Raw genomic sequence first — 72,089 nt, forward strand, 5'->3', positions numbered from 1 at the left:
TTTATAAATAGATCTGTTTTGCAAGGTTGGTGGACTATTATTGTTAAAATATATTCAAATAGGGCAGGGGTGTAAAACTCACGGCATCACGGTGACATCATGTGATGTATCGGGACTTTTCCCCCCTTTGCTAAACTGGACGTGGGTGTGGCCAGCATGTGACGCATCTGGCCTGAGGCCCAGGAGCTTGACAGCCCTGAACTAGGGGGATGATTTATGTGTATGTTTGGTGTTTTTTTCTTTTTCTTTTATTTTTAATGCAAGCATTTTGTCTTGTCTAGTTTTGCTTTCTTATTGTTTCCTTTTTGTTGAAGTTTGCATTTTAACTTTGGAAATACAATTATTATAGAATATTGATTGGTTATTTGGATAAAAATTAGAACATGTAAGAAGGTAAAGGGAATAAAGATCAATACATTAATAAGGCGTTAAAAACTTAATAGAAAAAGTCTAGAACTACATAATATTGGACTACGTAATATCAAAAATTATTTCTATGTATGAAAAGCTGAAGGTTAATGATTTGGCTAGCACATGGTAGAAGAGATATAATGGCAAAAGTCAAAAGGAGTTTGGTAGCATCTTTTCCAATTGTTTTCTTGCATTTCAGTGCACTTGATCAGATGCAGCTTTTGACTTGATTAAGGTGAGCCATGTCCAGCTTCAGTCTTCCAAAAATACTGCAGAAATATATAATACATATTGAGACATTAGTTATTTGATCATATCTTTGCTCATATTTTTAGTTTGGGAAAATGAATTTTGAAAAGACTTAGAAATGTAATAGCTTTTCAGTTCTGCAGTAGAAAATTGTCTTTCTTAAAACTGGCATAAGTATCCCATTTGACAAAGAAATTCAAACAGAGTGGTCATGATTTGAAGATTGGCATTTTCCATCAACAAGAAACAATTTCTTATTCAGTATAAGTTTCTGTATTGTATAGTTTATCCATATTATAAAAATGTTGGAATTTCATTTTTAAAAACAAAGAAACAAAACATTTTAATGTACAATAGTATTCACTGAATTTTTTGGAGGAATGTCAAAAACCAAATAATTCACAGTCCTACTTAGGTACATAGTTTAGTTCCATTACAGATTTATGTATAGGAATATTGATTCAGTTTAAAATAAATTTACCTTAGTATTCTTGTTTAGCTTCCATAGTTCATTTTTGCACAAATCACCTGGTATCATTAAGAAACATTTTATTTTTACATGGAAATATCAACATTTCATCAAAGCAAACAAAATCCTTTACTTTTAAATTGTGAACTAGTGACCCATCTAGCCTGACAATTTTGCCAAATCCATCAGGATATCCCATGCAGCAGCATCTACAGGAAGCATAAAAGAAGTCAAGGTGACAGCAGCAACATGCAATGGAAGCATATCTCATGTACATTACTTTCTAGCCAATGTTCACTTGTGTCTTTTTGCGCCTTACAATCTGTTTATATAAAATACTGAGAAGATGGAATTTGGAAATTGTCTTCCTTCCTTCCTTCCTTCCTTCCTTCCTTCCTTCCTTCCTTCCTTCCTTCCTTCCTTCCTTCCTTCCTTCCTTCCTTCCTTCCTTCCTTCCTTCCTTCCTTCTAACCTTCACCAGTCATCCACTAGAAGAAACTCTTGGACTGTGAACTAAATCAAACAGAATATAATAAAACAACTGTTAGGGATAACATTGTTTACCCTAACTGGTTTGGGTAAAAATAATAAATAAGTTATCATGGTTTGTTGGTTAAAGTGTGTGTAACTTTAACTACAAGAATGTAATTAAGGGTGTGGTTGTAAAAGCACCATAAAAGAAGCAAGTCAATTGCAGCTCTCTCTCTCTGGCTTAATGATCCCTAATTACTGAATGGATTGATGACTGCGTTTTTCCTTACTGGAACGGAGGAGAGAAAGGAGTGTTGATTTCTCAACGGAGAGAAGAGATAATACGGACTGATTTATTGTAAGTGAACTGACATTGACTATTCAACACGGACTTTGCAAATTGAGTATACCCGGCTGGACTGACTGAAATGATACATGACTAATGGACCGTTTATTTTGACTATGCTATAATTCCTAATGGAATAAACTATATTTTTGATAGCACAAGCGTATCTGTATTTTACTGCGTGTTAACTAAAATACAAACTTATCTCACACATTTACCTGTCTGCCTATCTGACTATGCTACACATTCTGTTTAGTTTGTTTTCCTTAACACTCATTGGGGAATTCAGGCTTAACACTGGTTATGGGCCCAGAGACTGCAAAGTCAGTTTAACTAGGATAAAAAACAGGTTTATGTAAAAAGTGAGATTTGTTGTTACACGTTACAGTAAACAGACAGCTGTGTTTTTATTAATTATAGTTTTATATCCATATATTGAAACATGGCACAAGTCAGTCTACAAAGTTTGTCCCTTATATCCAAGCTGGATGGAACAAACTATGTTTCATGGTCTATGAAATGTAGTCTACTTCTACGAAGAGAAGGTCTGTGGAACATAATTGAAAACCCACCAAACGTAGAGGAATGGGATCCTGAAAATGAGGAAGATAGTCAAAAGATAGAAGACTTTAAACAGAAAAATGAACAAGCTCTTTGCATCATAGGACTAATACTATCTGATCAGCAACTTGTTCATATACGCGGAGAGCAAACAGCTGTTGGGTGTTGGCAAAAACTGAAGACGATTTATGTCCGAGATAACGTTGGTGCTCACATAAAACTAACACGGAAGCTTTTCCGGACGCATCTCCAAAAGAATGGTGATATGCTGAGTCATCTGAATACTATGAAAATCATTTTTCAAGAACTGCACGAGAAGGAGCTTATTTTCTCTGAACTACACCAAGTCTACATAATTCTATCTTCATTAGACGAAAGTTTTGATAACTACGTAACTTCCCTTGAAATTTTACCTAAAGAAAGCCTAACTTTAACTAATATCACTGGCAGATTGATTGAAGAGGCCAGAAGAAGGCTTGAAAGAGATCAGTTAAGGAGGGAGCAACCTCAAAAGGAAGATAATGAACCTATTGCATACGCAATTAAAAAGTGTTTTAATTGTGGAGGAAGAGGACATTTGGCAAGATTTTGTAAGAAAGCAAAGCGCCAGAATTCAAGCCAGAATACTGGAAGTCATCAAAGAAAAGATAAAAATTTTGAGTTAGCCATGTATAGTAATGGAGTTGTAAAAAATAATTTATGGGTGGTTGACAGTGGAGCATCCCACTGTATAACAATGATAACAAAAATTTTGTAAAAATGTCCATGAGTTCACAGCATATCTCATTGGCAAACTGCTGGAAAATGAAAGCAAAAGGTGAACTGGAACTTAAAACAATAATATTGAAGCCCAAATAAAACTCATATCAATTCACCAACCATCGCATTCTAGTTCTAATAAATCCTAACCTCAGTGCCTGGGAGAGAAACTGGATGTTCACTGCTTTCCTGAAGGCCAACAATGTTGGGGCTATCAGTATCTATAGGGGGAGGCTGTTGTTTAATGGCAAGCATTATAACAGGTACATTTCCAAAGCACCATAGGTAACACCAGTTCACTGGAGAAGGGAAACTTGGATCCTAGCCATTGTGCAAAAAAAAAAAAAAAAAAAATATTAGGACAGGTAGGAACTCTAAAGAAGTTATTCTGCAAGTAATTTGACCCCATCCCATATAGAGTATTAAAGGGGAAAACCGCTACCCTTAATTATTTCTGAAAGCCTGCTGGGGACTAGTGTAACTCACACAATAGCAGTTGCATGAGTGTATTGAGGTATATCCAGTAAAATGCACACCAGTAAACAGACAGCTGTGTTTTTATTAATTATAGTTTTATATCCATATATTGAAACATGGCACAAGTCAGTCTACAAAGTTTGTCCCTTATATCCAAGCTGGATGGAACAAACTATGTTTCATGGTCTATGAAATGTAGTCTACTTCTACGAAGAGAAGGTCTGTGGAACATAATTGAAAACCCACCAAACGTAGAGGAATGGGATCCTGAAAATGAGGAAGATAGTCAAAAGATAGAAGACTTTAAACAGAAAAATGAACAAGCTCTTTGCATCATAGGACTAATACTATCTGATCAGCAACTTGTTCATATACGCGGAGAGCAAACAGCTGTTGGGTGTTGGCAAAAACTGAAGACGATTTATGTCCGAGATAACGTTGGTGCTCACATAAATCTAACACAGAAGCTTTTCCGGACGCATCTCCAAAAGAATGGTGATATGCTGAGTCATCTGAATACTATGAAAAGCATTTTTCAAGAACTGCACGAGAAGGAGCTTATTTTCTCTGAACTACACCAAGTCTACATAATTCTATCTTCATTAGACGAAAGTTTTGATAACTACGTAACTTCCCTTGAAATTTTACCTAAAGAAAGCCTAACTTTAACTAATATCACTGGCAGATTGATTGAAGAGGCCAGAAGAAGGCTTGAAAGAGATCAGTTAAGGAGGGAGCAACCTCAAAAGGAAGATAATGAACCTATTGCATACGCAATTAAAAAGTGTTTTAATTGTGGAGGAAGAGGACATTTGGCAAGATTTTGTAAGAAAGCAAAGCGCCAGAATTCAAGCCAGAATACTGGAAGTCATCAAAGAAAAGATAAAAATTTTGAGTTAGCCATGTATAGTAATGGAGTTGTAAAAAATAATTTATGGGTGGTTGACAGTGGAGCATCCCACTGTATAACAAATGATAACAAAAAATTTGTAAAAATGTCCATGAGTTCACAGCATATCTCATTGGCAAACGGCTGGAAAATGAAAGCAAAAGGTGAACTGGAACTTAAAACAATAATATTGAAGCCCAAATAAAACTCATATCAATTCACCAACCATCGCATTCTAGTTCTAATAAATCCTAACCTCAGTGCCTGGGAGAGAAATTGGGTGTTCACTGCTTTCCTGAAGGCCAACAATGTTGGGGCTATCAGTATCTATAGGGGGAGGCTGTTGTTTAATGGCAAGCATTATAACAAGTACATTTCCAAAGCACCATAGGTAACACCAGTTCACTGGAGAAGGGAAACTTGGATCCTAGCCATTGTGCAAAAAAAAAAAAAAAAAAAATATTAGGACAGGTAGGAACTCTAAAGAAGTTATTCTGCAAGTAATTTGACCCCATCCCATATAGAGTATTAAAGGGGAAAACCGCTACCCTTAATTATTTCTGAAAGCCTGCTGGGGACTAGTGTAACTCTCACAATAGCAGTTGCATGAGTGTATTGAGGTGTATCCAGTAAAATGCACACCTGTTTTACTTGGAACCTTCTTCATCCTTAGCAGTTGAAAAGCTAAGGTCAGTAACCTTCTTAGAAAAGATTTTCAACTTTTCTGAGGTCCACAACAATATTTATTTTCCATCTTCTTATTGTCATTGTCCTTCGACTTGTTCCAATTTCCTTTTTCCATCAGCTGAATTTCAAGACTTTCTAGCACATTTACTCTCATGTATTGAAATAGTGTCCTCCAGACTGGAGTTAGTTCCACATTTGGAAAAAAGAGGAAAAAAGATACTATACTAATAGTGGCTGCATGTAGGCATATTTTGTATACTATCTCGACATGTACCTGACTCAGTTCTACTCTGATTTATATTAATCTAACTATAGACAATGGATTTTAAGTAGCTGGAATAGCTGTGCATCTTATAAGTACAGTGTCTAGAGTTTGGAGATGGTTACTTTCATAGGCTTTGCTCTTTTATTGCAGGTAAAAGAAAAAGGCATTAGACCTTTAGCTTTTCCCAGTCCTGTTTTAGAGACAGATAGCCTTTGCTGTAATAAGCAAAGAAATTAAATTAGTCAGCCTTTTAATAAATGTATGCAATGTCTTGATAACAAATTTGGGAGACAGAATTAGATTTCCCTATATTAACTGGGCAAAGGCGTGAGGAAAGGACATTTATAAAGGTTGAACTCATTCCAAAAATTGTAGCAATTTTGCAATGGAATCTGATAAGAAAGATCAACTCTTCTGGTGACCTTTAAATATTAGAATGACATAAGAAACTATTAAATTAAATATTAGATTTGAAATAAACTCTTTTCTGTTGGATAAAACCTCACCCATTTATTTTATGTTTATTAGCATTAACAGGAGATCTAGGCTATCTCAGATGTATTCAGGGTCCAAACTTGACCAGTTAATTCAGGTAAATTTAATTCTGTCTCCCAAATCTTGTTATCAAGACGGCAGTTTTGAGGGAGGGAGAAAAAACTGAAAATACTGTGAAGAGGAAGGTGACAGTTGAAATTGGGAAGGTAGGAAATTGGGAAGTTGGGAATAGAAATGACAATTTTATAAATGGATAGATGCAACTAATAAGTAGCTAAAAATGGAATCTCTCACAAAAGATGAGAAAAGGAACTTAAGATTTATATATTGCAGCATAATATACATGCCTAGAGTACCTACTCACATACAGAGTGAGAGAAAAGGAAAGAAGGAGAGACAGAACCATACTCGTAGTTTGTCAGAAGCTGATCTTCACATTGACAAAGATTGTTCATATCTACAATAAAGAATCTTATCTATTCAAAGTGAGTGTTATACTTTCAATGGCTTTCCCAGTAAGAATGTCAAACTTCAGAGAAAAAAATATTGTGGAAGGTTAGGGACAACCTGGCAACAGTACTCTTTTCATTGGAAGACCATCATCTTCTCTATTATAATGAGAATGTAAACTAGTAGCCTGAAATATATAAAAGATCCTCAATTAATCCAATAATCTTAACTTGGGGAACTACACAGCTTTTCATGTTATCTAAGAATGTAAAAAAGGAATAATAAATACAAAGAAATGTGAAAGTTTGGCTCTGAAGTAGTGATTGTATGAAGAGAAGCATTGTCCGTGGATAAAACAATTCAAATAAAATTTAATAATTTAGCAAAGGCTCAGATTCAATGAGTTTAGACTTGAAAGTAGAAGCAGTACCAGCAGTATAAGCAGCCTATGGTTTATTGCCCCAAACTAGTATGATCAGGATTATTTCTCTATATTAATTAAATTATATTTCTTTCCTCACATCAGATAGCACTTGACGTTTACAGTGTGGACCTCCTTCCCAGAATCATTTGATTGAGCTGGATGCCTTACCAAATCAAATTATTTGATGACTGTAGAAATACTTTGTTTTACTGAGATTTAACAGGGACCTTGGAGATCTTCTAGTCCAACCCCCTGCTCAAGCAGGAAACCACATACCATTTCAGACAAATGGTTGTCCATCTTCTTTCTTAAAACCTACAGTAGTGGACCACCCACAATTTCTGAAGGCAAGCTATTCCAACTGATTGTTCTAACTGTCAATATATTTCTCCTTATTTTCAGGTTGTTTTTTTCCCTTGTTACCACTTGTTACCACTAAAGGTACCACTTTGATAGGAAGGTTACAGCTTCTGCACACCTTTGGCATATAACCATCCTGGCCACATGACCAGGGAAAATGTTTTCAGACAACACTGGCTCCTTCAGAAACAGAGATGCAGCACTCTAGAGTTTGACACAACTGGACAGTGAATCTTTACCTTTTACCTCTCCTTTATTAGTGACAGCTGATTAGTAATAGCGACAGATAGTGAGTTTCCTTGACTTATGACAGTTTCTTTGTAGCTCTGTGGTATCATATGTTTTACAATTAAATGCTTTCTGAATGTTACACTAAATGTCTTGCTCTAAAGATCAGGAGGAGTTACCAAGTCCATAAACCATATCCTGATAGTCTTCTCTGTACTAATTGATATTTTGCCTGTGGCACAGTTCTTTTCAATTATAGATACAAAGGGTAGGTGGCTGTTTTCTGTTCTCTAAAGAATTATTCTCAGGTACACAATAGCAAGAGGCAGATGGTATTAAAACTGCACTGGCTTCCATCCTACAGACTGTGTCTCTTTTGTGTGTGGAAATAACAGGTTTAATTTTGCAGGCCTGAATGAAATCTTCTGTCATATGTGTCACAGATAAGCTGCTCTTATGTGATCTTCAGAGTTTAGCTTTAAAACAAAGAGTAATCTACTAAAATGGAAGGAAATTGAGGAATATATAATAATAAAATAATCATGGTTCTTTCTAGGAACAACTATCCATACTATCAATGTCTGGACATTTACAAATTAATTCACAAATATATTATTGATGTTAGTGTCTTATTTAGTGCTCTGCCAAACATTTCTTTTTTTTTTATTTAAGTTTTTATTGGTTTTTAAAAACAAACATAAACAAACAAAACATAAAAACATCAAGCCATCTTCCATATGTATACATACAGTGTGCCGGTTGGTTTACAAATTGTTTGTGCTTCCATTTTGTAGTCTTCAATTACAATTACATTGCATATAATCTCATATTTTCAATCAAAAATTAAATACCTTAGTATCAATCATTTGACTATACTTTTATTCATTCATGTTTTACAAGATAATCATAATTTACTTAGTTTGTTTTATAACAGTTCATATTATCATCCCAAATCTATTCTAAAATCAGTTTGTAGATATAATGAGAAAGAAGTACATCGTTGTATATTTATTATTTTCTAAAAGTCTACATATTTCATTACTGTATTTTATTGTCTAACCATTAATAGAATAGATCCCAAATTTTATAAAATTGTTTATCCTCTTGTTCTCTAATTTCAAATGTCAATCTACTCATTTCAGCACATTCCAATATTTTCTTAATGATTTCCTCCTGTGACGGTGTTTTCTCATTTTTCCAGTTTTTGGCAAATACAATCCTAGCCGCTGTTAATACATTTACAATCAGATATTTCAAGTCTTTACTATATATTTCAGGTAAAATTCCCAATAAAAATATCTCTGGTTTCAAGTCTGTATGCTTTTTTGTCATTTTTTCCAACCACATGTGGATTTTAGTCCAGTATTTTTTAGCATCCGCACAAGTCCACCACATATGGTAATATGAGCCGGGTGTCTGATGACATTTCCAACATTTTTCGGATTTATTCTTGAACATTCTTGCTATTCTTGTCGGGGGGAAATGCCACCTGTAAAACATCTTATACAAATTTTCTTTATATGCTGTTGTCATTGTCATTTTATAATTTTGAGACCACAATTTTTGCCATTTCTCTAAATCAATCCCATATCCAAAATTCTTCCCCCAAGCAATCATAGTTTCTTTAACTTGTTCTTCTTCTAATGTAATTTCTAATAAATATCCATACAATTTTTATCACCTTTTCATCAGTACCTGTCAAAATCTTATCTAAATCAGTCAATTTATCATAGAAACCTTCTATTTTAGAATCTTTATCATACCTTGAATGTTTTTGCGCATATGAAAACCAATTCATCTTTATACCTAGTTCATCTAGTTTTTGTATAGATTTGAGTTCACCCTTTTCATTCAATATTTCACCATATCTAACTGTTTGTTCCTTTTTGTATATTATAGGATAAGAAAATGCTTCAATAGACTTCCGGTTGCAAGGCTTCGGTGGCGGCAGGAATCCGCTTCTCTGCGGGTCCCTGCTGCGCTCGCCGCTGAGGTACCCCCGATCCAACTGGATTTGGGGGTTGTCGCTACCCCGAAGGGGCAGCGGAAGACAGAGGAGATCTGGGACTGGGGATATCGCACCCCCCTTCCCCAGCCGGCTAGACTCCTTTTTCCTGAGGTGGTAGAGCGGCTGTCAGAAATGGCAGCCACAAAGGAATCTTCAACCGGATAAGACTGTGCAGGAGGAAGTTTTTCAGAAGGAGAAGTTTTCTTGGCTGAACCGGGACATTAAGTTACTTTTAAAACACCCTGGAAACCAGACTTTTGGATTGATACATTTGTTTCAAAAAGATTGTTACAGCGGCGAAAGTGCTGAAGGAAAGTTCACTCCCCTTCCTTACGGAGAAAGCAAATGAGCACAGAAAAACCTGCTTCTTTAAGGTAAAAATAAGCTCTTTGTTATAAGTGGGAAGGAGAGGAGTAAAAAAAATCTTTAAAAATTTGTTGGAGGAGCCTTGAAGATTATAAGACCAGCAATTAACTGTAATACGGCTTTAAAATATATTTGGGATTTTGCCCCAGGAGGAAAAATTGCAAAGAGAAGAAGAGGAAATAATTTCTGTCTGTTTGGATTGTTTGATAACTTTGACATTTGGAAACTACTTTAAGATTAAAAACATCTGGGTTGTTCTTAAAAATCTACAATGGCACTATCTGTGGATGAATTAAAAATGGAATATGAAAAATTAAAAGAAAGAGAACAAAATGGCAATGATTCTTTGGGAGCTGTCTTCCACTTTTTAGAAATGGCGGTTTCTACGTACCAGCAAATACTTGAGGAAGGAGAAGGAAAAGAAGAAGAAGAAGAAAGGGAAGAGCCATTTTTAATGGACAAAAAAGTTTGATTAAGAAAGAAAATAGGAAGAGAGGAAGAAAAAATGAGAATTTAAGATTCAATAAAACAACCAAGAAAAAGAAAAATAAGGTGAAAAAAAGGTACAATGTTAGAAAGCAATTGAAAAGAGAATTACAACAGAGAGGGGAAGTTAAAAATGTGGAGGTTAGGAGAGTGGGGGGCAAAAAGACCAGACTGGAGAAGAAAGGGAGGCAAAAAGGGAAAAAAAGCCACAGTCTGAAACAAGATGCCAAAAAGAAGATTTTTTTTAGAGATAAAGGATAAAGGATAGTGTATAATTAAATAAAGATTCTGCAAGAGTACATAAGATAGCATTGTAGTATTTGCATTTGAAATAGTCTATTGGAATATTATAAGATTTAACATAATACTAAAATATTAAAATGTGTAATAATGATAGATCTCAATATTTAATAAAATATTAAAGAGAATGTGTAAAATGATTAATGCTTAGTTATTGTTTAATTCATTATTGTTTTAATGTTATTATAAATTTACTATTTCATCTTCTTATTCTAAAATAATGTATTAATTAGAATTAGAACTAGAACGGAAATTATATACTTAATTATACTATAAGGTTATTATTCTCTTATTTTAAAATGCAACATGTAGAATGTACTAAGCAGAATCAGGATGGAAATTATGTATTACTTTAAGTGTTACTTTAGGGGAAAGATAGAAAGGCATCACACTTTAAAAGTGATTACAGGGGAAATTCTTTGCTAAAGAGAAGAGATAAATAGATGATTGGAAAAGAACGGACAAAAGATACAAGCATAATGATTTTGAAATAAGACGAAATAAATAAAATATAATTAAGAGAGTGAAAAGAAGGGAGAAGTTATATAGAAAATATAGAATGGTTAATAAGATATGAATGGTATATAAGGTGAGCATGAATTTGATTTAGGTCTGTAAAAAAAGATGTAACCCGGGGCTAAGCCACTTTTCAAAAGAAGTTTTATGTTTTATGTTTTGTGTTTTGGTTAGCTATGTTTGATTGTGAATTAATAAAACCTTGGAGGAATAAAACTAAAGGGAGAGAAATTTGGAAAAGACATGTACAAATGATAATTAAGGAGGCTTTATCTTTTTATGTCCTGTTTTATGTTTTGTATTTTGTGTGTTTAATAAAACCTTGATAGAAAGAAATATAATTGAACAAAAGTGAAGGGAGAAATAATGAGAAATTTGGAAAAGATATATAGGTGTTTAAATGGAAATGTGATCATTTGGAACTATGCTGTATAAACTTAAATGGAAATGTGACAATGTGGAACTTTGCCTTAAAAAATGATGTTTTATTTGCCTTGTTAAAACTTATAAGTAATTTTTAGAAAGGAGGTTTTATGCTTTTATGTCCTATGTTTTGTTTGTCTTCAAAAATTAATAAAATTTGTTTTTAAAAAAAGAAAAAAAATGCTTCAATAGTCGATAGCCAGACTGGAATTTTCAAATAACATTGTCTTTTAACCTTCTCCCAGTTTAACCACAGAGACTCCCGTATATAATGTCTTCTAAAGTACCCCTGTGTTTTAGTTCCTTTGTACCATAAAAAAGCATGCCACCCCAACAACAGATCATGTCCTTCTAATGTCAACAATCTAGCATTTCTTAGTGTTATCCATTCCTTAACCCACATCAGATTTGTACCTTGGTAGTACAATTCCCAATTCGGCAAACCAAATCCTCCTCTAATTCTAGCATCTTGAAAAAGTTTTAACTTTATTCTCTCTTTCTTACCTTGCCATGTATGTTATGTCTCCCCTTTAATTGCAGGCGAGCAAAACAAAAAGCAGCCGTTTCGGAATTAATTCAAATCAAAAACAAACCCCCACAAGAGAACGGCTGGAGTAAATTCCAATACACAGCAATAAATCCACACTCTGTCCAGCAATCCTGGCGTGGCATTAAATCACAAGCCTCAGAGAGTTTGCTGCATGTCTTCACTCCCAATTAGTCACTTTGCTTCTGGCGAATTCCACCAGCCCAGCCGTGTCCTTTTATTCACTTATGAAGCGTGCTAATTTCCCTAATTAATGACTAGCTCGACGCTTCCTTTCTAACTGAGTTTGTCTTCTCAGCCTCCTTCTGTTTCTGACGTCTAACCATAAGTTCTCCAAATTTTCATCTCCGCTGGAAAACTCTCTCATGCCTTCCCTGTCAGCCATTCCCGGCTGCTGATCAGATAAAGAACTAGAGGAGGTCGAAGGTCCTGACAACTCTATTAATTCAGGTCTATCTTCCCTTGTTACATCCATCTCCTCATCCTGGTTACTATCCAAATCACTAAGCAATGCCGGCTCATATTTTGCTGCCATATCCTCATCACTTGAACTCATATCTGCCACAGGAGCAGAATCCAAACCCGGAGCAACAACACATGTATATTTCAACAAAATTTTATTTAAATCTTCAAAGTAATCTTTTCCAAGCCTAATTGGAATTGTTTGAAACAAATATAAAATTATGGGTAATATATTCATCTTGATTGTTGAAATTCTCCCTATTAGTGACAGATGAAAACCAGATCATCTGCAAATGATTGCAGCTTAAATTCTTCCTTTTTGATTTTCATTCCTTTTATATTCTTTTCTTCTCTAATATTTCTGTTTAGCACTTCCAAAGTTAACACAAACAACAAAGGTGATAGTGGGCACCCTTGTCTTGTTCCTTTTCTTATATTGATAGAGTCTGTCAGTTCTCCCTCTATCATTACCTTTGTAGTTTGCTTATAGTATATAGCTTCTATTGCTTGAATAAATTTTCTAGCACAGCCCATCTGTTCCAGCAGTAATAACATGAATCACCAATTCACACTATCAAATGCCTTCTGTGCATCTAGAAATATCAGAGCCATTTGTTCTTCAGGATGTGCCTCATAGTATTTCAACGTGTCCAAGATTACTCTCATATTATCTTTAATTTGTCTCTTTGGCAGAAATCCATTTTTATCAGGAGGAATAAAATTATTTAGATATTTTTAAGTCTTTCTGCCAATATTGAAGCAAAGATTTTATAATCTGCATTTAGTAGAGAAATAGGTCTATAGTTTTTAATTTGTAATGGATCGGCATCCTCTTTTGGAATAAGTGTAATATAGGCTTCTGACCATGATTTAGGTATCTTCTTCTTTAACATAACTTCATTCATAACTTCTAGCAATGGAAGATTCAATGATTCTTGTAATGTTTTGTAAAATTCTGCCAGAAGTCCATCTGGGCCTGGTGCCTTTCCATTATTTTGCTTCTTGAGTGCTTCAGTTAACTCCATCATTGTTATATTGCTTTCTAACATTGTTTCAATCTCTTTAGGTATATGAGGTAAATTAGCATTCTGTAAGTACTGTTTAACACTTTCCTCATCAATATTCTCTTGCATATATAATTTCCCATAGAAGTCTCGAATGATTTCCTTCTTCTCTTCACTATCATAGCAAACTTGGCCTTGGTCATCTGTTAATTGCAATATTTTCCTTGATTCTTTCTCCTTTCTCAATTTGTATGCTAACCATCTACCTGGTTTGTTTGCATCTTCAAAGTAGTTCTGTTTAGCACCTCTAATTTTCTGTGCTAATTCTTCTTTTTCTATTTGACCCATTTTATGTTTAACTATATCCATTTTTAGCTTAATGTCCTTTTTCTGTGGCATTTTCTGTAGCTCTTTTTCAAGTCTTTTATACTCATCCTCTAAGGCCTTAGAGGCTAATCTTTTCATAGTATTTCTTTTCCTTGTATAGTCTATTATCAAGACTCTAACATATGCCTTCATTGTATCCCATACATTCTGAATTGATGTATCTTCTTTTTTGTTTTCTCTAAAGAAAAAAGCCAATTCTTTCTCCATCCATTGTGTGAAGTCTTTTTCCTTTAAAATAGTATTATTTAACGTCCATCTAGATCTTTTTTGTCGTTTCCATTTAATTGTCATTGGATTGTGATCTGCCCAAGTACTTGTTTCAATATTTATTTCTTGAATATTAGTTATTAATTCTGTTGACATCCATATCATATCTATTCTGGACCATGATAAGGGTCTATTTGAATAGAAGGTGTATTGTTTAGTTTTAGCATTTCTTTCTCTCCATGTATCTTTTAAGTTTATTTCATCTACCATTTTAAAAAAAGATTTAGGGAGAGTCTTTCTGTTTTGCTTTATTGTTTTCTGTGCTGTATAGTTCAATTTATTGTCTACAATTCCATTAAAATCTCCCATCATAACTATATTAGCATAGTCCAGTTCAATTATTTTCATATGTAATTTTTTATAGAATTCTTCTTGTCATTTGGGGCATAGATTGCAATCAGGAGTGTTTTCATATTATTGTCCATTATTTCCACCATTAGTATTCTTCCGTCATCATCGGTATAAATCAATTTTGCAGGGATAGTCTCTTTAATATATAAAACCACTCCTCTTTTCTTACATTGTGTCAAGGAAGTAAATATTTTCCCTAGTTTTGGCTGTATCAACAATTGTTCATATTGTTTTTTAATATGTACTTCTTGTAGACAAATTATATCAAATTTTAATTTCTCTAATTTTTGAAAGGTTTTCCTTCTTTTAATGGCTGAGTTAAGTCCATTTATATTAATTGTAATCAGTTTTTTCTCTTCCATGGTTATATTTTGTAGTTAGGTTTAGCAGCTCTCGTAGATCTTGGTTCACGTTGTTCTTTGGCTTCCACCTTTCCACCTAGTGCATCTTCTTCTTTTTCAATCGCCATTTGGCAGTCCTCTTGGAATTCAATTAGTGAGATCTCTTTTTCTGCCTCTTCCTCTTTCCCTCCAAAAAATTCTGTATAAAATAATTCCGCTTTCTCAATTGAGTCAATTCTATGTCTCTGTTCTTGCCATGTGAACATTAAACCTTCTGGAATCAGCCATCTATAATTCACCTCTTTTTAAAGTAGCATTTTAGTCAGGAATTGGTATTCTCTTCTCATCTCTCTCACTCTTCTGGGTATTTGTTTCAAGACCACAATCTCCTTGTCTTTATATTTCAATGTTTTCTCTTTTGCCACTTGCAATATTTGCGTTTTAATGGCTTTCTTTGTAAATCTAATATGAACTTCTCTTGGTAAGCTATTTCTCATTGCATGTCTTGTGAAAACTCAATAAACCTCATCTATTCCATCCATCATCTTCTCTTGAGTTATTTCCAAAGCTTCAGCCAGTATTTCTATCATTATCTCAGCTAAGTTTTGTCCTTTTCCTTCCTCTACGTTTTGGAATCTAAGATAGAATTCTGATCTATCCATTTCCCATCTCAATATACCACTTTTATCTTGTTCAACCACCGTTAATCTATTATCAATATCTCCAATCTTCTTGTCTCTTTGTTTATCTTCTTCTTCAATTTTTTGGAATCTCTCATCATACTTCAACATCATTTGTTGGATGTTCTCCACTTTTTCATCGGTTTTCCCTGTTCTTTGTTCAATGTTCTCTGTTCTTTGTTCAATGTTCTCTGTTCTTTGTTCAATGTTTTCTGTTCTTTGTTCAATGTTCTCTATTCTCTTTTCAATATTCTCTGATCTTGCTTGAATATTTTGAATTCCTTGCATAATCATCTGCAGAGTCACTTTTTCTTGTTCTTTTTCTTGCTTTAATATTGTCTGTATTGAACGTTGTCCTCCAGATGGTGGAGAGGAGGAAGTAGAAGTTGAAGAACCAGGAGCTGTTAGTTTCCTACTTATTTTAAGCAATTCAAAATCTTCAGGTTCTTCTAAACCTTAATCCAATTGTGAAATAACCAATTGTAGTTCAAAATAAAAATAGTAGAAAAAAGAAGCCAAATAGTAAAGATAAAAAAAAGAAGAAGAAGAAGAAGAAAAGGGAGGACAAAATTTCTTCAGGTTCTTGTATACCTTAATCCAATTGGTAGTTAGATGAAGAAAAAGGAAAGGGAAAAAAAAGGAAAGGAAAAATTCTTCAGGTTCTTCAACACCTTAATCCAATTGAGAGGCCTCAAATAGAAAAGAGTACATAAAAATAAACCAGAAAGGTAGATGAAAAAACAAAAATACCAGGAAAGGAGAAAAAAAGGCTATTCCCTTAAAAAAAGAGGAAACATTAATACTAAAGCTTTCTCTTTAAAATAAAAAGCAAGCGTAGAGATTGGACTTCCAAAGAAAAAAAAAGAAAAACAAAGACAAGCTCCAACAAAGCCAAAGATCCAAATAGCTATTTCAAAAAAAAGAAGAAGATAAAATGATATAAAATAAAGCTGGTGAGGAGGGATAGCACAACTTAGAAAAAGTAAAAAGAGCACACTGCACTTTGTTTAATTATCCAAGGCTCTTATTATAACTCTCTTCTCCAAAAACATATCACCTTTTTTTCCCCTAGGTTTCAACACCAGACTCCAAGTGTTGATAGAAACCCAGAAGAGCACCTGCAAGAATACTCTCCCATGCTCTTCCCTCTATCTTATCAAACAGGCAGTGTCCTTGAAAAAAAGTCTCAATTCTTTCTCAGCTTTGTCTGGTCAAAGGAAAAGTAGAGCATTTCCAAGCCTCTAGTTAGCAGTGTTACAAAGTTTCTTTAGCTTTCACTTTCCCCCTCCTTTTCCGGCAGAGTATAATAAGAATTAGTTAAAAAAGGAAGAAAATATTTTTTTTAAAAAAAAAAAAAAGACTAAAAGGGAGTCTCTAGCTTAATATATTATAAAATCAAAAAGGGGAAAGAAAAGAGTAGATTAAAAAAAAGGGAAAAACCAGTCCAGTTTCGAAATATAGGATCATCAACAATAAGAAAAATATATATATATTACTTTGACATTCCTGTTTAAAATCGCCGCTTATTCACTTCTGTCAAAAAACTTTTACAGATTCTTTCTTTCCCTTAGGTATCCTCTCAAATCTTTCAATAAAGAAAAGTTCTCACCAAACCGGCACACTTTCTCTTTCGTTCTCTTTCGTTTCGGAGCTGTCCCAACTTCAGCAGCTTTAATGGCTGCCTCTTTGCTGCTGGCAAAAAGAGCTTCTCCTGGATCTACCAGGGACTTTGCGATATCCCTGCAATCGACAGGATGCACTCTTTACCTTCACCATTTCTTTGGGATGGTTTAGATCCACTTAGAACGTCCAGGAGCAAAGATATCGGCAGCGATCTCAGACCTCCAAGATCGCATGCCGTATCGTCACGACGCCAGCTCTGCCCTCCCCAAACATTTCTTTTATGCTATCTTTTTGTTATTTTCTTCCAGTATAATGGAAAAGAACCTGCTTTTTATTATTTTAAAAGGAGACTACTTTGATGAAATTCTTATGAATAGAGTATGGGATTCAGTGGTTTATCCATAAACCAGGGTGTTTTGATCTTTATGTATTCAGTTATGTCAGGTGTGCTGTGGAACAATCCAGCCATGGATTCTTTGGCTAATTCTGCATCTATATACATGAACAACACTGTGACATCAAAATGAGACCATGGTTTCATCTGTATCTATAGTCACATCCCTGACTGTTTGAAAACACTGCAATGGAGAGTTAATGGAGTGTTTCCTTCCTCTTGTGAGGTGTCCAAGCTTTTTTATTAATTCTTTTGTAATGTTGTATGTAGAGGTCCCTGGTGTGTGTTAACTAAAATACAGATACGCTTGTGCTATCAAAAATATAGTTTATTCCATTAGGAATTATAGCATAGTCAAAATAAACGGTCCATTAGTCATGTATCATTTCAGTCAGTCCAGTCGGGGATACTCAATTTGCAAAATCCGTGTTGAATAGCCAATGTCAGTTCACTTACAATAAATCAGTCCGTATTATCTCTTCTCTCCGTTGAGAAATCAACACTCCTTTCTCTCCTCCGTTCCAGTAAGGAAAAACGCAGTCATCAATCAATCCAGTAATTAGGGATCATTAAGCCAGAAAGAGAGAGCTGCAATTGACTTGCTTCTTTTATGGTGCTTTTACAACCACACCCTTAATTACATTCTTGTAGTTAAAGTTACACACACTTTAACCAACAAACCATGATAACTTATTTATTATTTTTTACCCAAACCAGTTAGGGTAAACAATGTTATCCCTAACAGAGATACCATGGGATGGAGGGGTATGCCAGGCTTGTGTATTTTGGGGCACCCATAGAAGCATGGGAGGATGGGTCCACTGCTTCTCATCCATCCTGTTTCTCCTTGGTAATTTGGCTTTTCTTAATGAGGTCACCGAGGGTTCTCTTGATCTGGATGTGTAGTTTTGTATTCTGTTTGTGTTCACTGGGATGTAGGTTTCTTTGTCCTCCAGTATTTCTTTTGCTTTTTGTGGGTAACACAAGAGCAAGCAAAAACTCCATTAACTCTCCAGTGCCTTCAAACAATCAGGGATGTGACTATAGATGAAGACATATAGTCTCATTTGATGTCACAGTCCTGTTCATGTCCATACATCCAGAATTAGCCAAAAAATACATGATAACATTGTTCCACAGCACACCTGATTTCACTGAATACACGAAGATCAAAACACACAGAATCATGGATCTCATAAACCTCTGCTTAATACATACTTCCAATTTGGAAGGTATACCGCTTTCAGAACTTATAATGGAGGTCGTCATGCAACTAGAAGCCATAGCACTTCCAAAATGCAACCAAAAATATGTAGATGTCACCTTCACTATAATACAAGGAAATGGAGCGGCAATACAACAACAACAACAAAAAAGAATATCCACACAACTTTATCAAAAAGTCCCTGACCACTCAACCCAATAAAGCCCAACCATCACAAACACTAAAAAGAATTACACTGCCATAAATCAAGAATACCTCAGAAACCACCAACAGACTACTATAACCACATGGAATCAATGTAGCACCCAAGCCAACTAAAGCCGTTAAAAATATCCTTAGCAAACCAAAGACCCAGCAGCCCCAGAGGAAAAAAACAAGAGACATCTACAACTTACAATGCAAGAACTGCAACAACCACTATGTAGGACAAACAGGCAGAATTCTGGCAGAACACATCCATGAACACTAATTAATAGTCAGAAGTCATGATGAAAATTCTTTAATTTTACAACATATACACAGATTCAACTGGAAAAATGTGACAATCCTAGACCAAGCCAAATCCAAGAATGCCAGGGAATTTCTAGAAGCCTGGCACTCTGACAAATTAGCCATCATTAGACACATAGACATTAACAACATCTGTAGACTATGCAAAAGAGATAATCAAGGGAACAAAAAGACCTAAGCACCTCTCCACCAGCAATCAGCACTCAGACCAGAATATGGTAAACCCAAGATTAACATTGGACCAACAATCAAGTAACCAATACCCCAATCAAGAAACTGCCAAAGAGACAACAGTAAACAGCCCAACCAAAGAATCTCTAAGATCACACTCACCAACACTGACAGAGCAAGCCACGAGAACATAAACTGACAGAAAACTGTATTGCTTACTAGCACTGATGATGTTACCTAGTTAGGATAATGAAACATCTGCCAGAAAACAAATAAGCTATTTCTTACTCAGTATTTCTTCTTCTCATAAACAATCCCTTGTCCACACACAAATCCATTAATCATTAGCATTTCAGTTCTGTGGTAAGCAAAAAGCCCATAAAGAAATCCCAGAATGTTATGGGAATTTTTATTTTATTTTAATCCTGAACAAACGAATCAACTTTGTACTCCTTGCTTTTGCTTCTAGTATACCCAAGGCCTTTTGTGTGAAAGCTAGATATTCTCATGAGGTACATTTTTTTCCACAAGCTGGAAAAACTGACAATAAAATGAGAAGCCATTTTGAAAACTTGGTGTCCATGTTTAAACCTGAAGGCTTTTTTTGAAGTGAGTGCAAGAATTTTATGAAGCTTGGGCTTACGGAGCAGGATTATATCATTACTTTCTAGTTAATTAATTTTCAAAGATGTTAAGCTTGCACTACCTCTGCAACTCTACCACATATAGAACATCTCTAAGAATGATTTCATACCTGTTCTGCCAATTTGTGATAGTTTCATTGCCTCAAGTTCACAAATCTCAGCTGTGAAAGGAGAAGTCTAAATCATTCACAATGAAGCTTTTTTTAAAGTTGTAGATCTCTTTAGATGAACACAAACAGAACCAAGCATAACAAAGGAATGTAATTTTTATTGAGGACATAAACTTAATATTAAATTTGAATGTTATAGATCAGTTGATGTGGGTTATGTAATATGATTAATATGCAATATCATACTAAAAATATTAATGTACTATAAACTAACAAACCACATGTTACTACTCCATCAAAGGAAAACATTTTATATTGCTCTGAATGTTTTATCACTAGTAAAAATGAATATTATACTGTGTAGTGCATCTGAACAAATCAAGATGTTCTTCCATTTTACTCAACATGTCACATTCCTGAATAATAATTGAAATGTATTAGTGCCATCCTATAAAGTTATGTTTAAATTGTACAAAGAAAATTAAATTCAAATTGCTTTCAATGGATGTAAAGGTTAGAGAATAATATTCATCCTGCATGGTCTCATAAATACAATTGGTACACAACATGAAATGTTAAATGGAGTTCTTTTCATGAAGAACTCTGCATTTGAATTTGCAAATTAATGGACACAAAAATGAAATGAGAATTAAAAGAAATAGAAAAACATGCATTTCTAAGATTATTACTAATAAAACAACCAGACAAGAAAATTTATTGTCTGGTTTGCACGAAAACCTGTCTGTTTGCCAAGTTTTCAAAAATGAAATAGCCTTATATATGAATGCCAGTAATTTACTTTCTATTGTCTTCAAGAAAGTGTTCAGCTGCACTACTAGCAGCCAGACATTTCATTATGTAGAAATAGAAATATAGATGAGAGAAATGTATGAAGAGGTGGAAAAGACAACTAATTAACATTTAAATTGCTGAACAGAAAACACTTGTCAGCTGCTAACATGATCAGCCTTAGAAAAAGGTGTGGCAGTCATTACCCTGGTTCTTTTATTTTATTATTGTAAACTGACATTGTTTTGTTTATTAGGACCTCTATCCTTGTACCCTCAAATTATCCAAGGCAAGAGTAGTTTCAATTATTTTAATTAAAAGCAAATACATTATTTAGAATTATATAGTCACAGTGCAATATTAGTTTTCTTCCAAGTTATGACAATCAAAAAACATACTGCTTATGTCTAGAATAAGACTTAACCCATTAGAAATAAACATAAACCTAAAACAGAGGTCTTCAGACTTGGCAAATTTAAGACTTGTGGACCTATGCTGGCTGGAGGACTGCTATTGTGGACTGCTATGCTGGCTGGAGAATTCTGGGTGTTGAAGTCCACAAGTCTTAAAGTTGCCAAGTTTGGGACTCCTGCCCTAAAATCTCATCCTTCCCACTGAAAAATATTTATTTACTTGCTCACATACATCAGGTGCCCCTATTCATTTTTCACATCAACCTACTCAGAAGGATACTTTGTGATCAAACTGGCCTCTGCAGCATTATTTATGAGTTATTGTGAGAAGTCTGATGATATCAGGCTACTTTAAGTGTAAGCAATTAAGATAGGTTGATATTTATATAATTTTTATCCTGAAATGTGGCCCATGTTCATTTTTGTGGAATATTTTGGATAAAAAACATTTCAAGGACTCTCCTGAATGTGAAAAATACCTTTCAAAGTAAAGAAATAAACTACCTACAAAGAAATGTCTATGGAGATTCTCTGTCATCCAGGTCATGGTTGTCCCAAAGGTGCTTTTTCAAGTGGCAGCTGGATTTTCTGGTTTTGCTTCTCATCCAAGAAGCTTCTTCAACTCTGATTGGATGATGGGGAATGGAAGGATTTATACTCCTTGAAGACAGCTGGTCATTTGCATTCTTTTAGAGCATGGGTGTCAAACTCGATCGCATCTTGTGACATCACATGATGTATTATGACATTTTTGCCTTTGCAGAGCTGGGGTAGGCATGGCCTGTGAGTGACGCACCTGGCCCATGGGACACCAGTTTGACAGCCCTGTTTTAGAGAGTGGTTGAGGGCCCCTGGAGGCTTAACTGTGTTATTACAGTCACCTGAGTAGTGCAAATGCATGTGTAACCTTCTTGGAACTTTTGAAAGGACTGTGTTGTAGATTGGAGATAGATGATGTTCTTTCAACAGTTCCAAGAAGGCTCACACTCATTTGCATTAACCAGGTGACCCTAATGACACAGATAAACCTCCAGGTGGCCTCAGTGAATCTCTAAAAGATGCATATGACCAGCTGTCTGCAAGGAGTATAAACCCATCCATTTCCTCTCCCCCCAATCCAATCAGAGCTGAAGAAGTTTCTTGGCTAAGAAGTGAAATGTCTTCAAAGAAAAAAAACAAAGCCCAATTGCCTCTTGAGAAAGCACTTTTGGAACTACCTTCAAAGAAAAAAGTTATTAATTTGTAAACCAGTTTTTTCCCCCCAAACTTGACAAACTTGTAGATTTTAATTCTCATGCTAGATGGAGAATTCTGGGAATTGAAACTCATACACTTTAGGATTGCCATGTTGAAAAACCCTGTTCTAAACAAATAACTTCAAACATAACTGGCTAATTAATTGTAGTGTTGTTACTTTTTTCTCTTTAAACCAGGAACCAATTGCATTGTTTAGTTTCAGACAATGTCTGAGATAAAAATGTAGGAGTACATTATTGTAATGGTCCTTTTTAATATTGCAGGTTTACAAATAAAATAAGTTTTAAGATCAAAAGTATTATTTTACTGCTGAATTCTCTTTAGAGTGCTCTTGCCTAAATTTTGTTATGAAATAAAACACTAAATACAGATTTACTGTATTTTAAGCAGAAGACTTCTTCTGTAGGGATTAAAGTAATGAGTAATAAAAGTAACTCAGTATATTTTTGCCACAGGGACAGAAAACTTCAGAATGTGACATTATTGTTAAGATGAACTTAAGCCATAAAACTGCTAGACCATTTATATTAGTCATAGAATGAAGGTTGTAATCAATCATGATCTGATTGCCCTTAGGTCAATGGTGCAACAATAAAAGCAGCAAACCATCTATTTAGAAAGAAATGTGTAATGTCAAATCCTAATTGAGTATTATAAAGCCAGGAATACACTTCACTCAATCATCCATATTGAAAATTTTGAGAGTGATATAGTGTAATGTGCTTAAGCTTTAGGGAGATGATGTCTAAAGGAATGAGTCTAGTAAAAAAGAAATAGGATGCATATTAGAGACTCATAAACCAGAAGCTTCAACTAATTATCTTCAGATATTAGAAACCTGGAGGAAATAAAGGTAGAACTCTTTTAATTCTAAGTTAAACTGTAAAGAATATTGTGAAGAGGTATAATTACTGAACAACTCCTGTAATTTATCTTTACTGCTGCATCAGCCTTACCTCCTTTGTATTATATTGGGAAAATCATTACAAAGTGATAAACAGAGTTTGCTGCCATTGAATAATTAAATCAGATAAGTGTTGGAACTGTAGCCAGCTAGGACTGAATTTCTCTCATATTTTGGTGGCAATACCCCCAAACTAAGGTTATTCTGGAAGAAAAAGTCTAAGCAATGAGAACAAGATGTCTAGGCATGCTAGAGTAAATGCTTGGAGAGTAAGCCCACAGTAAATCAGGTGAAATGAAATTTGGTTTTCTATACAAGCTTTTTCTCCAAAAAAAGTGCTTGAAATAATATTTTAGTAGGCATAGCTTCAAGTATGTCTCAGCTGCAATACATCTTACTTCTGGTCAAAGGACTGTACTGGTGCTTCACCATGTGATTCTGTAATGGTATGTGGGAATGACTTTGGGAGAAGGAGAGAAGTGATGCTACCTAGGAAACAATAAGATAAGGGGTGGGGAGCCCACAGTTGCATAAGAGGCAAAGAAAGAAACTCAGATCTGCCCTAACTTATCAGGTTGTTAAAAAGAAAAAAAAGACAGTTGGAGATTTACTTTCAGTCTTTCAAGATTCTGTTAATGTAGCCTAGAAAATAAAATAGAATTAACTCATCTGGCTGTGTTTTCTGTCTGGTGTACCTGGGAAGGTTGATATCAATCTTGTAAGACCATTGTAAGATGTTTTTTCATTCATGGAAGAGCATCTTTGGTTTCAATTTATTCTTAATGTCTTAAGTAATGTATATCCCAGGGGTGTGTGTGTGTGTGTGTGTGAGAAAGAGAGAGAGAGAGAGAGAAACCAATGCATTAAAATATTGATCTTCTTCACCACGAAGACCCAGTCCCCCAATAGAGAAAAAAAATCATGTTTCACACTTCTAATATGATGCTCTGAATAAAAACTAAATCTTGACATTTATTTAGATGAATCAAGCTGTGCAGTAGACTGATAGTTCTTAAAATACTGCAAAACATTTTTCCAGTTTTCCTGGCTTGATATTTGAATAAGATCTGTACCATACTGAGACATTATAATAACAGTTTAATTTATGTTATTCTAATATATTGCTTTAGGCATTCTGTGAAATTGGAAAGACTTCTCATAATACTGAAAAGAACTGGGTGGATAGGCTTATTTTCCAACCTGCCTCATTTTTGCTATCTGACCTGCCCAATTATTACCATTAAAGATATGTGGCTTTCCTCCCCTGCATTTAGTTTCCCATTTTCCATTTCTATCATCCTCTTAAATGATCAGTCATCATGATGAGGATTTAAACTTGCTATCTGACAAATGATCCTTTCTAATGTGAAATAACAATAAATTGAGCTAATCTAATAATCACCTGGTTAGTCAATCCTCTGAACCACAGAAAATTTATTGCTTTCTGAGTTGATACAGCTCCAGCTTCAGATTCCATATTTTAAATAAATGACACATTAACAATAAAATATAAGACTTATTTTAGACATACATCTGTCAATCCAGTTATTCTCAGCAATTGGATAATTATTACTGTAAAAAAGAACAGTAATGGATGTAGAAGGCAATGTCACTAAAAGATGTAGAAAACCACACTTAGTAAACCTCATTATCAATGAAACATTAATATTGTAAAATCTGGAATGATGTATGCCTCTTTCTCTGTAAAGATCAAAGTGACACAGGCACAAGCTTAACTATTTGTCTCCATTGTGTAATGTATTGTACATCATTTAAAGATTATCCTTAGTAGACTTCCAAAATAGGCAGAAAGAAAAGAAATAACAGAAGGTGAATTCAAGCAGGGAGGATAGAAAGTGGAACTGTGGAAAAAGGAAATAGAACTATGATGTCTAACCCTTGAATTTTAGGTTCTGCATTTTATAATCTCTTCCTTGTCAAATAACATATCTGCACTACATGCTTGTACCCCTAAGCTGTTCTTGTCAAGCATGGGATGTCAGCAACTGCCTGAAATGCTTTGATAGTTTGCAAAAAAATTACTCCAGACTGCCATCTACTCAATGTCATCACCTCTTTTGACAATTCTCCTGTTGCAGAGAAACAATTGTCAAGAGTTTTCTGTGGGTGGGTCTTACTGGATATAAATACTTTTATAAAGAGTGTTGAATACGCAGCAGAAAAAACAAACAAGATGGCAGGCATAAGTGTGCTATTAAAACTTCACACCTTTTTAATGTGCAGCAGACATGCCAAACACACATTTTAAACAGTGGAGGGATTTTTCATGCAGTGCCAGCCTTCATTCATAACGTTTAACTTTTTTTAGGCCCCTGTGGATGACCCTGATTTTTACATATAAAAATTACACATATGTTCATATACAACATCCTGCTTTAAAGTTATGTTTTATTTCTTGTTATTTTCCCAGTGTGGTTCAATAAGCCCTGCTACAAATACTTTTCATAAACAGAAATCTCAACTGTACAGTGCTTATAACACTTGCTTGGCAAGTAGAATTCTATTGGTTCAAAATTTGACAGAAATATACTTTCATTAATTTTTCTTTCTGTGGTGTGAGATGAAACTATTTTGTGAAGTTGCTGAAAAATAGTGAAATAGTAAAGTGGTGGACATATTTTTTCTAAGAAAATTAGAAATATAAGTTGTTCAAGAAAGTAATTTTAAAAAAATGCAATTTTTTTAAATCAACGCTACCCCACATATTAGGCCATGTTAGTTAGACTCTTAATTCTAGTGGTAGTTTCTAGAAAGATTAGATACTGTGTGGCAACCATTGAGTCAAGTCAATTGGAGGGGGGCAGATTGTTGTCTCTGTAGCATGCAGTTGAAATGCAGGGGTTTGTGTAGGCAAGTCTTTTTTTTAATCTTGGCAACTTGGCGGGGGAATTCTGGAAGTTGAAGTCCTTATCTTAAATCTTAAAGCTGCTGAATTTGATAAGGGTTGGCTTAGAACAATATTTCTCAACTGTGGCTACTTTAAGATGTCAACTCCCAGAATTCCCTAGAAAGGCATGTCTTGTTGAGGAATCCTGGAAATTGAACTCCACACATGTTAAAATAGCTAAGTTGAGAAACACTGGTCTGGTAGAAAATAAAACACAACAGGGAAAACATATAGCAATGCCTGAGCCAGCACAGATGAGAAATACTATTTTCAACTTGGAGCAGGAAAACATAGCTGGAGGTCACATTTATAGTGAACTGGAGATGAGTAGATGATGTTGTTTCCTGTTTTTGCTCTCTAGAAATGGTTTGTGGCTTTTATTCATGACAGGGCACCTTGACATTGAGGAAATTCCCAAATACAAGTGTAAAAAAACATGAACAGCAAGGTAAACAACTGTAACCACAATTGTGATCATTATCATGTAATGTTCCTCACAATCACTGTTGTAGTGATGCAGCTATTTCAGTTTTATTCAAGAGTTTATGGTTATCAAGTGATTATCTAGACTTTTGATCTCCACATTTGATTTCATATCACAGAAAACATTCATATTTTTCCCTTTTTATTTTAAAGAAACTACATATGCATTTTCTTCAAAGGATAAAAAAAAACTCACTGTGGGCTTAAAAGATTTATGTAATGATTGCGGTCTATGTCTATATGCCTCAGTCAATAATGAAACTAATACAGGCTGATTGAATTCATTCTTTGGTTTCTAAATTAATCTCTGTTCTCACTATCCATTATGTTTTGTTGTACTACTTGTATTATCAAGTTAGCCATCATTTATCTCTGTCTTGTTGAAAGATATGCCAGGATGGTCAGATAAGTGTTTTCTTGCTTTTCTCTTATCAGACAATAAGTCTAAAATTTCAGCTATTAAAGCATGCAAATTACTATAGATTTACATCTGCTGTTTTTTTAAAAAAATAAGTGTTATATCCAGGACAAGTTATATGTTATGTCATTATTTTGCATACAGTTTTAAATTGGTTTTTATTATTCTGTAATATTGCATAATGCAATGCAATTTTGCTCTGCAACTCTCTATTCTGCTCATTGATCAAATAAATGTGTGATAACAATGAATTCTTTAAGTTTAAATATTCTTCATAGAATTTTTTCTCTGTGATTTTTTTTTGAAAATTTTTATTCACAAAGCCTGTTTTTATAAACATAATTTCCCCACCTTTCCATGGTTAGAATGCATAGTTAATTTGTGACTACAATGTGGCTGAACTTTCTGGACTCCAGTTAAAGGAACAAATAAAAATCAATTATGCAGTCACTGAGTTCTATAGCACAGATTCATTTTAAGATAACCAAAGATTCAGTGAAACATTTAGTAATCCATCTGACAATAAACAATAAAGATATATTTCAAAATAATTTCAAATGGCACTGATTCTAGTTTCAAAAAAAATCCTGTAAGAATTAGTAAAGATTAATAAATTAATAAATGTTAATCAACAGATTCATTTGGAACAGGACAAAACAAGTAAGGTTTAAAATTTTACAAGGATTATTTGCATAAGAGAATCAATAAGATAGTTGAACATTAGAACATCAATAATAGGAGCAGATTATATTAGCAGATCTAGTTAACTTCATAAGTGTCTATGGTATAAAAATCCAAGATAATCAAATTTGAAAGGAATTATAAGACAATTTTTTTAAAAAATCTGGAATCTTTCACAAGTAAGAATAAGTCTAGGAATTCCAACACTAGCCTCACCATGAAATGCTTTTCATTTTAAGCATAATGACTGTAAAAAAAAGAAATTAAATTATATGCAAGTAGTCATGGTTTAAAAACTGGCATGTCTTATTACCATAATTCTGGGCTCATTTATGGTTGTAAATTCAAGGACTACCTGTCTGCTATCATGATCTATCCAGAATCCAAACACAGATTAAAGACACAATGGGAATTGCATAATGAAGAGTGGAATTTACAATATTCTAGTTACTATAGCCATAGAACAATGGTCTTTTAAAAAAACAAAGGAGAGCTTTGAGAAAGATGTTGGAATTTGAAATACCTATGAAAAATTAAAATAATTTATAGGCTATATATATATATAAAATGTTGCCAAAATATAATATATTGGGAAAGGAAATTAAAACTGAATGATAAAACAGATGAAAGATTTTAAATAAGTAATTACAGTAGACTAATAGAAAGAGCTATGAAAGAAAGAAAGAAAATTTACAGACCTCCCAAGCTATATTTTAAGGGACATATAACCATGCCTGCAATTTCTAAGATAAACATAGCATATAGCAAATGTTGGAAATGTCATAAGAAAGATGTAACATTTTACTTGCAAATATTGTGGTGAACATGCAAAAAGTACTGGGAAGTAATTAAAAAAATGTTAAGAAAAAAAATAAACAAACCAGGGATTACTCACAGTTTCAGACAACATAAATGAAAAATATCACAATTTACTAAGTTACATGTTGACCCTAGCAAGCTACTTTGCCTACACTATCCAACTTTACTGAGACTAGGACGCTAAAATTGGAGAATATTGTTCCCTAACAAAACTGACATCATATACTCACAACAGAAGTTTAACTACATTCAAGCAGGAATGGTTCCAATATATACAATATATCACACAGCAAGCTACTCAAATAGAAACTCAAATAGAAACTAACAACAATTACAGTCTAAATTGTGGCAAGGGGTTAAGGATACAAATAGAAGGGAAGGGATCAATCAGTAAAAAGTAATTTATTTTCTTTTTTTACTACAATTCTTTTAAATGATGAAGTTTTCTTTTAAACATTTGTCCTTTGCCATTTCTTATAAAAGGACATTTTATTGAAATACAAACAAGGAATCACAGCACATAATGAGGAACAAAAAGAGAACAAAACAAATCAGCTAAAAGGACTTTATTTTAGTTAAGGACTTTCCAGATAATACAAAGCTTTCAACCTGTTGTTAATAAGCAACGCTCTTGGATTTGTCACAACAGCAACTGATTCATATCCCTTATCTGTCTCTCAGTTGCAAAGACACTATAATGTTTGTGACAGATCAGTGGCAGGCACAGACACCTTCCCTGCAGCTGAATAAAGGTGCTGCCACCCTTAATAGCACACAGCCAATGTTTTCATTGTCTGGGGGGACAATGGAGTGATTAGTGATGTGCTGTGTTCTTTGCCATGTTCTTTGCTTTGCTGTGGGAACAACTGTAACTCCTCCAACTTGCCCTCTCTCATTAGAAAGGATAGACTTATGGCATACTGCATGCTTAAAGAATCATTGTGCCATCATGGTTAATGAAGTCATGGCAGCATATAGAATAGATTGCTAATATCTCTGCTTATCTATAGCACAGGAGAATTCAGTAGTCATACCTCTAATCACAATGACTTCTTTATATCTTAGTTATGGCTAGTGCTAATAAGTGTTGAACTCTTTTCATATTTATGTTATCTTCAGAGTTTTGCAGCATAAATTCAACACCAGAAAAGTAAACACTGATGGCTGAAGCTTCATTTAACTTCTTTATAAATATATGAAGCAAATTTTACAAACCAGTTGTAAATTAAGCTCTGGCTTAACATAGCTTCAGAGCTACAGAACTTAATATAGAGCCACGCCTAGGCTACTTCTAGTTTCAGTTTCCAAACAGTCCTCATTGGCTGACTTAGTTGCTATGCCTGTTCATTGGCGACATTGTTACCATGCTCTATTCCAGTTCATGAATATACTCTGACCAGGGGTAGGTTTCTACCGGTTCTGTCCACGTCTGTAGAACCGGTAGCTCCGAAGAGCAGCAGACAGAACCGGTTCTATGTCTGCTGATGTTTTGGCCCACCACCCACCTGGGCTCTTACTTGATCTTTATTTCCTGATTTTTCAACTTCAGCTGCCAAACGAGGCACAGCTGCAGTTAGAAAAGCAAGAAAAGAGGGCTGTTTCAAAGGCTGCTTCTTTGCAGGCAGCTGCTGCTGATGATTTACAGGCACGTGGCTTGCAGCCTGCAGGGAAGCTCGTGAATCCTGAACTGGTAGTTAACCCTGACGTATCCCACCCCTGTCTCTGACATGTTATTGTTAATTTATGTTATTTTATATTTTTTGCTTGTTGTGTTGTTTTTCTTGTTTCTTAGCTATCTTTAATACAAATAACATGAATGGGAACTCTGTCATTAAGTGATGTGGTCATAAAGCACTATGTACCAACTTCCGATAGCAGTTCTGGCAATTCTAGTTGTGTTTTTAAGAAAATCCTATGAGGTTGTTAGGCACAGCTTCATGTGATGGCCATTTGTGGCCTCTAGAAAGATTTCCATTTGACTTGGTTTGTTGGAAGCCACAATGATGGTTGCAAATGGTGATCAAGTGACCATGAGATGCTGCTATTGTAATTTTGAGCTGGTTACTTGGAGTCCAGCTCACCTTACTGTGGGAACATTGCAATGATTACACCTTCAAGGATTGGGCATAAGTCTTCTTGTTCAGTGCTGTCATTACTTTGAATGGTCAATGGATGTTAGCCAAGGACTACCTGTACTTACCCAATGTAGAAAGTATGAAACAAATAAACACATATTAAATATTAAACTATGTTTAAATAAGTTTAGTTTGGTTCTATAAATATTCAAAGCACCTCTTTAGAAGTAACAGTGGATAAAATGGAATAAAAGTTCATTAGCTTGAAAGCTGGACAAAGGATGCTTTCAATAGAAGAGTATCTATAGACAGTGTTGCATTGTAGAGTTCATGGTGCTCTCTGAGCTTGGTTGATTGCTTGCAAATGTTTCATTACCCAACTAGGTAACATCATCAGTTCCAAAAGATGTTGAGAAATGAAATGTCTTTAAATAAACAACCAAGCTCAGAAAATGTTACTGAGAATATAGGTATAAAAAAGCAAATGTCCAGTGGGGGGAGGGATTGCTGTATATAAAAATAAAATCAGCTTCAGCATTAAACTCTGATTCTATGGTTGGAAAAATCAGGTATGGAAAATATGAGACTGCAGGTATACCTATGTCTTTCAAAATGATGGTTTTAGAATGAGATTCTTGGCAAAAAGAAAAGGCATATATGTATATCCAAAAGCAACCACTTTTCTGTCAAGGCTAACAATGTTTGGGATAGCCAAAAGTAGCACTAAGGGGAGCCAGAAGCAAAAATGGCATGAATGTTCTCTTTTTGTGGCATTCCTTTCTTTCTTTTTCTGCCATTTGTTACTTACTGTCAGAGTAAAGACAATTTATTTTTGATATCTCACCATTCACCAAGATTTTTAAAATTAAGCTGAAGTCCACATAAAATAAGACCAAGGGCTTCTTTGGGCTCTAGAGCTACAGACTGTCCTCTCTGCAGCTGGTATACTGTAGCTATACTTACTGCAAAGTTTGTGCATACAGATATATATGCAATTTTGAAAGAGTTTCTGATTTTCTGCAGCTTGTTGGACTAGATGATCTTCATATCTTTTTCATGCTTGAAGCATTTTGACTTTATGAAGAAGATTCACATATTGATTGCTTAGCTTCAAGGGGGTAAAATACAATTTTCTTTGCTAGACTGATCAGAATCACTTTTCTCTTTATATTATATTATATTTTGTCCTCAAGATATGGCTATCAAAACCAGTTTGAGACAATTTTATGATGCAATCTTTCACAAAAATGCTTTTCTGCCATCTCCCAGTAAACTTTACTGAACAAGAAGAAGTACGTTTATAAAAACAACTTCCACTCAAACTTTCCTGCATTTCCAAATGGGATTTCTGACTGCACTGAATGATCTATTAGCTGCATATACCCCTCTCCTGAAGTCAGGACAATGACTAAAACTGGTTCTTCCCACTCTTAGTCCAATACCTGAACCTCTTTGCCTAAATGGTATTTATAATTATAATATGAATGATGAATACCTGTCTCGGGATAATGCTGCAGGATTCAATTTGGGTTGGTCACTGGAATCAGACATTTTGTCTTCTGAAATTTCAGACTCACCCTTGAGCGCATTGTGCTGAAAAGCTCAGAAAAGTCTGGTCCCAGTGACCAACCCAGACTGGATCCTGAATAATTATAATAGAACATTTGGGAATGTCCAACTGGAATTGCTAAACAGTAAAAACAGAACTGAAGGAAAGTGTGTGTATGTCTAAATTCTATCTGGCCTGCCTTTTTGCATTTTTTATAGGGATGATTTGTAGGGACACTTTTTCCTCCTAATCTGCCCTCGTTTTACTTACCTGAACTTTTCTGGAAATGCATCTCAAGAGAAGTCTTTAAGCTTGTCCATAAATGAATGCCAAAAATGCCCCTAATTGCCTCTAAATAGGCTGTTTCTTGCTCTGCAGGATAGAGACGGGGGAGTTTCCAAGTCTCTCAAAAAATTACAGAATAGGTGTACATGGAAGGAGTGGTTTAAAAAAGTCAAGTTAGCAGTCATGATTATGCAATCAAAGTTCCAGCCATGTTTAAATCTGCAGCCTGATGATACACCTGGGCAAAGAAATAGGAAGAGAGAAGAGATTGAACAAAGAGATGCTGAAATGAAGGCCATTACATTTATTTGAGAGACATTATTTGGCTATTGGAACTGGTACATTACAAGAAAATAGTCTTTCCTCTGTCTTTGGATTTCAAAAGTCAAAGACATGGGCTGAGAATTTGAGATTCTAGTCTAAAATTTTACAGCCAGCCAAGAAGAGTTAGTCTTTTGCAGCTGAAGCATGAACAAGCAATGCAAATAATAGAATATGGTAGTAGCCAGTGAAGAGTCTGAGAAAGCCTATGATATGTTCTTAAATCTCCAAATTGTGATTTAGAAATGGAGATGTGACTGGATACAGATATACTTATCCTTAAATTATGCCTATTTAATTCTATATCATTTGAGTCCTTTTGCTGTAATATGTCACATTGATTTTACTGGATCTTCTCTAAGCATACCTGAATCTAGTTCTGACTTATAATAGCAAAGTCAGTTTTACAGCTGAGCTTTCTACTGTTAATTTTCAAAATCTCAAGCATACTGATGAAGTTTCAGTCTATGAATGTTAAATATTTTTTTTACAAAAAAGATGGTTCACACTAGTTTTCAGGTCCCACAAGTTAAGAAAAGAGATAGTATGGGATATGACAGATGGGAAAGAATGGACAACAGATGTACTGAACTGAATCAAAGCTACATTGTTTCCCTTCAAGTCATTTCTTATAAATTCAAGGAATGTGTTAAGTAAAGGTGAAAAAAGCTTTCTAGTGAGTTACTCTCACCCACAATCATTTTCAAATAAAGAGAGAAAAATAGAGGCTGTAGAAATTCATAAGGGAGTTGAATTAGAGTAAACATACTATCATTTTGATTACTGAATGAAATGCCAGGTGCACTAAAATCATTACAACATTTTCTAAAAGGAAATATTATTCACTTTTACTTTGGGCATAGGTATAAATGGTACCAGTTGTTAAAAAGATGCATTATTACACTTAGATTGCTTTCCTAATTCTCCCAAAGATTATTATTATCAATAATCTGATGGACTTCCAGTCAAAATAGCAATCTTAGGTAAAACAGAGACAACTGTAAATACAAGGCTCCAGTACTCTCTTTGAAAATGTGACGACTTGCCTTGATTATTGGAAATGTTGTGGGAAAAAACAACATTTCTTCTTTTCTCTTTTTAATTTGTTTCTTCTTTTCTCTTTTTAATTTATAATCTAAAGGATAGGATAGTGTACTTAAGTATCAATGAAGTCCTAGTCACTGTTCCTTTTTGAGGATGCCTGGAAAACACAAATTTATCTATCTATCTTTGTCCTAAATTGAGCTTTAAAAAAAACCAAAGCAAGTTTTAGGGTTCTAAATTGAAACATTCATGCATCACTTCCATTCCATGACTTCTATGGGCCACTGCCAGATGAAGGGTGTTCTTTTCTCTGCAAAATAGACAATGATCTGCTGGATTAGCCTGTGTGGAAGAGAAGGGCAGTAGCCAAAATGAATGGAAGCGCTCAAGATAACATAAGGTGGAAACTGTTGCTTTAAACAATAGCATAAAACTGTCCATGGTTAATAGGGGATAAAACAGGGCAATATCCATTTCTACCCCTCAAATAATACTGCTGGCCTCTTTGGAAATGGGGCCAATGGGTAGCATGATAGACACTGAGCTGCCCAAAATATCATCTGTTTCTTTAAAAAAAAAAGTTCTTGATTTCTCGTGTATTCATGCAACATATTGGATGTCTACACTATGATGGTGTCCCTAGCATGCTCAAATACAATAAAGCTTAGAATAATACTTTTTGAAATGTGGATTTAAATTTAAACTTTCTTTATAATGCCTATTTCCTATTAGACTAAAGATAGACACCAATTAAAGAAGGGAAAAAAACATCAAAAAGAGCTGTTATTTAAATAAAACAGAGTAAATGAGTATTTTGGTTATTATTAGACTAAGGTCACTGATATATGATTGGATTAGTTTGTTAGTGTGTATTAAATCTTGTAATTATTCCTAAATAGAAGCACTATCTGGTTGTCAAATATACTATGAAAGGGCACTAAATCATTCAGCAAGGAAACACTTGAGTACTTTCAAACTTGAAAGCTATGTGTTGTTTAGACTACTTAACTACAAACCCCATTAATCTTCCAGACCATAAAACCAGTACCAATGGCTATGGACAATCTATTTTAAAAGGATGCACCCATTCAAAAATGATTTGTAAATATTTTCCATTTATTTGGTAGAATTTGGAAAGCAGTAGGTTTATGACAGCATTTAATGGGTTCTACAATATGCGCCTGAGAACTCAAAAGGAGATCTATAGAGAGGGAGAAATGGTTTAAATGCTTATATCTGATACTTTCCACTGCTGATTTTTTTAACACAAAAGACTTTGCAAGGTTTGTTAAGACTGAATTACTGAATTGCATCTATAAACCCTCCTCCAAATAATACAGCAGTAAATCCACAGTATCCTTTCTTTCAAAACCATTAAGAGTAAGCAGAAAATCCAACAAGAGCTTATTTAAAGGAGGAGGAAATGCTTAAGAGTGGTAGAGCTAGAAACCAAGTAATCCCCCAGCTCTTTGCTTCTTTTGTGTACATGTGCACACCCACACAAAACTGTAGAAGCTAAAACCGCTTCTCTTTTTTATAACCTTTATCCTGCAGAGATGAGAGCGAAACCAAATCAAACATAGGGGTTTCAATGTGTAGTGCTGTAGAACTGTTAAAATGGATGACATTTGTCCCCAGAACAGCTTAGCCCAGGGATTCCTAAATAGTAGGTCATGCTTGCTAGCTGATGGGGTCACTATACACTCATCTTAGAAACGGCTTAAAAACCTCAACTGATTTTCCACAAATAGGTTTCCAGCCTGCATGGCTGTCAGCTTCCAGCAATAATGCTAGAGTGCAATAAATGTTTTGCGGCAGTAAAAGTCAAATAGAAGTAGACAAAAATGGAAAATGTAACTATGACAAGTATATATCTGATCATTCCCTTATGACTTTGATACAGTTAAAAGTCATACATAACTTGATTGTTATGAAGTGGATGAAAAGCTTGTTGATATGTACTGTATCTTTCTTTTCATGAGCTTTCACCAAACTTATTTGGTGGATGAGGAATATAATTGAGTAATTTGGCAAATGAGAGGGGTGTGTATGTGTGTGTGTGTGTGTGTGTGTGTGTGTGTTTTACTATAAAGTAGATTGTTTACTCTATATTTCTTCATGTAGTCACATATGTATTGTAAACAATAGCAAACTCTCTCAAAAGAAAGCTTTTGATTTCAGGTTAAATTATTTCTGTCATGCATTCTCAAATTTTAATACTGACTTTTTATATTCTCCAATCAATATGCAGAGACAATTTGGTCCTATGGAAGGTGGCATTTCAGAGGTTTCATTTAATTCCTGAATTCAAAAATATGAGAGTTCAGTATAATATGGGAAAAGCTACTCTTAACTTTCTTCTTTTTACAAGAAAGATATGAACTTTTCTAAACCAATTATCAATCACAGCAGGAAATGTAGTGTGATCTTGATGGAAGTAAAACATTGTTTTGAAAGTATATGAAAAGGGATAAATAAGAAGAAGAGATAAACGGAATTAAAAATAGAATTAGTAAAATGATGTTGAAATGAAACTGAAGTTAGAAAATGCTGGAAAAAGCACTTCTGACATTATTGTAGCAATGAAAGTGAAGTGTTGAAGAAAATTGAAATAAGTGCTATAAATGTATTCAAGAAAAACATCAATGAAAATAAATTAAATGCTATTAGAAGGTTGAAAAATTTAAGGTTGTAGGTATAGATGGTATAATAGGTGGAATATGGATATAGTTTGCTAATGGAAAAACTGTTTGATGACTTTAACTTGCTTCTGAAGACAGCTTTGTGCCTTAAAATTGAAAAAAAGATATCATTAGAGGAAGGGAAAGAAAGCAAGAATGAATACAAAATCTATTGAGGAATTAGTCTGCTATATATACCTGGAAATACACTTGGCAGATTTCTGATAAAAATGATAGAAGAAACGACAATGAACATTTGGGAAATACAACATGGATTCATTCTTGGCAGGGGAAGCACTGAACAGATTCTTCTTTCTCAGCAAACATGGAGAAATACAGGTAGTCCTCAACTTATGACCACAATGGAGGCTGAAATTCATGTTGCTAAGTGAAAAATTTGTTAAGCAAGTTTTACCCCATTGTACAACCTTTCTTGCCACATTTGTTAAGTGAATCACTGCAGTTGTTAAGTTAGTAACATGGTTCTTAAGTGAATCTTGTTTTTGACTTTGCTTGTTAGAAGGTTGCAAAAGTGTATCACTGACTCCAGGACACTGCATCCGTCATAAATATGGGTCGGTTGCCAAACATCTGAATTTTTTTCATGTGACCATTGTTAAGCCTGGATTCCCCAACGGGTGTTAAGGAAAACAAACTAAACAGAACGTGCAGCGAAGTCAGATAGGAAGACAGGTAAATGTGTGAAATAAGTTTTCTAGTTAACACGTAGTAAAAATACAGATACGCTTGTGCTATCAAAAATATAGTTTATTCCATTTAAGAATTATAGCATAGTCATATAAACGGTCCATTAGTCATATATCAATTTCAGTCAAGTCTTGTCGGGGATACTCTTATTTGCAAAGTCCGTGTTGAATAGCCAATGTCAGTTCACTTACAATAAATCTGTCCAATCTTTATTTTCTCTCCATTGAGAAATATCAACACTCCTTATTCTCTCCCCGTTTCAGCAAGAACGCAGTCATCAATCAACCACTAATTAGGGATCAGTAAGCCAGAGAGAGAGAGAGCTGCATTTTCCTCGCTTCATATATAGTGCTTTTACAACCATACCCTTAATTACATTCTTGCTGTTAAAGTTACACACACTTTAACTAACAAACCATGATACCATATTTATTATTTTTACCCAAACCAGTTAGGGTAAACAATGTTATCCCTAACAACCATGGGAATCACACAATGGTCATAAGTGTGAAAAAGGATCATATCACTTTTTTCAGTAGTGTTGTAATGTGGAACAGTCACTAAATGAACTGTTGTAAATTGACATCTACCTGAGAAAGTAGATGTACTGATATGGAATGCATTTACTAAAGAAAAATGACTAGGGTTATGGAATGTTTTATATAATTATGATGTTAATTTTGTTGCAAGTTGTTATAAAAGTGGTTTACAATGGAAGCAAAGTGTGTGGCAGAATACATGACACAATATTGCATAGGGATTAACGTAAAGATATGTAATACTTCTTTGTTTACTGTATTTATGGATAAATGTCTAAAATATGTTTGTGGAAATGTTAGAAGTGATGTGGGATATGTTGTACATGTAATATATGATTTGTTGTCAGAAATGAATTAAAGAAATGAAAGAAACCTGGATTGAGGGGAAGAGGAATACTAAGTATTATTGTGCAGAGCTGAGATTCTTTAAGACATACTGGTGAGAAATTGAAAGAAAAACAAATCTATGAATGATATGTGGATGTGATGAAAAGTACAAAAACACATAATGAATGGTGCTTCTTTAAGCCAATTCTAATTATGCTTTAACTCCTTAATTTATTTTGTTTACTATTTCTTACTCCTGCCCTGTGCTCTACTGAATGTTGATTATTTTCAAAGGAAACAGCATGATGAGTATGTATTTATGTGAAAATGTCCTTTAGAACTTGATGATAGCAAAAGAAACAATAAATATAGAGGCAAGGAACTTTGGGGAAAGAATTAAATATGTGATTAACTGATTATACTTTATATGAACTGCAGCTATAGGAACTATTTCCCAGTTCACATTATACACCCAAAAAGCAACCAGTGGGAGATAAAAGTGAAAATGCAGTTTGAAAATAGAATTTGATATTTAAAATTACAATTTTTAAAAATTTAAGTCAGTAAAACAAACTCAGTAAAATTCAATTCCAGGATCAAGAATTACTTCTGTGTTTTAAATTTTTACCAACTACTTTATTTACCAACACACTAATTTTGCAGTTTGACTTGCAAATTTAGTTAGATTACCATGGTGTTCTTTTTGTTATTCATGTGTAAGGAAACAATGATACAAGAAGTGAAAGAGTTGTGTTTATTAAGATCAGTTTGGACTCAGCTGCATGTAAAATAAACTTGGTAGATAGACTCCATATGACATGGGAAAGTTTAATTAAAAGAATTTCCAAATCAGGAAAAAGTCCAATAATAGCAGCAAAACCAGGAGATCCATTAAAGATGTCTCTAGATAATTCAGTGTATTTTTGCAATACACTCAACATGGGGCCAACTTTGAAGACCACTCACAAGCTGCATTTGATATAAGCTGTAGCAGTTGGTCTCTTAACATATAGGAACTGCTGTTCAAAAAGAACACCAGTGCTTCAGGCTCTCATTGGTTACCAGTAGGCAGTTCATTAAAAGAGTTTTAATGATTAAGGTTATTATTAGTCAGAGATACCTAGTAATAAATTTTTAGTGTATTGTTTTCATTATTGTTTTGTTTCTGTAGATTGTAACTCACCATAAATCTTTAGGGAATGTGTATATAAATGTAAAAAACAAATTCTCTCTCTCTCTCTCTCTCTCTCTCTCTCTCTCTCTCTCTCTCTCTCTCTCTCTCTCTCCTCTCTCTCCTCTCTCTCCCCCCCTCCTCCCCCTCTCCCCCTCTCCCCTCTCCCTCTCTCCCTCTCTCCCTCTCCCCCTCTCCCCTCTCCCCTCTCCCATCTGACTATAAATAACAACAGTAAAAAAATTTGTATTGGTGATGAACCCCCTTTAAACCCTTGCTGATATTCTAATATTTTTTTTACAAACTGTTCAGCTTCATGGTTCATTTTGTGTACTTAATCAGAAATAAATCTTAAAATGAAGGTATAAATGATAATATTCATATTTTATAGAAACAATATATTCTAAAGTATGATAATAAGCCTAACTGATTTCACAGCTGGACCTAAAAATGTTGTCATATTTGTCCTATAAAAATAGCAGTCTTTTCAACTTCAGTCTATAAATTCCTTTCACACATTTAGTTAAAAATTCTAACCAGCTCAGAAACACACTCCTCTCTTGGCATAACCTCTTCCTTTTTTCAAATTCCAATGGATCACACTCAACAAATGTTGCACACTCACAACAAATGCTCATAGAAGTATGCCATCTATATTTGTAAATCTATTAATTTTTAGACTTCAGTTACGTGGAGTAACTGAAATTTGTAAATCTGAAAATGCTTCATGTACAGTGGAACTTTTTCCAAATTAACTTAAAGAAAACATTGGAATTTGACCACCTCAAAAATGGTGATTGACAAGTCTTCTTGAATTCTTTTTGTTGTGTAAAATAGGTTACCCAAAGTGCATTCATTTACTCTATTTCTTGAACATTCTAGTTGTTCTGCCAATGCCATTTCATTGCAAGGACAAGTGAAGAACTAAATATCATAAATACATTGCAGTTGGTCAACATCTGAATCTATATTTTAAATTATTGATATCATTAGCAATGTCCTTGGTGTCCAGGATATAAATACAATAATGGCCATGCTTAGAGTAGCCTGTGACATTATTTATTTTAGGTTGATTTCAAATGAGAATATCAGCATGGATTGATTTGTCCTTAATGTTAGTGAACTAGCAAAACAAAACATATGCTTTTAAGATCATCCAAATTTGTGTCTGCATCCATAGGTACAGTATGTACATATATAACAAATTTGGAGCTATATGAAGTCAATTAAAATATCAATTTATCTTTTTATTGAGATGCACATGAAATAACATTATTTTTATTGTACCCTATGACTATTATTAAGTGTTATACCTTATGATTCTTGATGAATGTGTCTTTTCTTTTATGTACATTGAGAGTATATGCACCAAGACAAATTCCTTGTGTGTCCAATCACATGTGGCCAATAAAGAATTCTATTCTATTCTATTCTATTCTATTCTATTCTATTCTATTCTATTTTTTTAAAAAATGAAACTAGTATTGTTGAAATAATTCTTGGTGAAAAGCCCCAGTGTAAAAACTGGATGTCCTTCCTGATGTTAGGGAGATTTCACAGTAGATATTTTTCTTTGCAACCTCGGAGAGAAATATCTGACACTACCTAGGATTGAACCTTCTGAGGAGGAGGTGAATGTCTTCACCACTAGGCCACCATGCTTCTCACTTAATGTTTTCCTCTAAAATATATTCTATGAATTATTAGGGATGGGTTGCCTTCACCCTCTTTCTCTCACACATGATATTTGGGCTGATTTGCCTGTTATCCTCCAGAGAGCATCCCTTCTCTCCTGGAAATCCACCCCCTTACTATATTCCATCATACCAGTACCACAAAAATCCATATTGTTATAAAAATAGTTTTTTTATTTGTATCTAAAATATGATGACTCTTAACTTTGCTATGAATACATTAACAACTGAAGGTTGCACTGAAGAATCCTTGATAAGCTTTTTTTAATCTGAAATTAAAATGGATCCTGCAACCCAAAATAGTTCCTTCTGATGACAATAACCAACAAGTTTAACAAAAGAAAAAAATTGGTGGAGATTCCAAGTGTCTGTAAAATAAAAAATTAATTTATCCTTGTCATTAGAGAATAATGCATACACGGAATAAATGCTATAATAAATATATGCTATTTGAATATTTTCTGTGAACTCAATAAAATATTTTCTATTTTTATGTAAGTGGGAGCATCTCTCACTCTTGATTATAAACAATGATTCCAAAATGTGTCTAATAGCTCTAAAATGAATTGGTGTTAGAAACAATGCAGTGATCTTAAGGTGCTATATCTGGTTTAGGTACTTTTAAACAGAAATTAAAATAATGCAATGATTAGTGTTTTATTGATATGAAAAATAAACATGTTTTCTTTCCTTTATCCTAGCCTTTTGTACAAAAATGCCAGTGATGTCCACAGTATCTTTGTTCAAAAGTAGCTAAATAAAAAAGATTAATCCCCTAACTTATCTCTTCATTTGTATATTTAAATTGTGTGACATTCGCTCACACTTTAACCACAGATTTAAGGACAATATGTTACTTTTGGGTTCTTTTCCTAGAGCTGAATTGGCAGAAAGCTACACTGTTATAACATTTTTGGTCTCTACCGCCAATCCCTTTCCTGCCTCTGTCACATCTGTTCTGCATCACTGCCAAAGGCTGTGGTTCTGATTACATTTGTGCAGTGCATGATAAACAGAGCAGCTTGTTGAGGCCTCTTCCCCTCTTCAACATGACACCAGCTGGCAGAAAAATCCCGCACTGCAGCAGGAACAGGGTGAATTAGGTACCAGGACACTTCCAGGCATCTCTACACTACTGTACCCTTTCTTTTCCCTTCTATATATGACACAATTTTAACAGACCGTTTTCAAAAGCCAAATAGGATTTACAAAGGGAACAGTGTCCTCTACAGTGTGTCTTTAGATTGGTTCTTGATTTTATTTTTTCACAGTTCGATATTGCAGCAGAATTGGCAAAAAAAAAAACCAAACCCAAAATACTTACAATTCCATGGTCTAATGCTCTATTGCCAATCCACTCACCCACCATCGCTACAGTGTGATGCTTCTTTGTTCAAAAGTAATGTGAAATCTCCTTTAAGTTGAGATCAGGCAATTCAGGTAGTTTTCTTTGCAAAGCAAGGAAGTGAGGCAATGATTGAAAGAACAGCTTTTGGGGGAATGCATTTTATAATGGTGGCAGAAAAAGCGGAGCGAGGCCAGAGTGGTGCACTTGTGATTTCATCAGCCTAAAACATCCAGTTCTTACTTCTCTGATCATTTCAAATGCTGATCACCCACTTTTATCTTTCACATCTTTGGTCTGCTGTTCAATAGTATTGGAATAAAGGTAAGAACACCATTTTAACATTAGTACAGCTATGAATGATTACCTTGCTTCAGCTGCCTCTCATGCAGGCTAGGAACAAATTGATGGTCACATTGTGAAGATAAGAGGTTAAATTGCTGTTAACCAGGAATAACTGTGCCACATGGCTAGTTTTAAGTGAAGATTTAGTAAGACTTTATAAGACAGTTTTCTTGTGCTTTTTCATGTAATACCAATTTTGTAGATATTAATATTTATTTATTTTCAAATTTCTTATTCTGCCAACTCATTTAGACTCTGATCCAAACACTCCCAAAACATCATTCTCACTTCCCAATTAAATACTCACAAATAGTCGCCTAGCCGCTATTGAGTTACTGTTTGAATATTAAAAAGACATAGTTCCAATGCTTTAGGAATGAAAATCCAGGCATACTTATGGGACCAAGTGATTGACAGGACCATAGGGTTGTCTACCTGTCCTGATAGATTCATAGGAGAGTGACATTCCAGATCCTTTCTTAGGAGAGTGTCTTTGTTAGGTGATGACCCAGGGCAAAACATGGAGGCAACACAGTCAGATGATCGTTCAAAACTCCCCTTTATTGCTCCAACTTTCCTACAAACACTCCCACATTTATGGCAAGTCTGGGAGCAAAATGCTCACATACGCACACATCTCCGGCAGCCTCTGGCTGTGAATAGTCCAGCAAATGCTGTTAGCACAATGGCTTCCAGGCAAGAAATTCATTGAGGCAAGGGAACAAGGCAATGAATTCCACGAAGCAAAGGAATAAAGCGACGAGTCCCATGAAGCAAAAGAACAAAGCAATGTGTTCATGAAACAAAGGAAGTAAGCAAGAAGTCCAGTGAATTCCAGATATAGGTAATGGCACAGAAAACTCCACGAATTCAGCATTTGTTATGAGTTGACACCAGGGTCCAATGGAGCCATGACATTAGGACTCAGAAGGAGACCTTACTATTCCCTCAGAATTAGACTTCCTTGACTCTGCTGACCTTTTGCAAAACACTAAAATATTGGGTATGCTATTGAACCAGTGGGGTCTCTTTAGAGAATGGGTGAGCCCTTCTCATGGCTTGTTTGCATGTTTGTGAATCTCTTGACTGCTATTTTTTAAAAATTTTAATTGGTCTTTACTGTTTTTATTTTGTTTTGTGAGTTACCCAGAGTAATGTACAGTATATGAGTTGGGCAGCCTATAAATTTACTAAATAAATATAAATTTGGGGGGCAATCCACAATGTGGATGCAGTATTGAGAACACTCATTTTCTGGGTCACACTCCCATTTCACTTAAAACAGTGACTGATCTGTTCTGCATAACCTTAAGGAATAGTCAGAATCATTTTCTGTCAGGTTGTCCTTGGTATGGACTAGCATTCATGCATCAGATACCAGTGGTTTCTATGTTGTTAATATTTCTACACAAACTTATATGTTCTCATAATATAACATGACATGCAAGTCATGTTAAGACCACACTTGGAATACTGCATCTAGTTTTGGTCATCACAATGTAAAAATGATGTTGAAACTCTAGAAAGAGTACAGAGAAGAACAACAAAGATGATTAGGAGACTGGATGCTAGAACATGTAAAGAACAGTTGCTGGAATTGGGTATGCCTAGTTTAATGAAAAGAAGGACTAGGGGTGACATGGTAGCAGTGTTCCAATATTTCAGGGATTGCCACAAAGAAGAGGGAGTCAAGCCATTATCCAAAGCACTTGAAAGCAGAACAGGAAGCAATGGATAGAAACTAATCAAAGAGAGAAACAGCCTAGAACTAAGGAAAATTTTCTTGACAGAACAATTAATCAGTGGAACAACTTGCTTCCAGAAGTTGTGAATGCTCCAACACTGGAAGTTTTTAAGAAGAGACATTTGTCTGAAATGGTATAGGGTCTCCTGCCTGAGGGGGCGCTGGACTAGAGGATCTGCAAGGTCTCTTCCAATTCTGTTATTCTGTTGTTTTGACATAACATATCATAACATACTATGACATAACATATAGAACAGAACAAAACAATAGAACATGACATCATGTAACTTAACATCCTTACGTAATTTTTCAAGAACTTTAATCTAACAGTCAATATCCTATACTATAAATCTAGATTTAGTCCAAACAAAGACATAAGAAAAGTCACCACTATTGTTTTCTCATATCTAGGTTTGGGATGCTAAAATATTAAAAAGAGAAGAAAATCACAGAAGGCAGTGACTAATCACTCTTTCATCAAGAAAGTTGCAAAAATATATCCATAAAATCAAAAGGAGTTGAACTTGACTTGAAAAGATTTTAGTTATTCACCCTTATCTCAAAGTTATTATAAAGTATTGTGGGAATTGAAGAATCTCCCATGTTCAATATTTGACTTTAAAAAGGTATTTCTAGTGAGTCATATTTATCATTAGATTTCATTCCTTCTGCTCAGAATTTCTGCCTCATAATATATCATGAAAATGTGGTCCTCATGGCCTGGCCTTTAATAATGGTATCAGAGAGTTCATAAATCCATTCCCACACATGACATTGAGAAGATTACCAGTAACTAAATTGAATCAGTACTTTGTTCCTTTTATTCACTCAGGTATATAAATGATTATACAAATAAGCCACTTAGCTCCTTTGACATGTCCTGATTTTTCTGTCCCTAAATTGGTTTTTAGACGTATCTAGGAATTTTTAATAACATTGTATTTAATTATATTTCTACACCTTCTAGTGAAATTCTACTTTGAGCAAACCAAACTTGGAAATATCTATGTTGATTTTTAACTGTTCTTTTCTTTGTCTTTCTAATAGCATAATATCCAATGAACATTTATTAAATATGTAAAAAAACAAACCATTGTTTTCTTAAACTCTCCGTTCCCTACAGATATCAGGTTCAATTCCTAGAGGATACAATATTTTGTAAGGATAGAAAAGTACTGCTTGGGGTGAATATTTATCTTGAATAACAATTTAGGCTTCCACTTCATGACTATCAAGTCCCTCAAAGAAATCTGCATTAAATAATGACTTACCAGACAAAATATATATGAGTTCAGATTCATCATGTGAAATTATTGGTTTCCATTCTTCATACTGAAACTGTAAAACTACAGCAAAATGATTCACAACAAGAAACATTTCCCCATAGGGAATACTCTTAAATTCCTTATTACACAGTTATGTTGGTTTCAAATCCAGCAGTTTATAGGTATAATACAACCCTTCCAAGGTACTAAAAATGATTTGCTTGAATATATATGAGCAGGTATTAATTTGTCATATCCTTTATCAACATCAATGTTTCTCTGGATATTCAAGGCCACATAGTCTGTAAGGAAAATTAAAGTTCAGGGAAAGAAATATAAAATTCTTCCTGATTATGGAAACATAGCTTAGGCATCTGAGTAAGGAATACTAGAAAGGAATTCCTTTGATTGTAAGGAATAAATTTATAAACCTAGCAAACCACATTAATTTTAGATTTGAACTAAAAGGCGGAGGATATGGAGGATCTCTTGTCTAAAAGAAACAATCAAGGTTAGTTACAAGAAATAGTGCAAGGTACTAAGAGATTGTGTTCTGGATAAGCAGAGCAAACAATTTAGCAGTTTGATTGTAGAATGGAAAAAAATATTGTGCCAGTTTTGGCTATATGCCTGAATTAACATTAATTAAATGACTTACAGTATGCAAATGCCCTGCTGCCAGAGGTGATATTCAGCAGGTTCAGGCCAGTTCTGGAGAACTGGTAGCGGAAAGTTTGAGTAGTTTGGAGAACTGGCAAATATCACCTCTGACTGGCCCCGCCCCATCTATTCTCTATCTCCCAACTTCCAGCTAATCAGCTGGGTCTTCTGCACAGGAGAATGGATCTGGAAAGCAGGTTAGTGGGGTGGGGAGGGAATGGAGATTTTGCAGTAACCTTCCCCTGCCATGCCACCAAGCCATGCCCTCCAAGCCATGCCACATCCACCAAGCCATGCCCACAGACCAGGTAGTAAAATTTTTTGAATCCCACCACTGGACAAGATGCAATGGTTGAAAGCTCATCAGGGGGAAATCCATATTGGAAATAAGGAGCAATTTCCTGACAGTTGGAATTATTAAGCAATGGAACAGCTTTCCTCCCAAGTTCCATTGCTGGATGATTTCAAGAAAAAAATTAGACAATCACTTGTCTGATATGGTATGAGAATAAAATAGTGAGATGGTATGGGTGAACTAGAAGACCTTCGTTGTCTCTTTCAGACTTATGATTTCATGAAAGCAAACAGTATCAATAAAAAACCCCTGTACAGCAGTTTAAAAAACAAAATAATAACAACAGCACCAAAGTTTTAGAATAGCATAGTTGTGCACGTGGTAATTGTTTGCAATTCCTTAAACCAAGTGTATATCCTGAAGTATTTTGGACAACTCGTTGTGGCCATCACACCATTACATCTCACCACGGGACAACATACCACAGACAATTCCACATGGACTAACTCTGTGTGGTAAATATTATCTACTAAAATGGAAATAATGTTGAAAAAACAGTGGCAGATAACATTTATAATGTTGAGTTATCCTGTGGCAAATTGGTAAGTTGGCTGCAGCAAGATGGGGTTAGTCATGACAAGATGGCTATGGTGAGTTGGCCAGGGCAAGATGGCTGTGGTGAGTTAGCTACAGTGAATTGTCCCATTTTGTTTCCTGGGACTCTATCACTGAACATCTACACTGAACACCATGTGAAACTAATCTGCTTTTAAAAATCACAGATTGATACTGCATGAGATCTCTGCTTGCTCTAAAACACCTAAAGCTATTTGTTGACTTTTCTTATGGTATTATAGCAAGTTGGGGCTCATATGCATATTTTCCTAAGCCTAAATGAACAAAAAGATGTACAGATTCATAAAAGCAAATTGGAAAGTACACAAGATTGAAAAAAATGCTTTGGAATAATTTTGAACACATCATCCTTGATCTTTTTAGTTTAAAAGCCTCTTCTGATTGCTAGCATTTTACAAGAAATAGTTTTTACTTTGCTTCAATGCAGTATTTAGATGTGACCTTGTCTATTTTCTCTTCAGTTAATTTGAAAAAAAAAAAAAACAGAAGGGGGGAGAATCTTTATAGTCAGATATCAGAAATAGCATTTTTCCTTATGCACTTGCTTTGTTTTTTGTATCCTGATTTTCTCAGAATCATGAATACATATGCATGCAATCTATCATTTTGGGGGGAAAAACAGGTCCAGCATCACTTTAACCTCTTGAGTAATACATATCACACATTTTCAATATTGGGTTTTTTTTATGAAAAACTGTGTTGAATGAAAAAAATAATCAGTTTTGTGAATCAGCCAAGAAGAATATTTAAGCATGTGAACTGGGTGGATACACAATATTGTTTGACATCTGACCTCAGTATAGGAACACTAGTTTTTAAGAAGATAAAAGTTCATACAGGGTACAGGGTAATTATGATAAAAGTTCATACAAGCATGGCCCAATTTGACTTCTTCATCCAGCTGTAGTGCACACTCAGTGAAGAGTGCAATAGAGCAGGACAATGGTAATGTAAAGAAAGACAAACTAATAGACCCCCATGAGAATGGCTCGAAAGATAAAAACAGAGGCAACCTCCAAAGGCTAGCCCCAGAAAGAAGGGGATCTCTCTCTTTGTGACTCTTCTGATATTCCTTCCAGTTCCATGCAATCTTCTTGTGTGAAGAGTCTCCAGCTGAGCATCCTCACCTGGTGACAACTGGCATCTTGTCCTAGAGAAATACCTCAGGACTGGTATAAGCAGCTGCTATTCTTCTTTATACTTGTTACCCCAAGGGCTCCATCTGAGCAGAACAGCAGGACAGCAAGCAAGTCTAGAAAGCCTTGAGTGCAATAAAGCAAAGGTACCCAACCACTGGTCTGCGGCATGCCAGCAACCAGTCCATGCAAACAAGTGAAGCCCCATCCGTGGGATGCAGACAGCAGGTAAAACCATGCCCCCTCCGAAAAACTGTTTTCCACAGAACTGGTCCCTGGTGCCTAAAAGGTTGGGCTTTATAGAGAGGTAGTGGAGGTAATTATGAAATAATATTTATGTGAAGCCTGTTTTATTCATATATTTCAATGAAATAACCTATGGGTTTCTAACTTGTCTCATTAATGCTGCTAAGGAAGTTTACCAGTATGTTTAGAGATTTTGTTTTCTCTCTTTATATATATATATACCTTGTGTTTTTGTTATAAGGTTTGTATCCCCAGGCATAAAAATACAGAGCATTTCCATTAAAATGACCTTTCCTACAGAACCATTTTTCTTCCAATTTCTGTAGAATCATAAAATTGGAAGGTTCTTTGGAAGTCAATTATCAGTATAATCTAGCATTTTCAAAGCAGGATAAAATCACTCCTGACAAATGTGTCTTCAAATTCTATTTAATTATCTCACAGATATCTTTCTTTTTGAAAACATGCTCATTTTTAGCTAAAATGTGCTTCTCCGGGATTTTTAAAATCCATTAACTTTAAACCTATCTTCTGGAACAGCAGAGACTGTATCTCTTTTCTCTGCTATAATGTCCCCTGTACATCTGCTCTTCATTAAATGAAAATATCTGAGTTCTTGTAACGATTCCACCCATGTCTATAGGACTTCCTCAGATCCTATCTTGACCAGTTTTCCTCTAGATTCATCCAGTTTTACAATGTCTTAAAAATGTATAATCCCAAAACCACAAACCAGATGTGACTTGGAATTCTGTTTAGATATCATTCTTAGACATAAATTGTACACACGAGTAGAAGAAATGATGATGAATATTGGGTTCTTCTCCTTCAAACTATTCTGGTTGCCTTTATGTGAAATAGATTTGTAGATAATCTGCAGGGAGAATGCCTGAGTTGGCTTTCCTGTTTCCATGCTGAAGCACTATGCTTCTGTTACATCAGACAGGCTTTAAGACCCATCCTAGCATAACTGTGTCTACAACATTCATCTAATTCTGTCAAAAATTTAAACAGCAGTACATTGTTGCCAATATCATTGTTGTTTCTCTTTCTTTACATTGATCTTTTCATATCTAAAGGCATGCCATTCTAAAACTGATTGTTTTAGGTTTTTTTTTTTTAGTTTTAGTTTACTTTATTGTCATTGTATCTCATACAATGAAATTAAATGCCATCTTTATAGTATAACTATAAAAATAAAACACAAACACATATCCTTCACATTCTATACAATTGAATTGAAAACCCTTGATATTGCATTAATATTGTACTATACAATATTATATGAGAGCCGCGGTGGCACAACAGCTGCAGTGGCACAGTAGTTAGAATGCAGTACTGCAGGCTACTTCTGCTGATCACTTGGTCCCAGCAGTTTGGCAGTTCAGGTCTCACCAGGCTCAAGGTTGACTCAGCCTTCCATCCTTCCAAGCTCAGTAAAAGGAGAACCCAGATTGTTGGGGGTAATATGCTGACTCTGTAAACTGCTTAGAGAGGGCTGTGAAGCACTATGAAGCAGTATATAAGCCTAAGCACTATTGCTATTACTTTACAGTAGAATTCAATATAATTACTGCTCTGGAATAGGCTGTTTTTCAGCCTATGTCTTTGTTTTTATTATCCTGTACCATCTGGCAGGTGGTAATAGTTCCAAAAAAGTGTTCCCAGGATGAGATGGATCTTTTAGAATGTTTTGAACTGTCTTAAGGCAGCAGGAGCTATAAAGCTCTTCAAAAGAGGGGAGAGGTCAACCAATGATTCTCTGGGCAATTATGTTAATCCTCTGGAGCACTGTCCTATCTGCCACTGTGCAATTGGCAAACCATACACAGGTGCAATAAGATAAAATACTCTCTAAGGTGCATTGGTAGAAGGTTACCAGCAGCTTTTCATTCAGTTGTTGTTTCCTGACAAGTTTCAGGCAGTATAATCTCTGCTGGGCCCTTTTGACCAGTGCTGCAATGTAAACAATCAAATCCCGTAGATTTCAGTCATGAAGTTTATGTCCCTTATATTCTCTGACTCTCTTTATTATTTCTTTTAGTAAAAATTCTACCTTTCAATTGCTGTATTTCATGAGTTTCTTTTCAGAAAGTGGTACCTGTATAGTTTTATTTTAATGTGTTAATTAATCACAACATTCTGTTTGCTTTCCACATTCTGTACTAAGGGTAAAATCTCTACAACACTCCAGATTTTTTGCTTGTTTGTTTTTCTTTTTGGTAGTCTCTAGATGCCCAAAGTGGATTTTGATCCCACAGTTGCTGAAAAATGATAAATGTTTTCCTTACATTTTTTAGTGAAAAACACAAGTCCTGGAATGGACAACGCATTGAGAACTCAGAAATAGAAATGCTTGACATATAGTTTTGTTCCAGGAAGTGTTGCCAAATTTGAATTTGAAAATGACAAAAGAAGACTTTGACATTGTATCTGTATTTTAGATTTAAAGCAAGAGTTATCAATCATTTATATGCAACATTACTTAATAACAATTTTTTTTGCATGTAATCTTTAGTTTATATTATAGTTCTCAACCATTTTATGCTATTTTAGTTACTGCCTTCCCGTAGAGAAAATAATGGGTATTTACATATATTTCATTTATAATTTAGATTTAGAAAGGCTTGCTTGCTTTGTTATCAGAAGATATCTCTGCCCTTGTAAGACTGGTGTGAGGTAAAGCAATTATTATTATTATCCTCTTATTCTGCCTATTTAATAAAGCAGGTTTGGGGAAGTGATTACCATCCCATTTAAGGTATTCTTTAAGTATTTAAGATTCTCATTTTCTGTCAGACCAAAGGTTGAGCATCATCAGTTGTGTGGTAATTTTTTGTTTCTATTCCTGAAACTCACTGTACATGCGTCTGCTCCTGACATTAATTTAAAAGCTATATTTGGCCTAAAAACCAGCAGCTTGCAATGTAAAGTAACACCATTTTGAGGGGTGGGGAAGGGAGGATGGAAACTGCATTGGTTGCCATTAAGCTTCCATGCTCAATTCAGGGTGCAGATTATCATCTCCAAAGTCTTTTATGTTTCAGGTTCTCATTACTTTCAGAACACCTGGTTGAAGTAGTATGCATTTTTTAAATTTGGTATTATTATTCATGACTCTTGATTATTCATGACTCTTGATCCTTGGTCTGGCTGACTACCTGATTTGGAATCCTGTGACTTTTGGAACATATTTGGAATACGCTGCTCTTCTTCTTCTTCTTCTTCTTCTTCTTCTTCTTCTTCTTCTTCTTCTTCTTCTTCTTCTTCTTCTTCTTCTTCTTCTTCTTCTTCTTCTTCTTCTTCTTCTTCTTCTTCTTCTTCTTCTTCTTCTTCTTCTTCTTCTTCTTCTTCTTCTTCTTCTTCTTCTTCCTCCTCCTCCTCCTCCTCCTCCTCCTCCTCTTCCTCTTCCTCTTCCTCTTCTCTTCCTCTTCCTCTTTCCCCTTCCCTTCCCCTTCTTTTTGCTTTCTTCAGACATTTGAATCCCATTCCTGTCTGCTGCTATGTGACTAGATTGCGGTAAATAATTCTGCTTCTGAGTATTGAATTTGGGTATGCATGTCAACAACCTTGAACAGGATACTTTCTGAATCATAGATGCTTTGTATAATTTCCCATTCACACTTAGTCAAGCTTCATTCATTGTCCATCTCATTATTTGAATGATATAGCGATGTTATCCATGTCATGAAGCTTTATCCGATACCTAATATGAAAAATTCTACTTTAAATTGTTGACAGCTTTTTCAGCATCCATAAAGAACAAAGCTGCTTGTCATGTTTGAAGCTCCCAATAGTCCAAAACTTTCTTCATATTGTTGCTCAATTGTCTACTGTCAGACTAATCTTTATAGATTATTTGTGGTAGAAAAAATATTACCTTTTGCTGTTTTATTTATTAAATTTATATTTCCAATTTGTATTTATGTATGTTGTTGCCATGAGCTTGACAAACTTGCAGCCTTCAGAAACTTTTCTTATAACACTTTGGGATTGTTGGGATTGTGATAAGGAAACAGAAGAAAGAGAAAGTGAGATAAACGAAGACTTTTGACAAAGGCTATAATAGAAAAACTTGACTTTAAATAAAATAAAGAATAACTTAAAAGATCAAAGAAATGGAAGAAATAAGCAAAAAATTTAAATCGGAGATCCAAACTGTGAGAGATATGCTTAAGGAAAAAATGAGACTGGTCGAGATAATGCTGAATAAAGTAATGGTCACAGCTTGAAGAAGAACAAAGGAACCTCGGAGAGGATGAATTAAGAGAGGAAAATAACAGCCTTAACGAATATGGAGAACAAGGACCATTATTAAAAGACATAAAAAGATTTTAAAAAGAGTCATTGACAACAGAGACAGCAAATAAAAGAGACATAAGACACAGAAGGAGGAGGAGGAGGAGGAGGAGGAGGAGGAGGAGGAGGAGGAGGAGGAGGAGGAGGAGGAGGAGGAGGAGGAGGAGGAGGAGGAAATATACAAAAAGAAACTCCAAAAAAGAGAACTGAAAAGGGGGTGGAGAAACATGGCTGACAGGCAGAGGGAATTAAAAATAGAACCAGAAGGGAAAAAGAAGAAAGAGGGGAAATTTAGAAAAGGGAAACCTAGCCAAAATTAACAGGAATGTTAAAGTCACAAGATTTTGAAATAAGGGTTAGGGATTGTATAAGGGGGATACTACATGGGAATGTATATTAGCATTTAGTTTAAAACTTGCTGGAAATTACTTTAGGATTATATAACACTCTCTCTCTCTCTCTGTGTGTGTGTGTGTGTATATATATATAACTGTATATGAATTATGCTGTTAGGAACCCTTATATTGGAGGAATAAAATGGGAATGGAAATGTATTAAAATATATAGACTAACTTTGGATAAGTGGTAAGGAAGAAAAAATATAATTATTAATGATTATAAGAAAAGTGAAATGATTTAAATATATAAATTTTGGCTAAGTAGAAAAGGAAAAAATATGACTATTAAGGACTAAAAGAAAAGTTAAAGATAAGCGAAATGGATAATGATATGAGATGATATTATATAAGATTGGTGAAAATGAAAGTATGATTATGTAAAATTGTTATAATCTGAAATCACGTTGCTTACATAAAGAGATGTGTAAAAAATAAAAAATAAAAAACTTTTTGGAAAAAAAAAGAAACTTTTCTTATAACACAAAACACTAATGGTACAAAACATATAAGGCAAGTCCCTAAACTTTATGTCAAACATTTTAACACAGTGGTTCCCAAAGTGGGCAGTACCGCCCCCTGGGGGTGTGTGGGATGCCTTAGAGGGGCACTAAGAGGCAAGGGGGCTGGCAGGGAGTGCTAAGAAGTGGCAGGGGGTCATTTGAGGCCCTGCAGGGTCACCCAATTGACTGTTGCACCGCTCTGGAGCTGGCGCTTCGAATGCGGCAGCTCTGATACACCGCATTGTAATGGGCTCCAGGAGGAGGAGGAGTAAAGTGCACTAAATTTGAGTGTGCTGCACAGGTGCTGCAAGAGCAGCGAACAGCCATGGAGCCGGCTGTGGTGGGGCCTGGAGGGTGCACATGAGAGGAGAAGGAGGGGAGAGGGAGGAAGGAAGTCTCCGCCACGGCTTGCGCTCATTCCTCAGCCAACCTGGATTTCCAAAAACTCACCAAGAAGAAAGAAAAGAAGCTTCTCACACTCTCGGAAAGTTCTGCGTGCTCTACTTGGGGCTCTTCGCTATCCTTTTTTCTTCCTTCCTTTTGGAAATCTGGGCTAGCTGAGGAATAAGCTGAAGCCATGGTGGAGGCTTCCCTCTTCCCCATCTTCCTCCTCTTGTTCTTCAGCCAGCCCAGATTTCCAAAAGGAAGAAAGAAAAGGGGACAGCGAAGAACCCCAAGGAGAGCACACAGGGCTTTCTGAGAGAGTGAGAAGAGACACGGACAGGGAGTGAGAGAGAGCAAGATACAGAGAGAGAGAGAGAGATACAAAGGAAGGGAGAGAGATTCGGCTCAATTCAGCTCTGTCTGCTCCCCTCTCTTTGCCCAGTTTTGCAAGGATTCAACTGCAATCTAAGGCAGCAACCTCATAGCACTGTGAGATAACAGCCTGACTGTCACTCTTTTTGGAATGCAAGGTTTATTTTTGTATCTTTCCAGAGACAGAAAGAACATGGTCAAATTTCCTTACAATTATTCCCTGGGTGTGAGAGTTGGGAAGGGGGGGTAGAGAGTGGGGGAGTAGGAGGGAGGAAGAGGCATAGAGAGAGAGAAAGAGAGAGAGTTAGAGGAGAGAGAGAGAAGGAGAGGGAGAGAGAGAGAAAGAGAGATGAGAAGGAGGAAAGGATGGAGAGGGAGATAGAGGGAGATAGCGATGGGAGAGGGAGGGAGAAGAGACAGAGAGAGAGAGAGAGAGAGAGCAACTTGTTCCCCATAGAAAACACAGAAAACCACAAAACCTGGGGTGTCATGTGACTCAATGGGAGTGACATTGAGTTGCCACACCCACCCATGTCTTGGTGCTCCCGGTGTTTTGTTTTCTGTGGGAAACAGGTCCAAATGGCTCTTTGAGTGTTTAAGGTTGCAGACCCCTGACCTAGGGGGAGGCAGAGGAAGGGGGGCTTTGACCGCATGCCTAATATCCAGGATCCTGCTCAGCCAAACCTGTCCCTCTTTGTAGTTGCTGTGCCTGACAGCAAGTTCACAGGGTGCCCCTCCTGCCAGGGATCAGCCTCCCAAGCTGCCCCCCCCGGAGCATTCACGTCATAGAGGGCATTGCTGTTCCTTCCTTCCTGGAGCAGGGAAGAGTTGAGGAAGCCCAGGGCAGGCAGCTTTGCTCTACTTTTGCAATGTGCTGCCACTGCATTCGACGTGCCAGCTCCGCAGGCTCACCCCATTGAGCCCCTTGCACATCTCTGGAGCAACAGTCAATGCGGTGAGCCTGTGATGCCAGTGCCTCAAATGCCCCCCTGCCGCCTCTTAGCACCCCCAAGGGGGCTGGCAGAGGGGTGCTAAAAGGCGTCGGGGGGGGCATTCAAGGCACCGGCACTGCAGGCTCACCCCATTGACTGTTGCACCACTCTGGAGCCGGCGCCTCGAATGCAGTGACAGCAGCTTTGCTTTACTTTTCCAGAGTGCTGCTGCTGTCACGTTCTGTCTGTCTGTCTGTCTGTCTGTCTGTCTGTCTGTCTGTCTATCCATCCATACATCCATCTAAAAGGTCTGTCTACCTGCGTACCTGCCTGCCTGTCTTTCTGTCTACCTACTTACCTACCTACCTACCTACCTACCTACCTACCTACCTATCTATCTATCTATCTATCTATCTATCTATCTATCTATCTATCTATCTATCTATCTATCTACCTACCTATCTACCTATCTACCTACCTACCTATCTCTCTCTGTCTCTCTATCCATCCATCCATCCATGTTCAAAGCGCAAGCCCCACAGGCACATTGGGAAAGTAGAGCAAAACCAGTCTGGGAGGGAGGGAGGGAGGAAGGGAGGGAGGGAGGGAGGGAGGGAGAGAGAGGGGGAGGAGAGAGAGAGAGACCTGGTGCATCAGATTGAAATGAGGCCTAGTTTAGTCTGAGGCCCTTTTCCACATTGAAACATCTTTGTCGGCACATTGAAACATCTTTGGCTTCTATTAAAGGTTTTGTGGATAAAACATGGTCAAGAGTATCAGGAAGCTCTTACATTTTGTTGAGGCTTTAAACAGGATCCATTGGACCAGATTTCCACCCTAAAAATTACTTTCCCCCAATGTTTTAAAGTGCCAATTCTGAAGAAGGCAAAACCAAAGTGTACTGGTAAATTACAAGGGAAACACACACACACACACACACCTTTCTAATCCTGCTGGAGCAGGTAATTGGACTAGAATAGATATCCCATTATCTTTCTCCTCCCTCCCTCCCTCCTTCTTTATTTCTTTTTCTTTCTGTCCCTTCCTTCCATCCCCCCTCTTTCTTCATCTGTCTCTTTTTTTCTTTCCCTTTTCTCTTTCCTTTCTTCCTTCTCTCTTTCTCTGTCTCTTTCTTTTCTCTTTCTCTCTTTCCCTCTCTCAGGTTCACCCCATTGACTTGGTGCACTGCTTCGCTCGGACTTGCTTGGACAAGCCCCTCCGGTGCAGCGGGCTCAATGGGGTGGACCTGCAGGACTGGCACCTAAAATGTGGCGGTGGTGGCATGTTTGAAAAGTCGAGCAAAGCCAGAGGTCAGTAATTTTTGCTGCAAAGAATCACAAAAGATTCTGGGTTGTGCACAAGAAGGGACACACATGTCAATGCAATTCATCAACATAAAGTATAGAAATAAAAATAAAACAAATCAACAAGAATCAGCAAAGTATCTCTGATTAGATTTTATTCACTACTAGAATTTAATCAGAGATGCTTTGCTGATTCTAGTCCAATGACCTGCTCCAGCAGGGTTAGAAGGGAGTGTGTGTGTATGTATGTGCATAGCTGTCAAAACTCCAAAAACAGGTCAAGTAGCTGTGGGGAGGTCAGTCATAAATTAGAACACTTGCTAAACAACCAGCCATTAAGTGAAGACCACTTGTATTTGGTTTGCCAGTCACCTGGCCATGCCCACCCAATCACATGACTACCCAAACCTATCCGGTCATGTGACCAGCAAGCCATGCCCAGCCAGCAAGCCACGCCATCCAGTCACATGACCAGCAAGCCATGCCCTCAAATTAGGCCACACCCACAGAAATTTAAATCCCACCCCTGGGTGGGGGGCACTGAGGATGAGTTTGTAGGACTGAAAAAGTTTGGGAACCACTGCTTTAACAGATCAACATGGAAAAGAGAATTTTTTGTGTGTGCAAACTTCCTTCCAAACCTACTTTACAAATAATGAAGTATAATAAGCTATTAGATTAATTGTTTCTTACAAAATGGGCATTATATATTTAAGACATTTCTATAGTACTTCAATTTTACCCTCATAATGAATGTCAAGTTCTTCCAACATTTTTAAACTTCAGTTGTTCTATGACTCACAGGCAATCTAAAAAGTTTTCACTCATTGAGTAGATACAGAGTTGAACAATACCTCATACTGTAGTTCTCTTTTACAAAGAACTTCTAATTTCAAATGATCTGCTGAAGTTAGCAATTTGATGATCAGAGTAAAGTAAAGGCAATGTAACCTAATTTTTCCTATGACATGGATTTTTAATGCACTTTCTGACAACCCAAAAGAACAATAACAAGATAACAGCAAGATAACCCAGAAAAAGAAAAAGAAATATTCTTTACGACAAACTTAATGAATTTTTCCATCCAAATTTCTAATGGACTCTCCATCATTTTCACTATTATGTCAAAACTTTCTGTCTCTGTATATCTCTCAATATGTCTATGATATCCACATTGTCGACAGGGTCATTTTTTCATTGTATTATTTGAAAGATAGGCAGAAAGGGGCTTAATTCCAATTAATAGAAGCTTTTATGATTTTTCCTATTTCCTATTTTTCCTACTTTGCATTTTAGCATCCATTTTCCTAGATCTATCATCTATCATCTATCTATCTATCTCTATCTATCATCTATCTATCTATCTATCTATCTATCTATCTATCTATCTATCTATCTATCTATCTATCTATCTATCTATCTATCTAATTTCATCTATCTGTGCATACATGACACACACACACACACACACACACACACACACACACACACACATACATTTCTGTCTTTCCATTTGTGTGTATGTGCATACATGTTTGGAGAGAGAGAGGTAATATAAACATAACCATATACTCATATCTATATATCATACATCCATTTATTCATATAGACAGAGATGTAATTTGCCAATCAAGTTTATGTTTTCTTCAGCTGTTGTAAAGAATAACTTTCCAGGTTAGATATTTTTTAATATTAAAAAAAAAATATTCTCATTAATATAATTCACCCTAAAGCCTACAGCTTCAGGATCTCATATAGTGGTTATGGCACCTGGTTAGAAATCAGGAGACTGTGGGAATTCTGGTCCCACTTTAGAAATGAAAGCCAGCTGGGTATGGGCCAGTCACTCTCACTCATCCAACTGAACTCATAGAATTGTTAGTGTGAGAAAAAGAGAGAAGGAAAGAGGATTAGGTATGTTTTCCACTTTGAGTAATTTCTAAAAAAAAAATCCAGGAGATACATTAAAATAAAATAAAACAAAATTCAAAAAGTATCTAAAAGCCTTTCCAAAGCTTTGTCTACATGCTTTAAACCCCTTTCAGAAGGGTAGAGTGTGCTGCTTCTCAAATTATTGTCACATGTCCTCTAATGTGCAAATGCTGGTTTCTTGGTTCCCCTTTTATTCTAACCCAAAAAACATAAGCAGCAAACACCTGCTCACATTATGATTACTGTTACCTAGCAATGCAGAAAAAACCTGCCCAAGGTTAAATGTGGCTGTTTCCTTCCTTGCCAGAGGGTGAGATGAGCTTGTGTGTACATGTCTTTAACACAGATGCAGTTCATTTTTCCTACTCCACCGGGTCTTTCTACTTTTGTTCCACCTACTAAATTATTCTTGCCCTTTTCTCTGCATCTCCCCAAGAGAAGATAATTCCGGTTCTGTTCTTCTATCACTGTACCGTGCTTCCCTTTCTGGGACTGGATTTTCACAATCATATCCAAATGCAGTTCTTTCCAATTTTCCCTCTTGCTAAAAGTACACTTTATAATTAACCATCTTTCTCGAGATTCCATTAAATAGTGAAAAACATCCAATAAAAAAGGCGATCTCAATTTTAACAAAATAACAGAGTTAGGACTTTGGAGGTATTCTAGTCCAACCCTTTGTTCAAGCAGAAACCCTATACCATTTCAGAAAAATGGTTGTCTAGTCTCTTCTAAAAAAAAACCCTGCAGGGTTGGAGCATCCACAACTTCTGGAATCAAGTAGTTCCACTGAGTAATTGTTCTAACTGTCAATAAATTTCTCTTTAGTTCTAGGTTGATTCTATCTTTGATTAGTTTCCATCCACTACTTCTTGTCCTGCCTTCAGGCACTTTGGATAATAAGTTGACTCCCTCTTCTTTCTCATTTCTGTAACAATTACCCATAGCCACTAGTAAATGTGGATCAGATCCAGAGAAACCCTGAATTCATACCCAAATTAGGTTTATTTTGGATGGGTTTGGTAGATGTCCCAAATGGAGTTTTCTAAAGCAGAGTAAATCTGACATATCTGAAGTACTGTTTGGGATTTAGGAGATATACAGAGTTACAGACTGTGTCATTCTGATACTTTTCTCAAAATTGGTCATATTGAAAATAAGTTATGTACAATAATGATAGCCAACAGAGCAGTCAGATATCACAAGTGAGATATAAATTCAGGCCCTAAATTAAATCAGAAATTATAGATCAGTCCTGATATAATAGCTGAAACCAATCTTACAGGTTCTGTTCAAATACCAATCATAAGATATTATATATAACAATATTTTTATCTTAAGAAATATATTCACAGCCAACCAAACTGGAATGTAAAATAATCCTGATACATAAAATGGAGGTGAATTGTTTTGTTCTTTTTCTAAAATGTATGCTATGAAAACATGGAGCAGATTCCTCTGTCTCTCAAATCCAGGAAAGGAATATAGATAAAAGTCTATCAACTAAAAGGATAAAGGAAAGGGTTTAGGATTTAAATCCTGGGGTTGATATACACATAAGAGGACACATTGGCTCCTGTGTTGTGCATTACATAGATCATCTCCATTTATACATTTATGTTCAGGCCACAGAAAAAAGGTTGGGGGTTTCCTATGGTCCCGAGACAATAGGTTGCTTGCTTCTGATCTAAGCAGCACATGGGTGACGGCATTTCCTGATAGAGATTGACCTAAAGTGAGTGGTTAGCTTAAAGCAGGGGTCTTCAAACTTGACAGCTTTAAGACTTTGTGGACTTCAACTCCCAGAATTCCTCTTCCAGTCATGTTAGCTCAGGAATTCTGGGAGTTGAAGTCCACAAGTCTTAAACTTGCCAAGTTTGAAGACCCTTGGTCTAAAGATAAGGCTTTCTCTTTCACTCCTTCACTAGCACTGCAGCCATCAATAGGCCTTTAGCTGGCATCACATGATGAAAAGTTCTGTAAAAATCTGACTCTGCTTCTTCTTTGTGCTAACACTGTCTACATTCATTACAATAGAAAATGAATATGCTGTAACATCTTTTCTGGGCTTCATTTGGCTATATTAAATATTAATTCATTACAGAGTGCAAGGAATGATAGCATTGCTTTCTAAAGCTTTAGCACCTCATTTTATTTTCTGCAACTGCAACTAATATCAATGATACTGGAAATAAAAGTGGCTCATTAATACAAATCCTGAATGTCTTAAAAACCTAATCTACCCTTAGTAGTTGGGAGAATCTTGTGGATGGATTGTTTCTACATGGATGCCTGCTGCTGTCGTTTGCAGTAAATTTTAACTACATTTTCATATTTAGTTGAGTCAAGAGGAAAATGATATCTTGGAGATGAAAATGTTAGGTCACTGAACAGGTCACAAAAGATTAAAAATGAAAGTAGGTAAAAATCAAGATGAGGTAAAAAGAATTATCCAATTTCTGTGAAACAATTTAAAAAATGGAGCCATGAAGACAGCATCAAGAGAATGAGAGTTGTTCATTAACATGCCCTAGTCCTGAATCTGGCTATTATTTCTTCTTAACACAAAGTCTAATTGGTGGGAAAATTATATATTAATCTCTCTGATGAGATGATGGTATTAAGTATGGTGTATTAAAAAATGCAGGGGAGAATTAGAATAAAAATCAAGGGATAGTAAAAGATTTGAGAGATCTATCAGATATAGCAGGCTTAACCTCAATAAAAAGAGTTATGTCAGCATTTTGAGTGTTCCATATTCAGAGAAGTCAGACTTGCAAAATCTACTTCTAAGTGCTGAATTTGAAAAACTTGCAGAAAAGAAAAGGGCACATAAGTGCAATCATTGTGGTTAATTTGCTGGTCACGTTAAGCAGAGTTTGAGGATTGTTTCTTTCTGGAAACTTCTTCTTATGCATCCTTTGGCCAAAGCAGGGTGAAAAAGTACAGCAGAGTAATGAACAGTTTTTGTGTATCTGAATCACAATTATCATTCAGACTATGAAAAAAACATGGCCATGAAAGTGGGATAGAAGTCCTGCAGCAAGACTAATACAAACAGGGTGAAATGTTCTAACAGGGTTTTTAAATTTGAAATTAGTGTTAAGGTGGAATGAGATACAATGATGGGAGAAAGTGGGAGGGAGGAAGTGTCCTTGAAACTACTGACTGCTAAAAGTACATTCAGGGTACTGTTCTTAAAAAACATTTCAAGGGAAGCCCAATTCTCATTGGAACATGATTTGTTATTGGCCCAGAACTCTCTTCAAGTAAGTAGAGGAAAGAGTAAACCATTCATTTCTTGAATTTTACTTGAACAGCATTCTGGAAAAAGATGCTCCAAGTCACCTGAATTAACAAATAGGTATTGCCTGCTGCATTTTTTCTATGTTGTTGGAAATTCCCTTGCTTTACCAATAAATTCTGTGGGCCATATGCATCTTGTGTATTTTGAGGCTACCGCTATGCACAGACTCTTTATAATAAATCATAGCATTTGTTCATCTAGCCCAGTGTAACTTTTCTTTTAATGGTTCAAGAAGATTTTTCTTTCCTTTGTTATCTTAATCCTTTCAGGGGATGGCAGGGATAAGAGTCTGTGGCTTTTTTTAAAATATAAAGTATACATTTTATTATTCTGCTATAGCAGTTGCAGAGGAGGGGGATTCTTCAGCATGAGCTGTCTACATAAAGCTTCATTTATAGTTTGACAAGAGAACTTTATTTCTTAGAAATTCATGACAAAAATAAGGAATGTTGCCTAGGCTGAATATCTACTGCCTAAGTTTCAACTTTTCCACATCATTTGCATATCAGTCATTTAAGGGTCAATGATACAATTTGTAAAAGGATGATGCTAGCTTAAATACGAACTAATTACAGTGAAGAATGTTTACTTGGCAACCCTTATGCCCCTTTAGTATACATTTGAACAAAAAAATCCAATTAGAGTAAGAAAATACAAGGACAATGAATGAACTGAATGAACTTGTCACACATCATAAGAAGATTTTTAAAAGTTGTTTTTAGATAAGGAAAAAGAGGGATAAGCCGAATATGTTCTTCTCTATCCAATCACCCAAACAACAGCAGAGGATTTAAAATTCTTTGCCATACTCTCAAGTAAATGATTCAGAAAGTCATTTACCTTGACATCATTCTAGATAACTCTCATCCTTTTGGTATAAAAGTGCATTGGAGAACAGATCTGTACAATTAAGTGAATCCCTTCATCTGTGATGTACATTCTTGGTTAAGAAATTCTGCTTTATTACAGAAATCATGAATGTCCTTGAATGACCTCAATATTTATTCCATGCGGCAAAAGATTTGTATGTGCACAATTTTAATTTTGAATCTTGCGTAATGCTTTTTTGTTTTCATATAATGCATTGGAAATTAATTAGCATATTTTTGTTCCCCCCCCCCCATCCCTTTGGGGAAGAGGCCAAAACAATATGTTGTACATTATAGAAATACTGCATTTACAGCAGTACTTAAGGATAAAACAACAGACCAAAGAGTATATGATTTTGACAGTAAAACAAGATAAAAAATATGGAAGAGATTCACAGAATATGTATCTACTAGAAGAAGAAATTAGATTCTTGGTCTAAAAATCTAAAGTATAATAAGCTAAATAATGGTTTTGGAAAGACAGAAAAGATTGTGCTCTATCAGATTTACTTACTCGATGTAATAAAAAATGCTAACTATGAAGAACTTGACAGAAAAACTTTGCTCCAGTTTAAAACTGCCTCTGGACTTGTCTGATCAGATAGTGCTGGCCCATTGGGTATCAAACAAGACTTTCTGCCTTCTCTTTCTTGAGGGCTGTTCTCTTAGCAAGAATCCTTGCTTCTGCTATCTCCTCATATGATCTTGCTATAGAGCTGTTATTGCTGCTTTCTTCATCTGTGGCTCCATCAAACACTTCAAAAAAGGATGCTGCACTTTTATTGTTGATCTTTGATAAAATCATTTGAAGCACTTGAACATTAGAGTAGTTTTTTTAAAAAGATTTTTGACATATTAAGAATAAATCCCTTTTTCTGCATAATTCACTTTAAGACCACATTCTGTGAATACTCCCTGAAAGCTCACTGCATGCACAATCATCACAAATTATTTGATGTCGACTTCCGGGTTAAGCCCTCCTTGCCGATGGACCGGGGACCGTGACTGTCCATGGCTTCGGTTCATGCTCTTTTGTCAGAGAGCCCCAATCACTGTGGTTAGGGGCTGAAGCTGTCTTGGAGGGGTGGTGGAGTAAGGGGAAGCCACCAGCCAGGTTGAGGGGAGCTGCATCTCCCTCCTCTGGGCTTGGCATTTTTTCCCCCAAAGACAACTGAGCGGTGGTCCAAAATGGCCACCCTGAGGAGGAGGACTTAGCTGGATTAAGATTTGTGCAGGAGTGAAGAAGGAGGTGGACAACATAAGAACTGGGATAATTTGGCCTTCCAGCTGGGCACTGCATTGATGCGGAGCTGAGGAGTGGATTGCCGCTCTGAAAGGCTCCAATTTTCACTGTTTGGTGGCTTCCAGGAGCGTGTTGTACCTCGGAGGGGTAGACAGATGAAAGGAGAAGACCTGGAGATCTCGGGGAGGTGCTGCGATCCCGGAGATTACAAGAGAATCCCCCAAAAACCAGCAGCAGAAGAGGGAGATCATACAGATCGGAACCATAGACATGGCAGCCCAGCAGCTTAAAGAAGAAGGAAGGAAGCAAAGAGTGGAGAACAGAAAATTGAGTAGTGGAAAGGTAAACTTAAAGAAGATTTCCAGAATACTGATTTATACTACAAAGGAAAATTGAAAATTGAAACTCCAAACTGAACAGTGCAGCGAAGCGGCAGAAATATCGGAAGGAGTACTAACTAAAGAAATGGCAGTAATTTGTGCTGAGTAATGGAGCGCTGAAAACAGAGGAGCTGAAGGGTGAGACAACACCGTTTACTTTTACTTTGGGAGTTGAAAAGGGGGTTGTATAACTATATTTTTTGGTGATTGACATTTGAGAATTGTAGGAAGAAAGAGAAAGTGACAGTGATGTGTCCAAGTGAGACAGAGAGATTGGAAGAACAGCTGAGAGTAAAAACTTGAAAAGAGAACAATTGACACTTTGAAAGATTTAAGGAAAGGATTGAGGAAAGAAACCTTATAATTGCAATATTTGTCTAATAACTGTGATAAAGAAAAAAGGAAGAAATAAGATAACTAAGATTTATAAGTGGAACTAGGACTGTGTAGAGAAAAAGAATAAAGGAGCAAGAAGAAGAAGAAGCCAAAATAGAAAGGAGAAATGAAATGGTGGAAGTGACTGTGCAAATTTAAAGAGGACATTTTGAACTCGAACTAAGAACTGTAATAAGGTATTTATCCAAAAAGAAGGAGGAGGAGGAGGAGGAGGAGGAGGAGGAGGAGAGGAGGAGAGGAGGAGGAGAAGAAGAAGAAAGAAGAGGAAGAAGAGGAAGAGGAAGAGAAGAGGAAGAGGAAGAAAGAAGAAGAAGAAGAAGAAGAAGAAGAAGAAGAAGAAGAAGAAGAAGAAGAAGAAGAAGAAGAAGAAGAAGAAGAAGATCAAGAAGAGAAGAAGAAGAAGAAGAAGAAGATCATCCATGGACATCATTCAACTGGTCAGTCATAGATGTAACTAAATAATATTGGTAAAACATAATCTTAATAGATATATATGTGTTAGAATATTGAGTTAAGAATACTGGTTAATAATTTTTGAATAACTGGACAATTGAAAGTGTGTTGTATAAATATAGAACTCAAACCTTCAAATAATAATCGTATAGTAAGAAATTGAGGTATTTTTATTCTGAGGTAAGCATATAACTAAGAACTGTAAAGAAATAGATTAATTGATATTTATATATAGATAAGAATTTAATTACTTTAATGAATTGGCTGCTTTAAATTAATTAATTAAGCATATAAGACTGTTGATTTTGTGAGTAAATATATCTGTATTTGATTAATATTGAATTCTCTTAAGTATTGTAATAGTTGAATAAGCTCAATAAGAACAAATAGAAATAAGAGCTGATTGTGATTTTCCATAATAGAATTTTGGTAATTAATAATATAATAATATATGTATTAATATTACTATTGAACTGAAAAGGAGAGGAAAATAGTGCTCTACTAGGAATAGTTGATGGTAGATTGGAAAGAGCTGCTACAGATAGTTAAAATGGCGACAATATCAATTACAAATGTAAAATCAGGAAAGAAAACTACAACAACGATGTCTTCACCTATGGGGCAGAGATCTATAGATGCAATGCTACTGGCAGAAAAAACTAGTTCAGCTCAAAGCCTGCAGACAGTACAGGCAACACTCACTATGATGCAGGAAATGATGGCAAAAACCCACGAATTGATAGCGAGGAACCATGAAGATATGAAAACAGAGATGAGAACTGAAATAGGACAAGTGAAAAATGAAATACAAAATTTGAATAGTAAGATTGGAAAGATTAAGGAAAAAGTGATAAAAATGAACAGAAATTAAATTTAGTAGTGGCAAGAGTGGAGATGGTGGAGAAGAAATTAGAGGATTCAGAACAAAATTGGAAAGTGCTCTACTGCAAACTCTGGGATTCGATGGTACACATGGAATTAGAGAAGGCATCATTTCATCTTAGGTTCCAAAATGTGGCGGAAGACGAAAAGGAAGATTTACGTGCAATTATGACGAATCTCATAGTGGCGACTTTACAGAAACCCAAACTGGAAATTGAAAATGATGTAGACGAGGTCTACAGAGTATATACATACTATGCAAGGAGACATAGACTATCCCGAGAGGTTCATATTCGATTTGCGAGGAAGATAACACGAGACCTGCTCTATAGTAAGACCAGAGATGAACCACTTGTATACAAAGATCATGGAGTGGTTACACTGAAACAAATACCTAGGAGAGTCAGAGAGCAGAGAAAGGGCTACCAATTTTTATCAACTCAGCTTATTAGAAATGGTATTCCATTTAGGTGGCTCACCCCAGAGGGGCTTTTAGTTTCATGGCAGGACAAAAAATACAAAATTGATACAATTGAAAAAGCACAGGAATTTCGTGAACAACACCTAGGACCCGAGGAAGAACAAGAAAGTAGAGATGACCTAAATACAAGAAGCCAAGAGGAACAACTCTCTGGAGAAAAAGAATCTGATTCACACTCTGAACCCCAAAATCTTAGAGAAGAAGGGGAAGGCAACAGACTAAGAAAAAGAGAGCCTAGAACAAGAAATGAAATGAGAAATGCTCACACAATCAGTGACACTGATAGAGAAATCACTTTATTTTCAGTCAATATCAATGGTTTAAATCTATCATCAAAAAGAAAACAGATATTTGAGAAACTTAAAAAACAAAATGCTGACATAACTTGTATCTAAGAAGTGCATATTCCAGACAATCAAGCAGACCTCTTAAAGAATATAAATTTGGGTAAAATGTACTCGGCACTTGCAAACAAAAAAAAGGGGGGTATTGTAGTATATGTAAAGGATTGGTTGCAACATAAACAAATATACAAAGATCAAGAAGGGAGAATGCTCTTTATAGAAATAAATGTAAATCAGAAAAAGATGTTATTAGTCACAATATATGCCCCGAATACAAACCAAAAAGACTTTTATAATAGGTTTCACCATAAGATAATAGAATTTGAGTATGCTAATGTATGCATTGTAGGAAACTATAATGCAGTCCCAGACAAAGATAAAGATTATAGAACTTCCAAAAAAAAAAAAAAGGAAAGGAGAATCCTCTTTTCATCTTTGAATAATATGGTAAGAGAACTTAACTTGAAAGATGTGTAGAGAGAATTAAATCCAAATAAAAAACAATGTACCTTTTTTTTGAACCCCCACCAGTCTTGGTCCAGAATAGATCAGATATGGATGGACCCTGGGTTCATGGAGAACATTGAAAGGATCGAGATTTTGCCAAATCTATGGGCTGACCATAATCCCATTCAAATTAAATGGAAAGGAAAGAGAAAAATTGGAAGATGGACATTTAACAATACCATATTAAGAGATAAAGAATATATTGAAATGATAAAGAAAGAATTGAACGTATTTTTTTGAAATAAACAAAAGAGAACATACCTCTCTACAGAATCTTTGGGATACAGCCAAAGCCTATGTGAGAGGTCTAACTATTGCTTATAGTATTAAAAAGAATAAAGAAAAAAGACAGCAACAAAACATATGGAGGGAGAAACTGAAAGATTTGGAAATTAGTAGACAAAAGGACCCAAACAATTCAAACATTATGAAAGAAATTGATCTGGTAAAATATAAAATAAATTTAAATGTACAGGAAGATTTGGCCCAAAAAATTAAATTAGCAAAACAAAATTATTTTGAAAACGCAAATAAGCTGGGGAGGTGGTTAGCCCATAAAATTAAAAAAGAACAAGAAAAGAGAATGATCGTAGCTCTCCAAGATCAGGAAGGGAAATTATGCACGCAAAACCAAGAAAAGAAAGAAATTGCTAAGGAGTTTTTTATGAAATTGTATAAACAGGAAGAAATACCAGAAGAATCTATTGATCAATATTTGAATGAAAAGAACTTGCCCGAAATTACTGATGAAGAGAAACAAAATTTGAATAATAAAATATCTATAGAAGAAATTAGGAAGGCAATTGAAACACAAAAAGCAAATAAGACCCCTGGCCCAGATGGAATTCCTTTGGAATTCTATAAGGAATTCCAAGAAACAATAGAGGAGATATTGGTGGACTTGTACAATGAAGCCCCGGAGAATGCTAACATGCCTAAATCATGGTTGGAAGCATATATTACCCTTATTTATAAAGAACAATCAGACCCACAAAAAATTCAAAACTATAGATCAATATCACTTTTAAATGTAGATTACAAAATAATGGCTACAATACTGGTGGAAAGATTAAAGAGAGTATTAAGTAGAATTATCCACACTGATCAGAATGGCTTCCTCCCCATAGGCAAATAAAAACAAATACAAGAAACATTATGGATATATTAGAATATTATGAAGTACACTCAACCAAGACAATGGCATTGATATTTTTAGACGCCCAGAAGGCTTTTGACAACCTGAATTGAAACATCCTTATTAAACAACTGAGAGGCATGAAATTTGGTGAAAATTTTACAGGATTTATTAAGACAATTTATAACATGCAAACCGCAAAAATATTAATAAATGGGGAAGATACAGATACCATAAAGATAAATAAGGGAGTAAGACAAGGCTGCCCGCTAGCTCCTCTACTGTATATATTGGCATAAGAGACTCTCTTAGCAGAAATTAGGCAAAATCAAGAGATTAGAGGACTAAAAATTAAAAAAGAGGAATATAAACTCCAGGCATTTGCCGATGATATGGCATTTATATTAGAACCCTTAGAAACGAGCCCTATACTACTAAGAGAAATAGAAGAATATGGAAAGGTGGCAGGGTTAAAAATTAACAAAGAAAAAACAAAAGTGTTAACAAAAAAACTGTACAAAGGAGCAGAAGGAAGAACTAGCAAATAAATTAGGTATGCAGGTGGTAAATAAAGTAAAATACTTAGGGATTTGTTTGACTGCTAGATGTTCGTCGATTAAAAAAGATAACTATGATAAGTTAATAACGCAAATAGTTAAAGATTTAGATAATTGGGCCAAATTGCAGTTATCGCTATTGTGACATATTTTGACAGTCAAAATGAATATTTTGCAAAAACTGTTGTTCCTGTTTCAGACAGTGCCAGTCAAGTTGGAAAAGAACTTTTTTGTAGAATTAAACAAATGTATATCTAAATTTATATGGCAGAGGAAAAAACTCAGAGTGAAATATAAATTATTACAGGATGCCAAGAAAAAAGGAGGATTTGGCCTTCCAGATTTTGAATTATTTTATGATGCTGCTATAGTAAACTGGCTTAAGGATTGGGTTAAATTACAAAATAAAAGGTTATTAGTATTAGAAGGCTTTGATCTCCAACTTGGCTGGCACGCCTTCATGTGGGATGGAAAATCTAAGCAACATTCATATTTCCAAAGGCACCATGTAAGAAATGTGTTGTTCAATATCTGGGGAAAGATTAAAAAAACCACTACCCAAAGGTTCCATTGTGGTTATCTACATTGGAAGCAGTCACATATCCAAATCTATTGGATTATGAAAATATTGTCAGGTATAAAGATTTATTATATGAACTGGAGAGCTTAAAAATAGGAACCAAATACAAATTCAAGGAAAGGAGATACCATGGTGGTCCTTTGCACAAATACAAACCCATTATAAAAAGATAGAGAACAATTTGGTTTAAATATGATCCCACAAGAATTAGATAAAATATGGCTAGGAGAGGAAAAGAAAACAATTAGTAAAACATATAAATATCCTTTGGATTACAAATTAAAAAGAAGAAATAGTCACAGAATTTATGATAATTTGGGCTAAAAATGTGGGTCATAGTATTGAATTAGATAAGTGGGAACACATCTGGCAAACAAATTACAAATTAACCATGTCAGTCTCGTATAAAGAAAACTTATATAAAATGGTTCATCGCTGGCACCTACCTCCTGCGAGACTGGCTAAGATGTTCCCCAACCTACCACCCAACTGTTGGAAATGTAACTATGCACAAGGAACATATTTTCACATGTGGTGGACTTGCCCATGTGCTCAGAAGTTTTGGAGAAATATCAGATATTTGATTTTAAATATAACAAAACAAAATTTAAAACTTGAACACGAAAACTTTCTGCTAAGTATGATAGATTTAAACATGGAGAAAAAATATCAATATTTAATTTTGCACATCATAACTGCGGCCAGAATAACCTACGCACAAAACTGGAAACTGTCTTTCATTCCTTCAGAGGATATGGTAATTAAAAAAATACATGAATGTGCTGAGATGGATAGCCTAACCAAATTGTTAAAAAATAAACAAGATAGTGACTATTATGAAATATGGAACATTTGGTATGATTGATTAATGTAATATTTGATATTTGGATAAGTTATGGAAATGACAGAAGATGTGCATTTAATTATAAACTATATAGGAACAGGAAAGAAAGAAATATGGGAATTGTAAACTAATGGAAAAATTGTTTATTTAGAATACATAGGGATAATGGTTAATAAATTAAGAAAAGGGATTCCGCACTGATATGAGGGGTAATAAGAATGTATTTGCAATTACAAGTTATCTAGAAAATAGGGGAATATAGACCATTGAGAGGAGGGAAGAGCACTGATATATTTTTTTTAGTAGATGAATGCATGTTCTTATTTTTGTTGTTACAAGAAAGATCAATGTTTATTATATATATATTGAAATAATTGAAATGAATTGTAAAGATGTTTTAAAATGAGATTAATATCAGTGACCAGGACTAGCTAAATGGATTAATTGCTTTTTCTTCTATTTTTTTGGTATTATAAATAAAACTCTGTGAAAGTAAAGGGGGAAAATATACTGCAGAATCTGACTGAAAAGTACAATGTTATGTAGTTCTTTTTTTAGGGAATGATTATTACTATAACTAATTAAAATAAATGTATATTGGGAATTAAGATGAGGGAATTAAGGTATATTTAAACCACTGAGGTGACACTCCCAAATTAGTAAAAGGGGACGGGAACATGTTCTATTTTGTGTGTAAAAGTCTGTATTAATCCAGAATCTATGGAAAGAATATGCGATGGAATTGCAAATCTGACAGGTAAAAGAATTAAAAGATAATAAGTATGAAAATATGGGAATTATTAGTGATTTAAGTATGAAAAGAGTATCATGGAAAAGGTCACGCTTAAAAGAAATGTCAATGTTTAAGAAATATTTGAAATAAATTGAAATGAACT

Source organism: Notechis scutatus, chromosome 2, assembly GCF_049901735.1.
Source record: "Notechis scutatus isolate UNSWTSFEM ecotype Mainland chromosome 2, rNotScu1.2, whole genome shotgun sequence".
Classification (NCBI taxonomy): domain Eukaryota; kingdom Metazoa; phylum Chordata; class Lepidosauria; order Squamata; family Elapidae; genus Notechis; species Notechis scutatus.